Source organism: Lepidochelys kempii, chromosome 2, assembly GCF_965140285.1.
Source record: "Lepidochelys kempii isolate rLepKem1 chromosome 2, rLepKem1.hap1, whole genome shotgun sequence".
Taxonomy (NCBI): domain Eukaryota; kingdom Metazoa; phylum Chordata; order Testudines; family Cheloniidae; genus Lepidochelys; species Lepidochelys kempii.
In genome coordinates, this window is record NC_136381.1 from 63,426,793 (window position 1) to 63,498,881 (window position 72,089).

Below are 72,089 nucleotides of genomic sequence, written 5' to 3' on the forward strand. Positions count from 1 at the left end.
TAAAATGACAGTAGTCTGTAGTTTATAACTTGAGTTGACTGAAAATTGCTCAGGATCAACAGTGGATAACAGTGTTTAAGTATTTCCACATACTAGCCAAACACGTTGTAAGTGGGATCTGAGAGTCAGTGCCTGGCAGGAAGTTCTCACACGCTCACAGGTTGGGCTTTGTGGCCCCAACTCAGCAAAGAACGTAAGCACATAACTCTAAGTATGTGAGTAGTCGCTTTGACTTCTGCAAGACTACTTGCATACTTAAGTAGCTTGCCTGTGGTAGAGCCTTGGATGGTACCAAGAGAAAATGAGCAGGACCCAAATCCTGCTTGTCTTTCTCACATGTGAGGCCCTCATGAAATGAACAAGGATTCTGCCACAGATCAGCAATGCTGTTTCAGCAGTAACTGCTCAAACCTGCTCCCTTCTATGGAAGGCAGACTCTGGCAGTACATTTCACATCTGGCTGCTGTTTCTGAAATCATGAATAATGTCACTGTAATGTTTATTTAGAGTCAAAGGTTAAATAAAAGGTCTGTTCTCGCCTATAACTGATATTACAAAAGAGAATTGTTAGTCCTCATTGTATACTCGAGATAGAATGGTTTGCTATAAATACTCAACTGCTGAAATGCCTGTAGCCACAAAATTCCCAAGACTGCCTTGAATGGCAAGGGTGCACTGAAATAGTGGTGACAAGTGGTTTGTAAATAAATTGACCATTTTCATAACACTGTCTCGGAGCTTCAACAGAGCATATGTATTTGAATCATTAAACACCTTTCATATTTCTTCTAACTCTCTTATACCATATTTCCCCCCTCAGCATTCCTAAACATGGTGTTGGCTATAAATCTTCTTTTATGTTTATGAAACATTTCTCAGCTACTGTTGCTGTTTTTTTTATTTTTTGTTTTTTGGTCATAGAAACATTGCTGTTTTGGGAAATTACAGTATTTAGTCACATTTAGTCATGATTTACAAACATATATATATGATGCTCCATAAGATTGTGCATAATCTTGGCCAGTGAAGTAAAATTACATTCTTCCTTGTCAAGGACAGATGTTTGCTTATGTTTTATGCAGGCTACTTTAATTTTTTCTGTTAAAAAGATTTATGTTTCTCAAATATCTTTCAAAGACAAAAAAATGCAACAGCAAACTATTAATCAGAAATGTAAAATATAGTGAACTGTAAGTTACAAAAAGATATGGGCTATTGGTAGAGAGTTACCAAGCCAACATTAACCTTTTCATGGACTTCTGTAAGACATATTTGTGTGTGTGTGTGTCTATGAGAGAGAGCGCATGAGTGCAAGAGAAGAAGAGGGAAAGGGGGCTATACTTCAGTGAAAATAACAAGCCAAATCAATCCTGTTATTTTTCTAAAGCATGAAAATCACAGCCTTCTGATGTCACAAGTGCAGACATGAAATGCCATTTCGGCATTTGTAGCACTAGAAAGATGTACGTTTTACACTTTGTAATCTGAATTTTGATATGTCGGAACATCATTTCCTATGTGATTTATCAGAGCTCTCCACTAAAATTAAATTTTACATATTTTTATTGGAAACTTAGCTTGTTAAGTCTGGTGTTTTCATAATTTTAAGGAAGCAGCTCTCAGCTTCTGTACTATTTTAGTAGTTTACATTTTTATTTAAAAGATCAAATTAGGGCGACTTTTAATACCATAGCTAAGTAACAGCAATGAAAATGCTTTTTCAAGCCACGGTCTTACTGAGACCAAGTCTATGGATGTGCACTTAAAGATGGCTCTAAAAATAAAAATATATATTTTTAATAATTTACAAATTATTCTTTTTTCCAAGTAAAACTTGACTTTTGAAGTACTGTCTCTACTTTGGGCTTAAGGAGCCCTTGCCTTTTACTAGCTTCGTTTTCAGAAAACTCATTAATATTCATTAATAAAATGTAAATGAAAAAGACCAAATGCTGCCCCGTGGAAGAAAGAAGTGATTAAGCCAATAATTTCAGCAGATCTTTACAGACTGCAAGGGCAACAGAACTCCTCCTGAATTATGGCTTGTTGGATTTTCACAGATTTGGGTTGTTTGCAGATCCAGCTATTCGTGACTGCAAGTCATTTGCAAATCCTTACCTTCGAAACACATGCTCTGTTATGAGCTCATGGTGAATCCCATGTCTGGGTTGCAGCATTGTTCTTCTGCATTTAAGGTGCACCAATCTGGCTTTGAAAGACAGAATGGGCTCTCTGCTAATCTCTTTCTTGGAGATATACTAATTTTTATCCTAACTGGGGACACCATTATCTGAACCACATTGATGTTTGTGCCTATGTTCTAAAGATCCAATGGATAATTTAAGCAGTGATTCCACATTGGATTACCCTGGCCTATATTTACCAAAATGTCACACATAAAGGCATAATAAAGGCAAAAAGGACGTACCAGGCAATGTACCAGAAAAGTGCCCATGGCAATGAAATATGAAGAGGTGTACAATGTGTTGCACAATATCTGGAGTGTAAGAAGTTTGCATGTACTTTGCTCAGGTAGCAGTCTAGTGCCCCTTTCAGTATGATCATTGTTTAAGTTTCATCAATGTTAGCTTGCATCTAAACGCTACATTATGTATAACCATGCCTCATGTATGCCACGATTCTGCAGCCACAGAATATGCCGTAGAACTCACCACTTGTAAGGGCTGAATTAATGCAATCTGTGGCCCTGTGCACACTCCCATTATCGGCCTGTCCCTAACCTGTGATCCTGTTTTTCCTTGTGGTAGCAGCAGGTCTCAGCGTTAAGACAAATGGGGAAGTTCATACCTCTTGGATTAGAACTATTGTTTCACACTGTGTGCAGACTCAGACAGGCATCAATTACACTCAGGTTATGTTTTCAAGCTTTTTTTTTTGCATATAGGAGGGCTAGAAACACCATATATAGTGACAATTTGGGGAATATTTTTTATGTGAAATATGAATTCTGATTGATCTTAATGACTCTTTGTATAACTCTAACTCTCTGTATATGTTGATTCAGCCATTTACTAGCAAAGTCTGGTCACGTATTTCACAACCTTCACTGAAAACTGCTACAGGACAATCGAAATGTCATTAACATTGAATGGCTCTGCCTTGGTAGAACAATGAGTGTGCTAAAGAGAGTGGCCAAACTAAAGGAAACTGGTTCTCCCAGATGGTCTGCAGGAGGTGAAGCTGGAGAAAAGAAAAATCCAGAGCAGGAGTAAAGAAAGAGATGTTAGGACTGGCGCACATACTCTCTGAGCCCCAGAACCTTAGACCGCTGCAACAGAACAAGCTAAGAGGAGCTTGCTGAAGGGGAGAGAGAGACCCTGATCAGAATCAGAAGACTCAGTAGAAGGAGGAGGCAGGAAGGAGCTGGGATGCCTAAAAGAACTGACCAAACCCCAAAGGCCTCTCAGAGTGGTGAGGACCCTGAGGGGAGGGGTTTGTGTGGAGGTTGTGTTATTTTTCTGTAAATTGGTGCTTTCTTTTTGAGTAAAGTCTGTGTATGTTTGGAAATTCCTTTGCAGAGTCTGTGGGTTACTTGCTTACACTGTCATGTAGCCCTCCCCTTCCCCAGTGTGGAGGGGAACAGTAAACCAGAGTATGCCACAACTTTGGAGCAATCCTGAGTGGATGCAACAGCTGGCAAGGCTTGGGAGAGTCAGCACTTGTTTCAGCGCCTAGATGACTGGACTGTGGGGTCAACACTGCCAAGAGGAGTGAAAGACACTGGGTCTGTACCTGGAGGGTATGCCATAGGCCCAAAACCATAGAGAGGTGGCCTAAACTCTGCCCAGCCCCAGTAAGTCAAGAGCAAGTGGGACCCAAGTTTGGGTCCAGTACAATGGCCTGGAGAGCATCCCAGAGGGAGGAGTCATCAAGGGTTGTGACATATCTCTCTCTATATAAACTGAAAGCTAAGATTTTGATCTCATCATGTGACTCTAGCAGCTGGAGCCCTAGTCACTGGCCTAAAGTGCCTACTGGTCTTAGTTCAGTCCTGACCTTAGTTCAGTCCTGACCATAAACAAGATTATGCACCAGAATCTCAGCTTCATTTTAAAAAATATTTCTAGCCCTCTTGGTTGCAAATAAAAGCTGGAAAGCATGGCTTCAGTGTGACTGATGCAATATTGTTTTCATGAGTTTGCAGACAATCTGAAAGAATACCCTGTACATGAAAACTGCCTCATTCATCTCACTAAGGTGGATTGTTTGTTTTCTCTCTCTCTCTGTTCCGTGATGATCTCTGTAGGCTCTCTCTGGGTGTCATGTTTGCTAACTCATGTTTCCTGTTATTCAGATCACTTGCCCTTCTTGTGTAGTCACCTCATATGACCTGGGTTCCACCTCTCCTTTCACTCCTTCTGGTGTCACTCCTTCTGGTGTCTCTCTAATGGTTGGGTTCTCACAGAAGTGCCTGTTTCCAGGACTGGTGGCTTCTTGGCTGACCTGTCATTCTCTACTGCCTGCTTTCTCTGATTGTTGGCTATCTCCTCTCAGTAGGGTCTCCATCCTTTTGGCTGCAACAGGTCTCCCTTCACTGGTAGCAAGGTTTTGGTCCTTCATTCCATAAATGCCTGTGCTGAACTGTTTTAGCACCCCTGGGATGGGTTTTCCTTTATGCCAAAAATGCTAACAAGGGGTCTGAAACAGAAGAAACAGCCTTGCGTTACAGGTCTTAGCTGTTTTTAAGCTGCTTCTACCTTACCTTACCATTACTCTGTGGATATGCTGGGGAGGAGGTGAGATGATCAAACTCACATTTGCATGCCAATTCCTTTAAATTCTTCTGAGGCAAAGTGGGGTCCCTCATCATGAATACAGTGTCTGGAATGCCTTGTCTCAGAGCCTTCAGTTAGCCAATCACTCACTTGCTTCTTGCCTCAGGCCAGGCATCAAGCTCTGGAAAAAATTGGGTAGTAATACACTGTAATGAAGTACTGCTTTTCCAAGAAGGTAAATCAGTCGGCACCCACCTTTTCCCATAGTCAGATGGGCAGCTCATATAGTCACAGTCTCTTTCTGGTGGTGAAAAGAAAAGGAGTACTTGTGGCATCTTAGAGACTAACCAATTTATTTGAACATAAGCTTTCATGAGCTACAGCTCACTTCATCGGATGCATACTGTGGAAACTGCAGAAGACATTATATACACAGAGACCATGAAACAATACCTCTTCCCACCCCACTCTTCTGCTGGTAATAGCCCATCCAAAGTGACCACTTTCTTTACAATGTGTATGATAATCAAGGTGGGCCATTTCCAGCACAAATCCAGGTTTTCTCACCCCCCCCCCCAAAAAAAAAAACACACACACACACACAAACTCACTCTCCTGCTGGTAATAGCTTATCCAAAGTGACCACTCTCCCTACAATAAGAAAAGGAGTACTTGTGGCACCTTAGAGACTAACCAATTTATTAGAGCATAAGCTTTCGTGAGCTACAGCTCACTGAGGAAGTGAGCTGTAGCTCACGAAAGCTTATGCTCTAATAAATTGGTTAGTCTCTAAGGTGCCACAAGTACTCCTTTTCTTTTTGTGAATACAGACTAACACGGCTGTTACTCTGAAATCTCCCTACAATGTGCATGACAATCAAGGTGGGCCATTTCCAGCACAAATCCAGGTTTTCTCACCCCCCACCCCCACAAACTCACTCTCCTGCTGGCAATAGCTCATCCAAACTGACCACTCTCCTTACAGTGTGTATGATAATCAAGGTGGGCCATTTCCAGCATAAATCCAAGTTTAACCAGAACGTCTGGGGAGGGGGGGGGGTAGGAAAAAACAAGGGGAAATAGGCTACCTTGCATAATGACTTAGCCACTCCCAGTCTCTATTTAAGCCTAAATTAATAGTATCCAATTTGCAAATGAATTCCAATTCAGCAGTTTCTCACTGGAGTCTGGATTAAAAGTTTTTTGTTTTAAGATAGCGACCTTCATGTCTGTAATTGCGTGACCAGAGAGATTGAAGTGTTCGCCGACTGGTTTATGAATGTTATAATTCTTGACATCTGATTTGTGTCCATTTATTCTTTTACGTAGAGACTGTCCAGTTTGACCAATGTACATGGCAGAGGGGCATTGCTGGCACATGATGGCATATATCACATTGGTGGATGTGCAGGTGAACGAGCCTCTGATAGTGTGGCTGATGTTATTAGGCCCTGTGATGGTGTTCCCTGAATAGATATGTGGGCACAGTTGGCAACGGGCTTTGTTGCAAGGATAGGTTCCTGGGTTAGTGGTTCTGTTGTGTGGTATGTGGTTGTTGGTGAGTATTTGCTTCAGTTGGGGGGCTGTCTGTAGGCAAGGACTAGCCTGTTTCCCAAGATTTGTGAGAGTGTTGGGTCATCCTTCAGGATAGGTTGTAGATCCTTAATAATGCGTTGGAGGGGTTTTAGTTGGGGGCTGAAGGTGACGGCTAGTGGCGTTCTGTTATTTTCTTTGTTAGGCCTGTCCTGTAGTAGGTGACTTCTGGGAACTCTTCTGGCTCTATCAATCTGTTTCTTCACTTCCGCAGGTGGATATTGTAGTTGTAAGAATGCTTGATAGAGATCTTGTAGGTGTTTGTCTCTGTCTGAGGGGTTGGAGCAAATGCGATTGTATCGCAGAGTTTGGCTGTAGACAATGGATCGTGTGGTGTGGTCAGGGTGAAAGCTGGAGGCATGTAGGTAGGAATAGCGGTCAGTAGGTTTCCGGTATAGGGTGGTGTTTATGTGACCATTGTTTATTGGACTGGACCAGGCTGAGGTTGATGGTGGGATGGAAATTGTTGAAATCATGGTGGAATTCCTCAAGGGCTTCTTTTCCATGGGTCCAGATGGTGAAGATGTCATCAATATAGCGCAAGTAGAGTAGTGGCATTAGAGGTCGAGAGCTGAGGAAGCGTTGTTCTAAATCAGACATAAAAATGTTGGCATACTGTGGGGACTTTGTCCTTACCCATAACTATTTTACATTTGGGGACAATGTATACCTTCAGATCAGCGGCACTGCTATGGGTACCCGCATGGCCCCACAGTATGCCAACATTTTTATGACTGATTTAGAACAACGCTTCCTCAGCTCTCGTCCCCTAACACCCCTACTCTACTTGCGCTATACTGATGACATGTTCATCATCTGGACCCATGGAAAAGAAGCCCTTGAGGAATTCCATCATGATTTCAACAATTTCCATCCCACCATCAACCTCAGCCTGGTCCAGTCCACACAAGAGATCCAGTTCCTGGACACTACAGTGCTAATAAACAATGGTCACATAAACACCACCCTATACCGGAAACCTACTGACCGCTATTCCTACCTACATGCCTCCAGCTGTAGTCTCTTTGATTTTCCTCAGCTTTGCTGTTGAAACTGGGAGATAGTGCAGTGTGTTAATGGATTCAGTGTCCTGATCCTCTTCCCCCAGCTCTCCGATGCTGGGGATATATGCCTTGCTCAGGGTGTCAGCTCACACCAGTAGTCAACCTGGACAATATCTGATCGCTACCTGGTAGCCCTGGAGAGGCAACATGCATTACTGTTTCTTTGGAGCACTAAGAAGGGCTTTGCCATGATAGTCTCTAGGGGTTAGTGGTCTGATTGCACTATTGCTGGGTGGCCATGGGTGTACTAATGGAATCACTCCACTCCAAATACCACAGCCAGAAGCTCTTTTTGGATGTACCCCTGTTCAGTCTCTGACAGGCCTGTGCTTGCATAAGTAAATGGCTAATCCTGCAAAAGAGCTATACCCAATCCTTTCTCTAATGCATTGTGCTGGAGTAACAGTGGCTCTCCTGGCTGGTAGTATTTCAGAACGGGGCTTCAATTATCATTTGTTTCAGTGTGTCAAATACTTGTTTTAGGGAACCTGCCCAGTCCCACCCAACATCCTGTCTTGTGAGCTGATATAGGGGTTCTGCTACTGCAGCCAGGTGTGAACAGAACTTGGACACAAAATGTATCATGCCTTAGAAGTTCTGTACTACTTTCAAACCCACTGGAGCTTGCATGTCTCTGACTGCCTTGCTCTTGTTGGGATCTGTTTTCAGTCCCTCCATTGCAAACAGATGTCCAATGTATGCCACCTCCTGCTGTTTGGGTCATATTTTTTCTGGGTGGAATTTTATGTTCTTGTCCCTAAAACATTGGAGAAAACTTGTAGTTTTCTATTAGTGTCTTGTTCAACTTTGGTGTCATTGATCCCCTCACCTACAGTGCAATTATTTTCACCATAAGCAGTCCTTCCAGTGCTTGGGAGAGCATTCTCTGGAACAATTCTGGGGCTGGGCTTATGCCCATTGGCATGTGCAGCAATTTGTAGTGACCAAATGGTGTTGCAAAGGTTGTCGGCATGCTGGACTCTATATCCAGACTTATGTGCTAAAGCCTATTCCTCTCATCACAGACCCGAATGATTTTGGCTTTGGAAGGTTGTAGCAAGAGGTCATCAATTGTGCGTAGTCCATAGTGGCATCTTTTCAATGCCTGGTCCAGCGGCTTTAGGTCTATGCAGATGTGTAATTTGCTGATAGCTTATTTACCACCACCATGCTGGTTATCCAGGTTGTAATGGCCTCTACAGGTATTATGATACCCTTGGTCTGTGGACTTTTGAGCTCCTTTTGTGCTGGATTACATAATGCCACTGGACTTTTGCCACTGCCTTATTGCCCTATAAGGTAAAATAACTGTAATACTTTCCTGTTGTTGTTGTCCTTTTGCAAGGCAATGTCTGTATACAGCTCAAACTCCTCCTTCCACTGGGTCCATCGCTGGACTAGGTTTAGTCTGAAAAATCCAGGGTTCTGGGGACCTTCTGGCTGAATTCCATGGCTCACACTGCCAGCTACTACACTTCAGCAAACTCACAGCTCCCGCACTGCCACCATGTTTCATTTGCAAAGCGGGAAGATGAATGCATGATAAGTGGAACTTCATTACATCTGTGCACTGCTCTCTCCATGTGGCTGAGTTCCTTCCAGCCAATCTTCCCTGTTCCACTGATGTGCCATCAATAACAGTGTCCCTCCAGGGAACATGGGCCCTCCGACTCCAGTTTCACTGATAATGATGCAATGTTAACTCTTGAAGATGTCAACCTGTAGCAGATTGAAAATGGAACCCAACAGGCAGTATAAAATAACCAAGAGACTTCTGTGCTCATTGCAATGAGCAATATTCATTGCAATATTCATTTTCAGCAAAACCCATGTTCCTTAAAAATCTCCACTTTAATTATGTATCTGAAGTTGCTGCAAAATTTTCATCAGTGTGCTGCAGAATTCAGGGACTTTGATGCAGAATTTAGGCCTGACTTGCCACACAGTCCACTGGGCCCTGATTATAGTCCAGAAATGAAGTATTAATGAATTTTATATATTGCATGCTATGCACTAGTAACTGTCCTATTTTGTGGCCTAGAAGTCACTGAAGGCAGAGGAGTGATCCACACCTGTATTTGCCAAAGGTCAATCACCACATGGCACAGTCTAGATGTCATTTCCATTGAGATATGTGCAATCTTTATTTGTGCTCTCATATAGAACGTGCTGTTCTGAAACATGAACTATAAAAAGCATAGGGACACAGCTATACTTGTTACAGATGCCAATACTAACTTTATGTAGAACTGTAGTAATCTGTTCACTGGTTTACAGAGCCTAAATCCTGCAGGGAGTGTCAGAAAGCCACATGATGTTTTGAATGCTGTACTTTGCATTTCTATCCCTTAATTAACTGTGAGATGCTTAAAATACATATACACCGGCAGTTTGCTGTTAGTAACATAACTAATGATGGTCTAGAAAGTAACATAGTCCAAAAAAGGTTGTATACTAGGAGTATACTATTATGTTTGCAGTTTATGCTCCCAAATTAGCTGAATGGTCACTTGTTCAGGAAAAAGCATTAAGAATTTAAGTATGTGATTAAATCCAATAATTTTTTGGTTAAACTGTACCCCTTTACTCAGAGCTGGCCGTAGCATTTTGGGGCAAGTCTCCAGAATAACTTGACACTGCCCTCACCCAAAATATAAACAGACTCCTCCGGTCCACTGCAATTGCACCATTATGCTTGGGGGGAGCTCGGAGGGTTTTGGGACAGGTGAGCAAAGGTGATTTTACAACCCAGACTTTTCGGACTCATTAAAAGTGTAGGTGGGGCCAGGGAATCTTTAAGTTCCCCTTTCAGCTGCACAAGTGGATTCCACTTATTTACACTGGAGGTTGTGCGTAGATGCCAAAATATGCCTAAGTTCTACAAGGTGCATTTGGGCTATTGGGCCACTAATCAGCAGAGGTTTGAGTGTGTAGTCTGGTGGATTTTAGCACTCATACAGCGCTTCACAAACATTAGCTATTTTATCATCACAGACCATCATGATCATCCAGTCTGCCCTCCTCCACATGGCAGGCCACAGAACGTCACCCACCCACTTCTGTAGAAGGTCCATATCCTCTGGATGAATTACTGAAGTCCTCAAACCTTGATTTAAAGACTTCATGTTACAGAGAATCCACCATTTACATTAGCTGTCACAGATTGGCTACATGCCATTGTAGGCAGTCTCCTCATACCATCCCCTCCATAAACTTATCAATTTTGCAGCCAGTTAGGTTTTTTGCCCCCACTGCTCCCCTTGGGAGGCTGCTCCAGAACTTTACTACTCTGGTTAGAATCCTTCATCTAATTTCAAGCCTAAACTTGTTGATGGCCAGTTTATATCCATTTGTTCTTGTGTCCACATTGGTGCTTACCCTAAACTCCTCTCCCTCCCTGGTATTTATCCCTCTGATGTATTTATAGAGAGCAATCCTATCTCCCCTCAGCCTTCTTTTGGTTAGGTTAAACAAGCCAAGCTCTTTGAGTCTCCTCTTATGAGGAAAGTTTTCCATTCCTTGAATCATCTTAGTAGCCCTTTTCTGCACCTGTTCCAGTCTGAATTCATCTTTCTTAAACATGGGAGACCAGAATTGCACACAGTATTCCAGATGAGGTCTCACTAGTGCCTTGTATAATGGCACTAACACTTCCCTCTCTCTGCTGGAAATTCCTCTCCTGATGCATCCTAGGACTGCATTATCCTTTTCATGGTCGCATCACGTTGGTGGCTCATAGTCATCCTATGATCAATCAATACACCCAAGTCTTTCCCCCCCTTATGTCTCTTCCAACTGATAAGTCCCCAGCTTATAGCAAAAATTTTTGTTGTTAGTCACTAAGTGCATGATTTTGCACAATTAAATTTCATCCCATTTCTATTACTCCAGTTGTCAAAGCTGTCCAGATCTTCTTGTTTGATATTCCGGTCCTCCTCTTTAATGGCAATACCTCCCAACTTTGTGTCCCCTGCAAAGTTTATTAGCACACTCCCTCTTTTTGTGCTCAGGTCACTAATAAAAATGTTAAATCAAATTGGCCTCAAAACCAGTCCCTGAGGAACTCCATTCATAACCTCCCTCCAGCCTGACAGTTCACCTTTAAGTATGACCCATTGTAGACTCCCCTTTAACTAATCCTTTATCCTCCATTCAGTTCTCATATTAATCCCCATCTTCTCCAGTTTAACTAATAATTTCCCATGTGGAACTGTATCACATCCTGATCTACTGCATTTCCCTTGTCTAAAAAAATCAATTGTCTTCTCAAAGAAGATCAGATTGATATGGCATGATCTACCTTTTGTAAAACCATGTTGCATTTTATCCCAGTTACCATTTACCTCTATGTCCTTAACTACTTTCTCTTTCAAAATTTGTTCCAAGACCTTGTATGCAATTGAGGTCAGATTTACAGGCCTGTAGTTTCCCGGATCACATTTTTCCCTTTTCTTAAAAATGGGACCTATATTAGCAATTATCCATTCCACCACTTCTAATTTCTTTACAGTCTACCCCATCATTAATATACAATGCTAGGTTTTCCTTTATTTCTGTCTTTCCTGAACAGCACACGTACCCTTCAATTCCTGTACCCCTGTCATGACTACTATTCCACCATATTTTGGTTATCCCTATAATATTTAATTTAAAATTCCTGCACCAGTAGTTCTAGTTCCTCCCTTTTGTTACCCAGGCTCCTTGTGTAACCTTTGGGTGCATTAGAGTTTACTTCATTTCCCTTCTCCAGTGCCTAATCGTCCATCTCCCATAGAAAAGCAGCTGGAGATCCAGAATTCAGTCACTGAGGATTTTCAGCAAGGATTGTACAGGCTCAATCTCCCCACAATCAAGTCCAAAAAGAACAAAAGGAACCAACTTAATTCTTAGGTAGCAACTATATAAAATCTTATGATAAAGAAACATAATAAATCGTAATAATAACAATTTAATATTTAAACATAACATAGCTACTTTGAGTTGCATACATTATCTTCACAGGTTTCAGAGTAACAGCCGTGTTAGTCTGTATTCGCAAAAAGAAAAGGAGGACTTGTGGCACCTTAGAGACTAACCAATTTATTAGAGCATAAGCTTTCGTGAGCTACAGCTCACTTCCTCAGATGCATATCGTGGAAACTGCAGCAGGCTTTATATATACACAGAGAATATGAAACAATACCTATTCCCACCCCACTGTCCTGCTGGTAATAGCTTATCTAAAGTGATTTCCAGCACAAATCCAGGTTTTCTCACCCTCCACCCCCCACACAAATTCACTCTCCTGCTGGTGATAGCCCATCCAAAGTGACAACTCTTTACACAATGTGCATGACAATCAAGCTGGGCTATTTCCTGCACAAATCCAGGTTCTCACATCCCCCCCACCCCCATACACACACAAACTCACTCTCCTGCTGGTAATAGCTCATCCAAACTGACCACTCTTCAAGTTAAAATCCAAGTTAAACCAGAACATCTGGGGGGGGGGGGGGGGGTAGGAAAAAACAAGAGGAAACAGGCTACCTTGCATAATGACTTAGCCACTCCAAGTCTCTATTTAAGCCTAAATTAATAGTATCCAATTTGCAAATGAATTCCAATTCAGCAGTTTCTCGCTGGAGTCTGGATTTGAAGTTTTTTTGTTTTAAGATAGCGACCTTCATGTCTGTGATCGCGTGACCAGAGAGATTGAAGTGTTCTCCGACTGGTTTATGAATGTTATAATTCTTGACATCTGATTTGTGTCCATTTATTCTTTTACGTAGAGACTGTCCAGTTTGACCAATGTACATGGCAGAGGGGCATTGCTGGCACATGATGGCATATATCACATTGGTGGATGTGCAGGTGAACGAGCCTCTGATAGTGTGGCTGATGTTATTAGGCCCTGTGATGGTGTCCCCTGAATAGATATGTGGGCACAGTTGGCAACGGGCTTTGTTGCAAGGATAAGTTCCTGGGTTAGTGGTTCTGTTGTGTGGTATGTGGTCACCAACCACCACATACCACACAACAGAACCACTAACCCAGGAACTTATCCTTGCAACAAAGCCCGTTGCCAACTGTGCCCACATATCTATTCAGGGAACACCATCACAGGGCCTAATAACATCAGCCACACTATCAGAGGCTCGTTCACCTGCACATCCACCAATGTGATATATGCCATCATGTGCCAGCAATGCCCCTCTGCCATGTACATTGATCAAACTGGACAGTCTCTACGTAAAAGAATAAATGGACACAAATCAGATGTCAAGAATTATAACATTCATAAACCAGTCGGCGAACACTTCAATCTCTCTGGTCACGCAATTACAGACATGAAGGTCGCTATCTTAAAACAAAAAACTTTTAATCCAGACTCCAGCGAGAAACTGCTGAATTGGAATTCATTTGCAAATTGGATACTATTAATTTAGGCTTAAATAGAGACTGGGAGTGGCTAAGTCATTATGCAAGGTAGCCTATTTCCCCTTGTTTTTTCCTACCCCCCCCCCCCCCCCCCCAGATATTCTGGTTTAACTTGGATTTTAACTTGAAGAGTGGTCAGTTTGGATGAGCTATTACCAGCAGGAGAGTGAGTTTGTGTGTGTATGGGGGTGGGGGGGATGTGAGAACCTGGATTTGTGCAGGAAATAGCCCAGCTTGATTGTCATGCACATTGTGTAAAGAGTTGTCACTTTGGATGGGCTATCACCAGCAGGAGAGTGAATTTGTGTGGGGGGTGGAGGGTGAGAAAACCTGGATTTGTGCTGGAAATCACTTTAGATAAGCTATTACCAGCAGGACAGTGGGGTGGGAATAGGTATTGTTTCATATTCTCTGTGTATATATAAAGCCTGCTGCAGTTTCCACGATATGCATCTGAGGAAGTGAGCTGTAGCTCACGAAAGCTTATGCTCTAATAAATTGGTTAGTCTCTAAGGTGCCACAAGTCCTCATTATCTTCACAGTTATGCATAAACATAAATAAAACAAATTAAATCTAAATAGGTCAGTCCCCACAGAAACACAGTGAGAAGAAACTCAGAGTTCCCAGAAGCTTAGGTTGAGTTCACCTGAGTTTCAGTTAGAGTAGTTGATCACCAAATCTGCTGAGTCAAAAGCAACATCTTCCCTCTACTTGCTTGTAGAAATCTTCAGCTGGAATCCATGCAGATTCTTCCTCCTCCTCTGCTGGAACCAGTCAGTTAGTTTGTCAGGTAATCAATTAACCAACCACTCAGTTAAGCATATAGATTTAAAAAAAAATTACAAGAAAATACAAAACTGAGAATATGGAGGAAAACTGAGAATGGCAAAATATAAGTGACTCTTTCCCCATTATCAGATTTAAATAAGAGAAGCTGGTGACTCATACTAATGGAAACATTTTAACTAAAACAGTTTGGCTAAAAATCAAACAACATTCAAAGTATCCAATTAAAATAAAATAAATTATTTTCCCTCTGTTTTCCCTTTCTATAATTAACATGGCCAGGGCTTCCCTGTTGGAATTTTAACAATATCACTAATCTGCTGCAAAATGCTTCAGAGCTAGGGAAAACAGTCAGCTTTCTGCTCTGGGGGCTCAATTCTCCCAACCCACACAGGGCACATGGCCTTTTGCAAAGCAGCTGTCCTGACTGCTTGCCCTCATGGAATATGAGTCCGCAATAGGGCACCTACTGACAATACCCAAAACTACCACACCCAATTCCAGAAAATTCTGAGTGTGGAGAGCTAACTGTGCATCTGCCTACCAACAATGAGCCAGCCACAACTCATTCCTACCCCCCTTCCCTAATAGATTTTTTAAAGAGAGATCTCCCTATTAGGCATGTGGGTTACACTTGCATTGGTGTTCAAACATCTCAGTTGTTTCTGCTTAGCTTCACCCACATTCCTCACCCAATTGGGTACAGTCATTCCTCTGCCAGTGTCGCCTATCTGACTGTTTGCCGATACCAATGAAGCTCTGTCTTTCCTCTTAACATCCATTCTTCTACCAACAGCTGTTCCTTTCTCCATTCCTGTAGCCTTTCTTACTTGATTTTCCTCTGGCTCAATATTAGAATCGGGGTGGAGATTACAGGAGAATCTCCCCACTGCCTCCCCCAGTTCCCAGTTTAAAGCTCTTTTAATCAGTTGTGCCAACCTCCATCCAAGAAGTCTATTTCCCTCTCTACTCAGGTGGAGTCCATCCCATGAGAACAGTCCTATGTCCATTAATGCTTCTCAGTGGTCAAACCAAAGCCCTCCTTATAACACCACTGCCTAAGCCATCTGTTCATCATCATAATCTTGTCTCGCCTTCACTCTTCTTCTTTAGGGACAGGTAGAATCCCACTGAGGATCACCTGAGCCTCCATTTCCTTAAGCATCTTCCCCAGCCTGTCATAGTCTCCCTTGACATGTTCCAGCAACCATCTAGCCGTATCATTTGTTCCCATGTGAAAGACAGTCAGTAGATTCTTTCCTGCTCCCATTAAGATCCTCTTTAGCCTCAGGTCCACATCCCATATTTTAGGTCCCAGCAAGCAGAATTCCCTTCTGTCCTCTGGATCAGCTCTGGTGACAGGTCTGTCTGTCCTTAGTAGGGAGTCACCAGTCATGTAGACCTGCTTTTTCCTGGTGATGGTGTGACTCTCCAGCCTTCCCACTTCTGTTCTTTCTGGCTGCAAGTCATCTTGGTTTTATTTTCTCTTGCAGTCTTCTGCAAGTCATCCTGTATCCTCCTGAGGCTCTGAACTCTGGCTATCTCCATGGACTTTCCCCCCTTTTCTTATAGGACTAGCTGCTCTTCTCTTCTTCCTGGCCCTCCCACCGTCAGTTGCTACCTGCTGTGCCCCTTCTTCATTTTCCAACTCAGAAAACCTGTTCCTGAGCTCTATTTCTCCTTCACTAGCCCGTCTTTTCCTCTGCCTGGTTCTTGTAGTCACATGCTTCCAATGGCCACTTTCCTCACCCAGCAGACTCTCCTCAGACTTCTTCAGACCAGCTTCCATCTGTGAGTCTTGACTTTTCCCTTCAGCCTCCTCTTGCTTTCCCTCCATCATCTGGTTGAATCCCCTTTAAAACTCAACCATAGTGTCCACCTGCATCTCCAAACTTGGATCTTTTCTTCCATCTGCTCTATCAGATGACACTTCATACAAATAAAGCTAGTTTCAGGTACTCACTTCAGGATTATGTACATCCCACAGCTTCTACATCCAGGCATCTTCATTGTCTCTTCTATTCCGTAGGTCACGTCCTTCCTGCCTAAAGTCTTCCCAAGGAAAAAGAAAAACCAAAACTAAATCAGACCACCACATTCCCTTCTCCCCCAAAACTCCTCCAACAGAACTCCCATTCAAACTCCCCTGTTTACAGCTCTGCTTACCACTGGCTGGCTGTTTGGCTGCCTTTATAGGAATCCTAATCATGGAAGCCCTGCCCCGGTGCAGGGTTCTGTGTCTCACAGCACACTGCCCCCTACCAGCCTTGGCAAACTGAACAGGAAAAAAAAAGGCAGAGCAACAAAACAAAACCACACAACACACATAAAAACTCACTTACTGCCCATAAGGAACAGGGACTTGTCTCCTTTGTTCTCCTCCAGAGAAGTGCTAGTTTCCCATCTGTAAAAGGATAATACAAAGGCAGAAGGTTTGTGACTTGACCAAGGCCACAGAGTGAGCCAATGTCAGAGCTGTAGTTAATAATCCAGAGTCTCTCATGCCAGGGCTACACAGCCTCTCTTTACTACTGAGCTCCCCCTCTTTCTAGCTAAGGGTAACATTGGCAGTTCAGAGTGAAGCTGGCCTAGCTGGAGGCATCCCTGGAGGCAGCCAATAGGGAGGAAGCTTTCATCATCCATAATGTGTGACCCAGGAACCTCTTGGCACCAATTAAAAGAGGGCACAGGGGTGCATAGGGGTTTAAAGGGATCCTCTGTGTCTACATAATAGTGTGCCAAAGGGTAGCATGAGAGGTCTCTTCCAATAGCCAGTAACACGCGGGTGATTTTAGTCACTGTGTAATGTATATATGAGTATTATTCAAGTTATGTATCTACACTGGAAAGGTATGTTCTGAGAACACTTATAGTTAAAAGTAGGTCACTAAGAGGTGACTGGCCTTACACAGATTCTGTTCAGGCAGGGGATAGGAGACACTTATCTCTTTTTTGTCTGGTCAAATGTGTAGGCTGCATTGTGAGATACACAATACACATAATCTGCATGCAGAGCCTGATGCTAATTAAAAGATTGCCAGATCAACAAGTGAGCGAGGCCACAGGAAAGACTATTCAGCAGGGGAGTGTTCTGTTTATGAATCAAGATCAAATGACTGTTTTGACCTACCTGGGATTGCAAAGAAACACAGAGAATCTTGCCACTGAGGAGGCAAGAGGACAGCATGACTTGTCTTATGAGTGGAAGATCACAGTCAAGCCTGGCTGTAATATGTTGGAAGGATTTGGGGTGAAGCTTTTGCTCTGTATGACATAACAATATCTTGTTAAGTTTAGGCTCTAGAAAGTGAGTTAAGGTTTTATTTTCTATAAAACCATTTGTTTCCATTATTTCTACTTGCTTCTTCTTGAATCTCTGTTCTGTGTTAAATAAACTTCTTGTTTTTACTATAAATAATCTAAATGCTGTGTGTGTTGCTCAGAGTGGTGATCCTGAGGTGTAACTGGGAAGCTGGTGTGTACTATTCTTTTGGGAACAGCTCTGGGGATTCTTTGAGTGTATAGAGGGTCGGGGCTGGACACTCCAGGGAGATGCCTGGAGTGCCTGGGAGCTACAGTGTGTCTTTTGTGAACATGTAAAGAGAGAGTGGGGCCTAAGAAGGCCTGGCACTCAGTGCTTGCATCACCTATGGCTGGTGGAACTGGGGAGCTGACCCACAGCAGGCAGGCAAAGTTTCCTCATGCTAAGGGCAGGTGGTAGCGAGATGCCTGACAACCCTGGGTACCCCTGGGAAGCATCACTTAATTCCAGCATGGAAGCTTGGACAGCCATGCTTCCCATAGCTGCAAACTGTGTTGAAGTACTCCCACAAAATCCAGGTACTTGTGGGCATGTTTTTCACAGATCCCAAAGGCTAACGCTGGGTGGCTGTAATGATGTGAATAATCTGTGATCTTCATGAGTAACCAACGCTAAACTTTCAACCCTAGTGATCAGTTTATATAGTTTTACATCTGCAAAGTTTAGAAACGCATGAACATTAAGATACTCCTTTATGTCTCTAGGTACCCAAATCAGGAGCAGCCATTGGATTCACAGGCCACAAAGGCTAGCTTTCAAGTCTCCTAAGAGGTCCACTATCCCTAACATGAAAGATGTGCAAGGCCATAGTTTACAGTCTATATGGAAATCCCATGATAGAGAGTACACACACAGCTCAAGATCTGTATATGTCCTGTGGTTCTGAATGTCAATGCTTAAAGGGGTATCCCAGTGGAATAAAAAGAACAGGGGAGATGCTTAGCTTATTCTATATTTTTTGTGATACCGTGTATGGTGCAGATCTGAGAGCAGGCCTAGACCTTAATGGATCTATTCACCCTTCAGTATTCATGTGCAATTCCCACTAACACCAGTGGGCTCTATGCCTGTAGAGAGGAGAATGTAGCTGTCACGGTTCCTCCCCCACTCTGAACTCTAGGGTACAGATGTGGGGACCTGCATGAAAAACCTCCTAAGCTTATCTTTACCAGCTTAGGTCAAAACTTCCCCAAGGTACGAAATATTACCCCCGTTATCCTTGGACTGGCCGCTACCACCACCAAACTAATACTGGTTACTGGGGAAGAGCTGTTTGGACGCGTCCTTCCCCCCAAAATACTTCCCAAAACCTTGCACCCCACTTCCTGGACAAGGTTTGATAAAAAGCCTCACCAATTTGCATAGGTGACCACAGACCCAAACCCTTGGATCTGAAAACAATGAAAAAGCATTCAGTGTTTTACAAGAAGACTTTTAATAAAAAATAGAAGTAAATAGAAATAAAGAAATCCCCCCTGTAAAATCAGGATGGTAGATATCTTACAGGGTAATTAGATTCAAAAACATAGAGAACCCCTCTAGGCAAAACCTTAAGTTACAAAAAAGATACACAGACAGAAATAGTTATTCTATTCAGCACAATTCTTTTCTCAGCCATTTAAAGAAATCATAATCTAACACATACCTAGCTAGATTACTTACTAAAAGTTCTAAGACTCCATTCCTGTTCTGTCCCCGGCCAAGACGACTACAGACAGACACAGACCCTTTGTTTCTCTCCCTCCTCCCAGCTTTTGAAAGTATCTTGTCTCCTCATTGGTCATTTTGGTCAGGTGCCAGCGAGGTTACCTTTAGCTTCTTAACCCTTTACAGGTGAGAGGAGCTTTCCCCTGGCCAGGAGGGATTTCAAAGGGGTTTACCCTTCCCTTTATATTTATGACAGTAGCCTTAAGTAATGAAAAGGCTTTGTTTACTAGAAGAATACAGTGATGGACTGTGGTATAACAATTTCTCCCCCATATGTGAGAGAGCTACTTCTACACATGTATAATGTGTTGTTTGAAGATGGTGGGAGTTTGGTCCTACGTATGTAAACATTGCATGTGCCAAGACCTAAATAAAGCCCATAGGATTATGTCATTATACTGACAGAAGGGAGGTTCCCATCATATATTCATTCCATTCACTTCCTTCTGACAGTGGCTATTACTCTGCTAACAAGTGGATGTTCAGATAGAAGCAAATGTTGGACATATGTTATATTCGTCCTTCATTTGCAATCAGTGAGGTGCATAAGCTAAAGTGTAAAAATGTTTCCTGGTCGTTGATTTTTCTAACATGTCTTAATTCCTTTCACCAATATTGTAAGAGTTTTAGCTGAAATCTTACATATCAGTGAAAAACCTATCATGTGATAGCACAATATTTGTAAGTCTTAAGTGGTGCTTGACATCATTGTAAGAACAGTTTATTTTTGATTTCTGCTGTGAGATGTGGACTTCGTTATTTGAGCAATTATATAGCCAGGCTAACATCGTTTTGTTAGGCTGCAGAAATGTTTTTATTTTTTTCAGAATGCATTCTGCTTTTAAATAATCTAGTTGTAATGAGACTGTTAGCAATAAACCTTGGCAGTGTATTAAATGTTCTTAACATCTACATTTACAGCTTAAATGAAGCATCCAAGTCTCACAAAAGTTCAGTAAAACAGTTTTTCTCTAGCTTTTATGGAATACTCGAAAGAGCTATTAATAAAATGTCTTTGATATAGAGTGCATTTGTTTAGGCAGAGTGTCAACAGAGAATCAGCTTTTTAAACTTATTTTCTAGTTTAAATAAGTGACTTTTTTCTTGAAAAGGCAGCATGGAAATGGTTACAGAAAAATTATAAAGGATTATCTGCCCAGGTCAACATATGGAAAAGCACAAGGACTTGGTTATGCATGAGGCCTATTGGCCATTTCAGAGGAGCCCCTCCGTGTCACAGAACCCAGCTGATGACAGATGGTCAGACTGTCCTTGCAAATTTTTCACCTTACCATGCTTTATGGAAATGTCCTATAACCACTAGGGATAGTCCAAATGTCCCTTGATAATTCACACAAACCGCCATAGTTTTAAATTTAGAGCACTTAGGAATCATTTAATGATTTCTTTATATCTAAAATTTGTATGATATACATATCTGTATTTCTGGCACATAAACAATACAAATGGCAGACTACATATTATAATAAATCTTTAACTATTTAGAGAGATGGGACAGTTTAGTATATGTGTCCACTCGGATAGTAATATGCTCAGAAAAAAAATCAGCAAGGATTCAATAAATTAAAAAAGGAAATTAATATATTTCATAATCTATATTCAGGAAATATATTCAGAACCCACCATTCACCTCACCAAATTTTGATCAAGCACTCTTATTGCATTAGCTCTGTGCAAGAGACAGAATTCTTTGATTTTGCATTCCATTTCTTTTCAACAGGAAAACATTTTCTGTGAATTCAGAACCAAATGCCACTTGATTTAGCTTATACCCATCAACGTCAATAGGAATACTTGAAGAGCAAGATCCATCCTTTTAGAAAGCTTAATACTGCTCAGGGTTACAGCTGACATAAATTACTGTGTAAAACAGTTAAATCTCCCACCAGGGGTGTAAGTGGCCTACTCAAAAGCAGACATCAACTACACATCCAGATCTAGTCTTGGCACGTTACCAGACACCCTCCCCTTATGCCCTCATGCCACATTCTTACTAAATTTGCAGTTTTGAAAAGGGAGGGCATGCTGAAGGTGAAGATAGGACAGGACCAGAAATGGGCATTAAGTCCAAAACTTTGCACTAAATCACGATGAGCAGCAGCCCTGTAAAGAGAAAATCTTGTCTGAGTGGTGAAGTGGATCAAACCAGGGCCTACGCTGTAGTGAGTGCTGTCCCAGGGGTGAGTCGCAAGCTAGAGTTTCCTCCTGGTTTCCCTGTTGTGCACTTTACCTGCGTGGGCACTGATTTCAATAGGTTCTTGTTCAAAAGGCTGCCCCATGTTGGTTGGCAGGGTAAATGTTGAGATACTGTGGTGATAGGTGGGATAGAAAATCCCAAGGTACAGAGGTAGACTACCTTGTCCGTGCGTTTGTCTGGAGGGGATGGTGCTTCCCCTCAGTGCAAGCTGCTGGTACAATGTGTTCCACTCAAGCAATGCCTCCTGCATCTTAATGTGCGCATTTGTGCGTGGGGACTGGATAATGCTGTGATTGTGCTAGCTTTGTTCACGTGATGTGCTTTCCTGCCCTGTCCTGTTCAGCAGTAGCTGGCCTGCCCCAGGGCTTTTACTTTTGCTATCATGCCTGGATTTACCTCCAATTTATTGAAGAGAGAGCTGCATGTGGAGTAAGTGGCTGATTTAATCACGTGATTGCGTGGCTTCCCCCGACACATATCTTCAGTACTGTGTACTCCTCCCTGAACAGGATTAGACTCTGATTGTAAGAGATCATAGGGGATGGTTAGGGAGAGTTAGCTCTTTCTTCAAGGGCTGGACTAAGGCAATCCAGGGCCCTTCCCACACCACACATGTCGGAATCCTTCCATACCACTGGGCATTGCACAGCTTCCTCTCCTTGGGATGGCATTGGCGGGGCCACTCACACAGGAGCTGTCTGCTGAGATAGTGGGGGACCTACCATCCCCCTTGTCTGGGTAGGCTGGGTCTCCCCCAACCCAAATCATCTTTCCCTGGCTTCAGTCAGACAATGTCTGGAGAAAGGCTTTCATTCCCATCCTACGGTGTATATAGGACTCTGCATAGGAGGCCCTCGCTGACACCACCGTTGCAGAGCTGTTATAGGGTGGCAGCATCGAGGGGCCTGCCATGTAGAGTCCTTAGCTGAGGTGATATTGGTGGGGGCCCCCAAGTCAGCAACGTCTAGAGATAAGATGCATGGGACAGTTCACACCTCCTTGAGCTGTTGTTTCAAGCTCTCTGCAGACTCAAGTAGATATTGATTATGCTTGACTCATATTTTCAAGCTTTTCTTCACAAACGTAAGGACACTCTCACCTTTTATTTTTAAGGAAAGGTGAGAGTCTGATCTCATCATGCAGCTTCAAGAGCTGGGGCCTGAGACACAGCCTATAGTGCCTGAATCTTAATCTGGCCCAGCCCTAGGGTCGAACTAAATTTTTGTTTGGAGAAAATTTAAAGACCGTGCCGAAAGAACTAACTCTCTTTCTTACCCTCTTCCTTTGCGTGTAGATAGGATGGTGGTCCTCCGTGAGAGAGTGAATTGCAGAGTGAGAGCATGCATCTGTGAAGTGGGAGTTTTGCCTGATTAAGAATGGCAGAACTGACCTCACTTGAACATGAAATCCATATTTAGGTACCTAAGTAATTTTGCCAGCTTTTCAGAGGTGCTGAATACTCAGAACTCCCTTTAAAGTCAATGAAAGTTTTATTCAACAACTTTGAAAATCAGACCACTTCAATTTAGATGCCTAAGCATGAATTTAGATGCCTAGCTAATTTATGTTCCACCCAGATTTGACAATTTTGGCCTTTCAAAATGTATTTACACAGGCTTTGTCTAATTCCCTGTAACCACATCCAACGTAGATGTAACCCTTCTGCCCGTCAGAGTTGGTAGCAACAAGGGCCGGGTTCAATATCTAGGGGTTCCATTCCAATAACACAATGCAAACCGGCTCGAGCCCCCACCCAGTGACCTGGGACAAATATATACCACCCCCGCTGGGTGCCTCCAAGAGGCAATACTTCCCCTCTCGCAAGCACATAGTCTGAGTGTAGCAAAAGCCTTTTAATAACAGAGAGAAACAATGTGGCATTATGTTGGGGAAACACCACCAACAGGATTCATAACACAACCCATGAGCAAAAAAAAAACCCACCCCAGGCAAATTGGGGCATGCCCTTTTCCCTTTGGTTCTTGAGTCCAGCAACCCCAAATCACCCAAAGTCCCAAAAGTCCAATGCCCCAAAAGTCTCTGTCCCTGGTCAGGGCAGCCCCAGAGTTCGAAAGTTTATCTGCGGAGCTTTACCTCCCAACCTGGGTGGAAATGGGACAGGGGTAAGAGGCACCTTACATGATCTGAAGCTGACTGCCCCATAGCTCCATAGGCCTTCGCTCCACTCCGCCAGCCGCCCACGAACTCCTTCGCTCAGCTGCGCTCCACTCTGCCAGCCGCCCCACGAACTCCTTCGCTCAGCTCCACGGCCCACAAGCAGCTCCTGCCATCCACACACTGCTCCACGTCGAACTGCTTCACCAGCCGTCCCGCAAACTGCTCCACAATATATCTTCAGGCTCCCCCACTACTTAACACAACACTCAGTGATTTCAGCTCTTAGGTGAATTCAGCTTGTAGTAGGGGAGCCCCAGTGCTGGTGCACTGTCAGCCCAAAGTGAGCTCAGCAGCCTATAACTAGACTTCTAATGAAATCAAAATTAGCTCTGATATTCCACAGTGGAGAGAGGAGGAAGTGCAATTAGCATGTAAGGCCCTCACCAAGGGGCCCATGCCACCAAGTATTAATACTTGTCCCCAGCCTCTCTCCATTCACACAGTTTTGGAACCCATGACCCTTGCCTAGCGAGTGCTACTCAGTTGATGGTGAATCCCTCCATCATAACAAAAGGCCACGTACAGTTCCAAGCACAGTTCCCATAATCAGGGTAATAACAATTTATTCTTCCTGCCCCAATAACAGAGACACTGGGGATCCCACAGCAGCCAAGTGACCATTTGGGCAGCTATGGTCTCATTCTAGGCGTGGTGGGTGTGCCTATGCAAATGAGATCGGCCCCTGAAGTTCTTTTCCACAACTTGCCACACCTCACCACCAGATGTCAGGGTGGAGCTCATCCTGACACTGCTTACATCGATATAAAAACTATAAGGATAGATTTCTGACTTGCAAATAAAGATGGTTTAGGTTCACTAGAAATTCAGCTGCTCAATATATATTGTGGGTTTGGCCAGAAATGAAACATACTAAAAAGCTTTGATATTTTTTTGTTTTCTAAAGGAAAAAGTTAGCTTTTACATTTTTCCAGCATGGATTTTAATGAGGAAAAACTCTGCTGTCATTTCTTCACTGTCAGCATCAGCTACTGTAATTTGCTCATGTAATACATTGTGGCCCAAAGGTATATTGCCGACCAATAGAATGATTTTATAACAAAGAATCAATAGCTCATTAGTTTTGGATTTAGAATAGTTTTCATGTTACTTGAGAGATTTCATTACATTTAGGAGATTATTTGCAAATTAAAACAATCTTTGGATCAATCCGTTAAATTGTCTGCTAATCTTCTTAAATTAGACTTTGTTTCAAGCTCCATGTAAAAGGAATATTAATTTTCTTTTTGCAAAACATGTAGCAGAAGATTAAACTGGTTATCTAAGAGTCCGGATGATGATGTTAATGTCTGAGTAGTTGTTCCTCCTGTTCCATATAAAAATATCAACAGTATATTAGTTGTAAATATAAAAAGTCATTTTCTAAACTATTTGGTCAGACAATTCCAACATGCTGTACTGTAGTAACTAGGTCCCCCCAAGCAGTGTTGTATTGCTATTTCTGTTATCCAATAGTTGCGTTTGAAACAACGTTCTGGTTTAGTCTCCTACTTGAAAAAAGTTGTGCAATGCAGAAATACAAGCGAATAACTGGCAAACTACGTACATGTTTTTCAAATGTTTTTCAATATTTTGGAAAATGTCAGTATTTGGACGTTATTGGTCTACTAAACAAACATATATAAATAAGGGCCTGATTCTGCAGCCTTTCCACAAATAAGTAATCCGTATGCATGCAGCTAGTCCCATTGATTTCAATGGGCAACTTATGTTGGAGGTTTGGGACCCATATTTTTCAGTGGGCTTCTGATTTACTGGTAATTAAGGTCCCAGTCCTGCAGTGTGTGCACAAGTAGACTGAGCCTGCACAAAGCCCTGAAAACTAATGTGGGACTTTAAACTGCTTTTTCATGGTAAGGTCTCATCCTCTTCCCAGCCTGCAGCCTGAATAGATGAGAATCTGCTCTGAGGAGGTCTGCCTGGGGAAGAGATTCCTCTCCCTAGAGGCTATATGGAATAACAGCTTCATGGCTGAATTTTGCTCTCACGCCTTCCCCCTTAACCTGGCAGCAAGAGGAATGGTTCTGCATATACAGGCCCCAATCCTTCCCAAACAATGCCCCTGCCCCTATAACTTTTTGCTTCAGAAGGAGCCACCGCTGTTCTGCCGTATGCATTGAATTGCTGAATCATGCCTCCCCAGCTCACACAATTGAGCCACACTGGTTCCTCTCTAGTCATAGCCTTCTGTGCCTGCAAGGGAGGGAGAGGGGAGTTTTTCTCTAATGCAGTTACTTTGTTTGCCTGCAGTAATTTTGAGTGCAAAAAATCAGAAGCCCACTGAGTATTTGAGCAGTGATGTTCCTAAAGCATCTTTTTTGGCATCAGGCCTTGCATCATGTGGAGCATATGCGCTAATAATTAGCATGTGTCCTACCTTCAAACTGAAAATGGCAGCTGTCAGATGTGGAGGAAAAGCCTGCCAAGTGTGCAGATTGAGCCCTAGAGGCCAAAACCAGGGCAATATCAGTGTGCCTCTTGGCTGTATCACAGGCATGCAACAATTGAAAGGTCTGCCCACTACAAGTCAGAACTGTGCTCTCAGTGTTCAGATTCCACCATGTCGCCTGAATGCCACATATATCAACATTCAACCTTTCCAGTTCTTCAGCCAGGAGAGTCATTTTTCCCAACACATTTTAATGATCAAACCATCCATGATTCCACCTTCAGATACTAATGTAGCTACAGAAGTGGATATAGAGTCTTTCTGTCTGGTGCTTCCCCCCATCTGTGGGTTATGGAGGAACCGTCATCATGTGGTCTGCCTCCTCTGCATGTAGTAGAAGATTTAAATGAATACTGAAGCTTGGTTCCATTGTGAGTAACAGATGAACCTGCCAGAGTGTTATGTCCTTTTCTTGTGCATGTCAAAGCTAGAGATGCCTTGTAGGGATGGGTTGCCAGGCTATTGCCCAACTCTCCCACTTTAGCTGGGCATGAGATTGGCACAAAGAACAAGAAACCCAATGGTATAGATCTTATGCATTGCTAGATGACATTATATCCAATATGTCACCCTAATGATATAGTCATCTTAAGAGAGATGAATGCGAGAATTGGCCATGCTACATCTGGATTGGAACTGGAACTGGGACCATGCAACGTACCAGAAGAGAAATCAGATGATGAGCATCTATTAGAATTTGCTTCCACACATGGCCTATTTTTAATGGCTACCTGGTTTCAGCACAAGAGTTGCCATAAGTATACATTTCAATATCCATTGGGTGAGAGTGCAACTTTGGATCACATTCTAGTTTGGAAACACTTGACTAAACTCATTTTAATAAAGTTCCAGGGATGGGTAACTATTGAAGCAAAATGCTTCATTGACGATAAGCATTATCTTGAAGTGATTGCTAGTAGTTATGCAATAGCAATTTTCAACAAATATTCTCTATTGTGTGCCCAGGGTTCTCAACCTTTTTCCTTCTGAGGCCCCTCTAAGATGCTATAAAAATTCCACCGCCCAGCTGTGTCACAACAACTGTTTTTCTGCATATAAAAGCCAGGGCCAGCATGAGGGGTAGCAAGCAGGGCAACTGTCCGGGACCCCACACCACGGGAGGCATCACAAAGCTAAGTTGCTCAGGCTTTGGCTTCAGCCCCAGAGACCCAGGCTGCAGTCATCCACGCAGGAGCTTTGGCTTTCTGCGCTGGGCCCTAGCAAGTCTAACACCAGCCATGCTTGGTGGACCCCCTGAAACCTGCCTGTGGCCTCCCCGGGGCCCCCAGACCTCTGGTTGAGTACCACTGTTGTATGCCATCTGCCTACCATGGAGGAAGAGTGGATTTTATTTCGGGATTCTATCTCAGAGATTGCTAGAGAACAACTGGACTCAGGAGAATGAAAAAGCAATGTTGGATTACAGATGATACCATCAAATTATGGAAGAGACAAAAAAAAAGAGGTGCAGTGAAGAATGGATGCATTGGAAGGTCAGAGTCACTGAAGAATGGGGGAAATGGGCAGGTACAGAAAAAGAACAGTCTTTGAACAGTCAGGCGGCCCTGTTGAAATGATCATAATCAATTGTGGGAATAGTATGATGCAGTGCATTGAAGAAGCTTCTGAAAGGAATGGCCAGAAATGTGCATTTGAGACTTTGTGAGGGTCCTAACTGGACATCCACTCTCACAGATTCTGCCAGTTAAGGACAAATTGGGGAATACAGACAAATGGGGAATACAGCCAAGACATTAATGCAGAATGTAAGTGTTGGCATGAGAATTTTTGTGAATTAATGAACAGATCCGTCCCAAGATGTAAACTACAACTTAATCCAAAAATGAATCCAGGAGAAAACAGGCCAGTGACACGTTTTCAGTGATGGCAGTGATGCTTGTGGTCAAACAGTTACAAAATGATAAAGCACCTGTGTCAAAGTGTCCTGCACTGACTCAGGAGTGCAAGTACCAACTTCAGGGCAGAAAGTTAAAAACCAGGGCACAAACCCCAAGTTGGTTGTGAGTTCTATACTTAGATTTAACCAACCAATTATCAAGTGTAAACTCCTCAGGCACTATAAGAGTCTAATCATGGAGCCACAAACAGTCCCTTTGGGTATTCTGATCTGTTTTACCACCCAAATAAGCCTACCTTTGTCATAGATAGTCCTTTATACCAAGAGTCACTGCAATATTCAGGTTATTCCCAGTCCCAAAGGACCAGTCACTTATTCCAGGTCAGTTACACCTTAGAGCTCACATCAAAAGCAATGCTTGTGGCCAATCCTATCATAACTATCTAATGATTTATTAAATAGGAAAAGGAAATGAGAGTTATGTACAAGGTTAAAGCAGGTAAACATACATGCACAAATGAGTTACAATCTAAATTTCAAGAGGTAATAGAAGCTTCTATAATAAGCAAGCTCTATATGTCCCGTACGGCTTTTCAAGGCTAAGCATCTGGGGATCCCTTGCTTATGCTTAGAAAACTCGCCTCCAGAATCCAAGAAGCATAGAGGTCCAGTTCCTTTTTGTTAGGTGTTTTTTCCCCTTGTCCCAGTGTGCTCTGAGCTGCGAAGTCAGCTAATGGGAGGAATTCATTTGCGTGACTCATCTTCATGGGGAGGGGGAAGAGTAGAACAACAAAGTCTTTTGTTTTCTTTAATGTTCCAACACTTTACACTAGTTAATGTCTCTCTCCTGACTAGTGATTTATACAGTCGCAGAAGCTTACATCACAAATATTAAAATATTACCTTACAATGTGGGATACAGCTTTTATAAATAAGATTAATGCATGCAGTAACTCGCAAGCATTCAATAAAGTCTAAACACTAAACACATTCTTATATAATCCTAATATCTGTTTTAACAATATGAACACACTGGTGAGTCAGATTGATTCCAGCTATGAGTTTGTCAGTGTTCATTTGAGACCTGGAGACCTTGGCATGAGATGACACCGGACTGCCAGCATCACAACCTGGTCTTGTCAGTATTTAATCAGAACTACTAAAAAGTGGAAGCCCAGAGTTGGTTCACTGGCTTTGTAGAATTACCTTTAAAGTTTGGGAAACTGGACAAGCTCGAGAAGGTTGGAAAAGGGGCTGTATCTTCCCTTCATTCAAAAAGGAGAGAAATCAGCTTGCTCAAATGATAGAGAAATAGCGGTGTTGTCAGTCCCAGGGAAGTTACGCTCATGCTACCGAACCAACTGATACATTATCTCAACCCCAAAAATGAGACAATCAATGTGGTTTTTGTACAGGTTGATCAACAATCCATGCTATATATGCTCTGTGGAACGTTACTTACAAATGACTAGGATGACAAACAGAAGTTAACATCACATTTATAGACTTTGGGGCCATTTTTGACTCAGTGCATCGATCAGCCCTATGGATACTACTATGTCAATGCGGGTGCCGGAGGAGTTGGTGACTAGTGGAGGAACTATATCACGGTACATTTAGCTGTGTCAATGGTTGTATTGCAGACTGGTTTTCAGTAGAAGCAGGAATACACCAGGGATGTATTCACTCCCCAATGTTATTTAATGTTCTAATAGGCTATCTGATGACAAAGCCCATTGAGGCCAAAGTAGAGGATAAGATATTTAAAGATTCATCTTCTGAAGAGTTCAGGTATGTGGATGATCGTGGCTTACTTGGAGAGACAACTGACTGACTGCTAGAAATGCTGGAAGAGCTGCAAAAAACTGCAGAATCTATGGGACTTAAGACCAGTGGTGATACAACCAAACCTATGCATGCCTCCTATAAAAAGGAAATGAGTGGCCTGCCAACACGGCATGTAGATGGCTATGACATTGAATGGGGAAGTAGTTTTATCTATCTGGGTAGTCAGTTGACAGCAGGAGACTCTATATCTGAAGAAGTCACATGTCAGCTGAGTTTATGCTGTATTTAGTGTACGCACTGGTCAAAATCATGGCCCTATTCAGGTCAGCGGGAGTTTTGTCATATACTTCAATGGAGCCAGGACTTCACTCCAAATGTCTTACAATTAGATAAACTTTTTTATTAAAAAACAAAAACAAACAAAACCAAAACCGTCATATATATGTATGATCACTCAGAATGTTTATAATGCATTTTAGCTTTGGCACGCATTGTATTTTCTAGTAAATAGAGTACATTTTAGTGTACTGATCGAATGTTAAAACTGCAGGACAATAGAGTGATGGACTCTATATTTCTGACTATCTATATGTTAGAAATGCAAATTAGATTTTAGTTCACAAGAATACTTTGTCCAACAAAGACATTATAAATACATTATTATGCCTCTTCAGATGTTCATGATACAAATAGTTAATTCTAGAATCAAATCATAAAAGCAAAAATTTGAGGGAATCTAACATTTTGTCTTCCAAAATCTGAGTGCCCTGAAATAACATAAGCTGTTTCTTCTTTTTGTAAATGTACCATATTATATCAAAGTACTGGGGGCCGATAGCAGAGATGTTTATTCCATTAGATGTCCTGGAATTTATTATTGTCTGTACTGTATTGTCAGAGTCTTTTAAGGAGATTTGCTGGCGAAAATAATTTGCCATGTCTTAGAGTTGATATTGTCTTTCAGTAGCAGTTTTATGTCCTGCAGTTTTATGCAGAGAAGATTCCCTAATTGCACAAATTCTACTGCTATTATTATTTCTATTGTGGTAGCTTCTATGAATTCCAGTCATGGACCAGGACCCTGTTGTGCAAGGAGTTGTACAAACACAGAACTAAGAGAAGGTCTGTTCCCCAAAGAGCTGACAATCTAAATAATAATCTTGCCCCTTCTTTTATCTCTGTTTCCCACACTGCTTTGTATTCTCCATCTTATCCAGATATATCCCATATCCAGAAATGTTAATTTTCCAAAGGCCATGTGTCCACGATCACTCATGTCGGCAAAATTTGTCACTCAGGGGTATGAAAAAAAGTCCCTCTGAGTGACATAAGTTTCATTGGTCTTAAGCAGTAGTGTGCACAGCGCTATGTCGGCGGGAGAGCTTCGTTGGGAGTGGTTTAATTATGTCAACGGGAGAGCTCTCTCCAGTCGACGTAGAGCAGCTACAGGAGAGATCTTACAGCGGCACACCTGCATTGGTACACCTGTGCCACTGTAAGCTCTCTAGTATAGACATAGCCTAAATGTTGAGCTTGCAGTTTGTTGTTGGGTGATAACTGCACCTCAGCACCTGGACTCCATTTCAACTGCAACTAATCATTTTTTTTAAATGAGCACTCAAAGTTTGCACCATAAAGCATTAGAATTGTCTGTCATGAAGACTTAGGGCTCGATCCTGCACACTTCCCTGCATGTGTGGCCTCCATTGTAAAGACCCTGATGGCTGTTATCTTAGCTGACTCTCAGAGAAATGAACCGTAGACCTCCAGAACTAAAAGCATGAGCTACTACAGCTTAAGCTAAAACTACCTAGCTAGGGCTGTAACAGACTCACATCCTCTGTGGATTGGGCACAGAGGGAGATTGTAACACATATGAACCAGTTTTCAGAGTAGCAGCCGTGTTAGTCAGTATCCGCAAAAAGAACAGGAGGACTTGTGGCACTTTAGAGACTAACACATTTATTTGAGCATAAGCTTTTGTGAGCTACAGTTTTGAACCAGTTTTTTACACCTGCGCCTGCACAGATCCATTTCGTCTTGTTGTTTCTCACCCCCTCTGACTGTGAGGCACAACTGGGGCAGGGGGAGGAGCAGTAACAAGGGAAGGGGTGGGAGCCTTTTATGCCTGATCATCATGCCTGAGAATAGCACCTAGTAGCTGGGAGGAGGAGCGGCATACAGAACACCCTCCCTACGCTAGAAAAGCTTGAGATTTTCTTCCTGGGTGTCACGATTCCCACCCCCACTTTTATGTATTTATTTAGATCAGGTAAATATAGGCTTCTGCTAGATCAGTCTGGATGATGGTGAGGCTCAAGAACTGGCTTCATTGCAGCCCACTGGGCTTCTCTGTTCTGTCCCTTTCCTATTTAACATCCCTCTCTCACACACAGTTGCAGCGTCTGAGGGACACCTCAGCTGAGATGAGTGGCAGAGTGACCGTGGCAGTAAATCCGTGCCTGCCACTCAAATAATTCCATGAGATGAGTGACTCCTGGCAGTTATGACTCTTCTCCACCAAGGGGCCTGGAAGAAGGGGTTGATCTGTCTGGAATCCCTCTTTGAGGCCCCTCTCTCCCCACACCATTAGTTTGCTTAAAGTGTGCAAAATACCTGTTTTACCAATGAGGGGGAGGTTTTCCTGTATCTCAGAGCTGAGGATCATTTTTTAATAATAGCCACAGTGACAATAATATTATTGCTACTAGGACTTGCTACTAGGACTTGCTGCTCTGTCTGTTCTGAGGCAGCAGCCTTTCTTTCTTCTTTGCTGCACTCATTATTCCCTTCGCTAGGCCCCTTCCCCCACACAGAGAAAGCAAAATAAAACAGGGAAGAAATTCCTAGGCCCAACCCCCACGAGAAACAGGAGCAGTAGTGGGGTGGCAAAATTCTCATGCCTTCACCTTCAGGAAGTGAAAAAGTAAAGAACTCTGTGCCCTCCCCAGAAGGAAGGAAAGATGGGATCATCTCTATGACCCCTTCCAAGCTAACCAGCCCCGCTGCTCCTATCTCACCGTGAGTGGCTAGAGAAAGTGGGATAAGACTTGTAATAAAGTTGCGACATCCAGGAGTGCTGGTAAGAGACTCATGTTCATTTCCAAGCACCAGTCACATGACATGCATTGGCATTTGTGATGTTTTGGGGTCCGCCCAAGCCAGTAAATGGTTCTGTTACCACTGCCCTGTAACTTAGGGGGACTTCGTGCTGTGCAGCTATGGTTCAGTTCCCTGATACAGTAGCTTCCCACAAGCACAAGGATACACACTGGCTCTCACCAGCCTTGCACGGTAACATGAACAGCCCTTCCAGGCCAGAGTCCCCCACAAATACATCCTCCCTGAGTTCTTAATTACCACATGTTCAAACTGTTCTCCTCTGGTTTGTCACCCACAAAGGCATGAAACCAGCCCCTGCAGTTATCAGCTCTCGTTGACACACACACACACCACACAGTTTACATACCAGAGATCTGCTTGAGGTGAAAATAAAAAAAAGTTGATTTAATAGAAAAACGCAAGTTTCAAAGATGAATTAATAAGGGGAAAGCAAACATAGACAAGTTACAGAGAAAATAAACATAAAGATGCAACGTCGGGCTTTATGCTTTCATGTTAGATAAAACCTCTTTTCTAAAAAGAGTTACATATTGCCTTAAAACATTTTCCCAGAATAATCCCAAGATAAAGGACGGATCCATCTTTCCTTGCCTTGAGTCTTTCCCCCATGTTCTGTATGCTCTTCAGGTTAAACCCCTTTCCATTTTAAAAGGGTTTGCATGTTTGTTCCTTCCCTCACTATAGATATTCAAAGTGGGGAAAACTGCCTCCTTTCTTAGCTTTTGAAGCCTGGGGTGTTCTTTTCAATTTCAAGCTGTTCCCATTTGCTTTGATGGTTCCTCATTGTTTTTCCTGGTCTGGACCATGGCCAGGTGCTTGAAGCCAGGTCTCATCTGGTTGGGGAGGTAGTCCCTCTCTGCCTGATTGCTCCACCATCCTGTTGTGTGGTGATGTTGAAGTCGCACCACAGTTACAATTATATTTTTCTGCATATATATAATACATACATTGTTCACCACACCCTCTAGACATATCTCAGAATGACTAGTAAGTTCAGTGCAATACAAGCTTTCACAAAAAACATTACTCAATACAGTAAAATAATGTAGTATTTTTAGGCGGTTGGTTTAGCTGCTTATTTTGGACTGGGGTAAACATTCTGTTCTCCCATTGGGGTGTCTGGACCCTGATTTTCACTGGGTTACCCAAGGCTAATACCCCATCACATGCACTAGAGGCTAGTTTTACAAGACCATGCTCCGGTATAGGATGAGAAAAAGAGAGAAACTAATCTGTCATCTATGTCCTGAATATGCCGGAGGAGGGCAAGAGATCACCAAGGGGTTAAAAAAAAGGGGTAAACAGTGAGGTGGAAAAATTGCAGATGATACAAAACTATTCAAGATAGTTAAGTCCAAAACAGACACGACAAAAGGATCTCACAAAACTGGGTGACTGGGCAACAAAATGGCAGATGAAATTCAATGTTGATAAATGCAAACGAATGCACATTGGAAACCATAATGTGTAATGTTAGTTCTCCTGCTCTTATGTATGGCCTTAGGTCTACATTCACGGTAGCAAGGTTGATAAATTGTTGCCTTTGTTAGTCTCAAAACGCCTCACTGAATAAAAAGTTTCTTCTAGCAAATCATTTGTTAGTGGACAACTACTGTAATCAATGTGTTTGAAATGTGCGTCATAGCCATTGTTGAAAAGTTTCTACTCAATGACGTGAGCCCAGCTGATTGGTACTTATTATGGCAAGCAGTGCCATGAGTCCCATCAGTGAAATCACGGCCTCACTGAAGTCAATGGTAAAATTCCATAGATACAATGTGTACAGTTCTATTGGGCAAACCCATCAGGAAGGGTTGCAAGCTCCCATTTGAGACCTGGGTAATTATGATTTTCATGTTAGACATAAGGTTATCTGATGGCAACTATGATGACTCTCTCCATTTGAACATCCTACCTCCCATATTGCACATAGTGCAAGGAAGCAGCCGGGGAAGGAAGCCAATGCAAACCTTTTATACTGGCATTAGAAAAGGTTCAGAAAAGGGCAACTAAAATGATTAGGGATTTGGAACGGGTCCCGTATGAGGAGGTATTAAAGAGGCTAGGACTTTTCAGCTTGGAAAAGAGGAGACTAAGGGGGGGATATGGTAGAGGTATATAAAATCATGAGTGGTGTGGAGAAAGTGAACAAGGAAAAGTTCTTTACTTGTTCCCATAATATAAGAACTAGGGGCCACCAAAGGAAATTAATCAGTCTCAGGTTTATAACAAATAAAAGGAAGTTCTTCTTCACTCAGCGCACAGTCAACCTGTGGAACTCCTTGCCTGAGGAGGTTGTGAAGGCTAGAACTATAACAGGGTTTAAAGAGAACTGGATCAATTCATGGAGGTTAAGTCCATTAATGGCTATTAGCCTGGATGGGTAAGGAATGGTGTCCCTAGGCTCTGTTTGTCAGAGGGTGGAGATGGATGGCAGGAGAGAGATCACTTGATCATTACCTGTTAAGTTTACTCCCTCTGGGGCACCTGGCATTGGCCACTGTCGGCAGACAGGATACCAGGCTGGATGGACCTTTGGTCTGACCGTATGGCCACTCTTAAGTTCTTATGTAAACTCAGACAGGGTAGCAGAGTCATCTACTTGGCAGCTATTAAAGAGAAGAGTATCCCCAGAAGTAGGCTGGCACCTTTCTTTCCCAAGGCAGCTATCTTGGAGAGAAGGGAGAATGTACTGCTACCTCGGTCTATCTATTCCTTCCTCACCTTCTTCTCTACCTGGGAAAAACGGGAGAGTGAGAGTCCCCTTCAGCCCAAGGTCCTGATTAGCACCAACCACTCATGTTGCTCTATCTGCAAATACTACTTTTTCTACACCCCCAAATATATATAATAGATATACATTTCTAGTGAAATATTAACATAGGAAAGAAAATCTATATCTTAAAAAAAAAAAAGAAGAAGAAGAAGGCAGAGGTCAACTGGTTCCTGCATAAACTCCCCTTTCTCTCTTCACCTTCTAGATGTTTATGATAAATTGAGAGCATCTTATCTGTGATTTGCTTACATAATGAGGTCAGTCTTTATTATCACATCACTGTTGTCTCTGGAAAGAAAAAGGGCGTGCGTTGGTTTTAGATCTTTTGTAATTACAGAGAAATATGCAGCTAAGTCATGTCGTTCTCGCAGGATTCTCAAAGCTTTTCCATTTGATCTATTTTACTATTTTAAGAAGAAAGTGTTTGGAAATCTCTGTGGTTCTTTTTTCATTGCTCAGATGCTTTAATAATGCATGTTGTGATTGCATCATTAATGCCATACTACCTGTCTAAGAAGATAACGTTAAAATATTTCAGAGGGTGTTTTCTCCAAGTGATGCCTGCATGGAACTCCCCTTAATGTTAATGTGAGCTATGCAGTTATACAGAGTGACTGAAGAAAAGGCAGAAGGTGTGATAGTTATGTTAGGGCTCATATTTTTCTTGGTATGCTGACTGTAAACAGCAGACAAGTTTCTTGGAATCTAACTAATAGCCAAGTTAAAAAAATGCCACTTGTGTGTGATATGCAGACGTATCACCATTACATTTTATGCCTAAATCTTATTATTGTTGCTGATTTTATTACATAAATAGGCTTCTATTAAAATGTTGCTTTCCAAACTAGTTTCCATCATTCCAGTACCATAACTGGAACTGAACAAATGATTTTAATAAATTGTCATAAACTGAAAATTGGCAAAGACGGCATTTAAAACCTCCCCCAAAACTACTATTTCTAGAGGCAGCAATGAGCATGAATTAAACACTAAAGCAATATGGAAAAGGCCCTGATCCTGCATTCCTTCCCTATTTTGTACTGCCAGTGCAAATTCAATGGGAGTTTGTGTACATGAGGAATGTAAGCTGATATCCAATGTTTGCACATACAACATCTGGCACAACTTCCCCTAAATGAACAGATAGGTTTTGCCACTCAAAAAGCTACTTTCTGGAAATGTCACTACCGATGACTGTTTGCACCTACCATGGAAACAGAAAAATGGATTTTTAAACAATTTAGTGGAATTTCTAGACTCGATGCAATATTATAAGTTTTCACTTTTCCTGTAACACCGGTGAAGTGTGAATTTTTGCATTTTCACACCAATGAATTAAAGACTTTATTGCTGCTAGATGTTTCTTTTCCTCTCTTGTCTTTTTTAACAAGCTCTGCTGAAGCCAAAATTTTCAAAATTGGGTGTGTATGTCTATAAATTAGGAACCTAAATGAAGATAGCCTGATTTTCAGGGGTGCTGATCAACTACCCTTAAAGTCACAGAAGCCAAAAGAGTTCATTAAAATGTACTTCTTGAATTGTTCCGGTAAAAGTGATAACATTGGAGTCTTGAATGTGTTTTTTATAGATGGGAAAACTCCCTGTGAGCATGACGGGTGAGAATCAGCAGCTGTACCAAGAGAGTTCTTATAACATGTGTTCTTGTAAGTGGTGCTGCTTGGGCTTCTATTTATTCATATTAATAGTGAAGTCAATTGTATTCACGGGGACATGTAGAAGCTCCTATTGGAAACAGATGTGCTGATACAGACCCCTGTATCTGAGAGGAGTTCTACGGAGGTCTTTGTGGAGGCACCCGTATTTGAGATTGGGATTGGGACCTAGTAAGTAACAGAGAAGACAAAAATATACTGATCATTTTGAGGTGTTTGTATATGCATGACATTGACATAAATTGCCACTTTGTCAAGAACTTTTGTAAATTTACACTAATTCAGTTTTAATGATATGTTATACTGTTGTGCTCTCCTGTCCATGAGTGCCATTCAAGGGCATCTTCCATTGCCTCCTGAGCACCTTGAGTCAGGAGGGGACAATATTTGACCCTGGGGTCTCTGTCCTTTCTTCCTCCCTTTCATATCATGCTTTGGTTACTAGCACCTTTAAAATACCTTTCTTGGTGGGCTATCAGTAAACCAGCAAGGAATCTGCCCCTGGTGAGGACCCCGACGGTTACATTGCTACTTTTCCCATTTACCTCAGTCCATGATATATCCCTGGGAAGGGCACAGGCTTGGACATGAATGGAATGGTTATTGTTGGCACTGCTGAAGGGGAAGTACCCTTCTTCTTCGAGGGGGGGAGGGATAGCTCAGTGGTTGGAGCATTGGCCTGCTAAACCCAGGGTTGTGAGTTCAATCCTTGAGGGGGCCATTTAGGGATCTGGGGCAAAAATTGGGGATTGGTCCTGCTCTGAGCAGGGGTTGGACTAGATGACCTCCTGAGGTCCCTTCCAACCTTGATATTCTATGATTCTATGAGGTGCAGCTTCTGTGACTGTGGAATCCAGGAGGCTAGTGGAACCTGCTCTGGATCTACAGGGTCAAATTTTGTCTGGAGAGAGCCTTCTGTCTGGGAGGTGTCTTCTTATAGTGCATAGATACCACAGTGATAGAAGCTCTATAAACACCTAAGACAGATTCTTTAAGCCAGTCTCAGTATTGTAGTAGCTTTCAGAAAAGATCTTCAACAGAAACTGGGAAGTTAGACACACACTTTTGGATGTTTGCTCCAATTCAGCAGGCTTCCAGTCCTTAGTCAAATCAGGATGAAAAGGATTTCTATTGTTTCTGCTGTAGAAAAGCAACCGTGATTTTAAAAAAAGATGGAATGATGTTGTCCTATTAATTTATCATCAACTTTAACAGTTGGCTTTGGAAAAGCTAAGAGTTACCCTAGCTGAACTCTCCTATTTTAAGCTGTTACTAGCTCGGGATTGTCTTCCCTGGGAATCTCAAGTCAATACAGAGAATGTAGGATACAACAGAAATTGTGCATTAATCTATTAGTTGAATCTCAATCTGTAAAAGTCATTCTTTAAAACAAAACCCAGAATCATCCACTTTTTTGATTTGTTTTTTTTATTCTACAACCTACTTTGAAACCCAGAAGTCATAAAGTTTTGCCTTGTCATAACCTATAAGTTATGGTGGCACAGTAATATTTTTTACTGTCCAGATAAAAAAGGAAATTACTAACTCAGTCCTTGCCTGGTGAAGCAGTTAGCTGCCTGAGGTCTCAGTGGTTTCACTTCGTTTAACATAAGAAAGTATAAAACTGACATATAAAAATTCCCTTGAGGGATCACTCATAATAGTTTTTTTTTAAAACTTTTTCTAAGTTTTTTGACCTTGATTTCTATGCAGTGAGCATATCCCCTCTAAACACACTCTAGAGTTCCTTACAATCTTTATCCATAGCTGTTCATTTTAGTTTTCCTTTATTTTTGAGTGTTGAACACTGGATTTTTCCTCTACACCCATCCTTTGTTGTCCATGACATGATCAAGTATTTCCATTGAGATTACAATTGTCGTGCTTTTCTCCAAGCATTCCTGTGTGTTGTCGATATTGGTAATGAGGCTTTTCTAGTTTCCTTTCAATAAAACCATCCAAACATTTCAGCTTCTCACCAGGAAATTTATGTTTGATGCTATTTGGAGAAGCTAGCGTCCAAAATTCATTGACAGAGAATAATGCGGTACTGTTAACAAGGAGTTCTTTCAGTCATGTGCAACTGTACAACACAGATTTGCAACCTTTAATTACAGCAACTATAAGCTTCTGCACTTAAAATGTTTAATTTCTTCAAGTATACTATCATTACAAGAATAGAAGATGTTCATGCTGTGGTGATTGGTATAGCCAGATACGAAGTATTTGGAGCAGTTACAAATATGTAATAACAAATGTGCTAGCAGTAATGATTTGTGTCAGGCACTGAGGTCACTATCAAAGTTTTTCCAACTGTGTTGAGCGTGTCAGACCTGAGTGACAACAATTCCATGAACGAGGAGAAAGATAGCAGAAACATGTCTGGTGGAGGAAAGTTTATTGTATTAGCTCATGAAAATGACACTGTCAAAGGTTTGCAGACCCAAATTTGAGCTGCCTAATTTTTCTTTCTGTCTAGTTATTAAGTACTTATAATTCCTTAAAGTATGTATTTTTTTTAAACAGTGAGTTGCTGCTGCTTTTATTCTGAAGTAAAATAGTAATGTCAATAATCTTGTACTACTGAGTAACAAACAACTTCACTCATAGATGCACTGAGGTATTAAGGCTGATAAGGAAAGATTGGCTTTTCAAGCTTTCAAGTGGCAGATATAAAGTGAGTTTGAAAACAATGAACAGTAACTGCAAAAAGAACAGGAGTACTTGTGGCACCTTGGAGACTAACAAATTTATTAGAGCATAAGCTTTCGTGGGCTACAGCCCACTTCATCGGATGCATAGAATGGAACATATAGTAAGAAGATCTATATATATACATACAGATAAGTTGTAAGTTGCCATACAAACTGTGAGAGGCTAATTAGTTAAGAAGAGCTATTATCAGCAGGAGGAAAAAAAAAACTTTTGTAGTGATAATCAAGATGGTCTATTTAGACAGTTAACAAGAAAGTGTGAGGATACTGAACTTAGGGAAATAGATTCAATATGTTTAATGACCCAGTTTGTTTAAATGACAGTATGGCCAACTCTCACAATTTTATTGTGAGTCTTCCAATATTTTTTTTAAGTCTGTGCTCCAGGAATCATGTGACTATGTCGGAATCTCAGCTTTCACTTAAGAACAGTTTCTAGCCCTCATACTTGTGGAGAAAAGCTGGAAAATGTGACGCTTCCCACCCCAAAAGGCACAAAAGAATAAAAATAGAGACCCAATATTTTTGGCTTTTTTTTTTTTTTTTTTTAAAGTCCCTCATGTTTTTAAGACAATCTTATGATTGTTGGGGGTGGGGGGCGCTGATAGGGGACTGACTCATTCTTTTGGAACACATGGGATTGGTAATACTACACTATGATCATTTAGTCTTTTCTCCTGTATAACACAGACCATAGAATTTCATCCAGTAATTTCTGCAATAAAACAAAGCCTTTCTAATGATTTTAGTGGCCCAAAATGATCTTAAATCCGATTAGGGCACGCTGGCAAAAAAATTAGTAAAATTTACTCCTAATATATTTTTAATCACTATATAGGTGATGATAGTATTCTGCAATGTCAAAAGTGCAAGATGAGAGAGTAGAAGGGCTTGTCTATAAGGACAGTAAGTGCACAGCAAGCTGGGGTACAGTAGCCTGCTGAGTACTAAGTTGCCATGTGGACCCTTCTGCCGTGGACGAGAAGTTCTGTAGTGTAGTTTGATGTACTGCTGTTCAAAACAGCACTAGCTCTTCATATAGACAAGTTCTAAGTCCCAGGCAAAAAATAGTTTGCAATTTTATAATTAAAGATTATATCATAATGCATATGCACTTGGGGATCTAATTAAGACACTTCCTAACTTTTGCTTGACTTCAACATTGATAAATGCAAAGTAATGCACATTGGAAAAAACAATCCCAATTACATATATGTAATGATGGCTTCTAAATTAGCTGTTACCATTCCATAAAGAGATCTTGACTCACTGTGAATAGTTCTCTGAAAACTTCAGTTCAGTCCTCGGCAGTGGTCAAAAAGGTTAACAGAATGTTAACTACTGGGAAAGTGATAGACAATAAGACAGAAAATATCATACCACTATATTAATCCCGACTGCGCCCACACCATGAATAGTGCGTCTGGTTCTAGTTGCCACATCTCAAAACGGACTGGAAAAGGTTCAGAGAAGGGCAACAAAGATAGCCAAAGGTATGAAACAGTTTCTATATGAGGAGATATTAAAAAGATTAGGGCTGTTCTTAGTACAGAAGAGACAACTATGGGAGGGATATTGTAGAGGTCTATAAAGTCATGAATTGTATTGAAAAAGTGAATAGAGGTGTGTTACTTTACTCTTTTTCACAATTAATAAACAAACAGGAGTCACCTGATGAAATTAATAGGCAGCAGGCTTAATACAAACAAGAGGAAGTATTTTTTCACACAACACACAACTAACCTGTGGAACTTATTACCATGTCATGTTGCGAAGGCCAAAATTATAACTGGGTTCATAAAAGAACAAGATAAATTAAATGAAGATAGGTCCATCAATGGCTATTAGTCAAGATGGTCAGAGATGCAGCTCTATGCTCTGGTGCTCCCTAAGCTTCTAACTGCCAGATGCTGGGAATGACCAACAGGGGATGGATCACTTGATGATTACCTGTTCTGTTCATTCTCTGAAGCATCTGGTGTTGGCCACTGTAGGAAGACAGGATAATGGGCTAGATGGACCATTGGTCTGACCCAGTATGGCTGTTCTTATATTCTTATGACTTTGCAACCTTGATAATGTCCTTTTAATGTAGTGGTCTGTGTCATTTATGGTCTAATTATTACTTAGTCCTTCCTTGAGTTCAGGGGCTGGACTAGATGACCTACTGAGGTCCCTTCTAGTCCTACGCTTTTATGATTCTATGATTTCCTTGGTTTTTTAAAAAAGCAAACTGATAAAACAGAAATTCCATTCATACTGACACACACAGAGATCATCAGCAGGACTAGAAACTTTAGATTCCCAAACCTCTGCCATTTGAACTAATGGAGTAAATGATGGCTATAGTAGGCTGTCATCCTCTACAGGGACCAGCATTAGTGGTGGATGGGACACTTTGCCAGTGGGTTTAATAAATATTTCCTGACACCAGAGGAATGGTGAGCTCAGTAATCTTGGCTCCATTGCAGGCTGTGGAAAAGAATGTTCTCTAGTGGGTACAGACTTTTCTGCCCATTCCACTCCCCTGTCCTGTCTTTTCATCACACATGGCTCCTAGTCCAATTCTCCTCACCTAGCCAGTCCCAGTCTCCACTCTTCAGGCTTCCCATTCCCAATCTCCTTGCCCAGCACAGCCTCATCTCACCCCTCTGGACTCACCATGCCCATCTCCCTCCTCCATTCACAGTCCCAGTCTCCTTGGCCAGCCATGCCCACTCCTGCCACCCTCTGGGCCCTGTTCCCAGTCTCCTTGCCCAGCCACCAGCCATAGTCCATCACCTCTAAGTTTCCTGTTCAATCAGTGTCTCTCCCCCGTGGCCTCTTGTCACTATCCCCACCTGCTTTCTACATCCAACTGTATCCCAGTTCCAATATCACACCCCAGGCTCCTTGTACAGTCTGTGTCCCTTCCCCTGGTTCCTCATCTCAATCTCTTCCCAGCCAGTCCCAGCTCTCCCTGCATACCTCAGCTCCTTGCTAGGTCAGTCTCTCCTCTCCCCTCACCTCCTTCCCCTCACTATGTTGGTTCTCAGTCCGAGTCTCCTTCCCACCTATTGCCTCCCAGTCCCTGCACCGTTTCCCTCTTCAGCTCCTAGTCTCCTTGTCCAGCCTATCCCAATCTCCCCTCTATCGCTAGTTCTCATTTCACTCTGCACCCCTGATAACCTTCAGTCCCAGCTCATTTCCCCAATCTACTCCCCCTACATAGTCAGCAGGTCCAGCTGTTGTCTCCTTGGCATTCAAATCAGGCAACATCCTCCTCCACAGTTCCTGGGCCTAGCTGTCAGAGCACTGAGAGCACAGGAGAGAATGGCTCCCAGTCCCTGTTCTCAGGTCAGGTGTCTGGATCCGACTTCAATTGAAGGGAAAGTCCCATTAGGCCCCAGGCTGGAGCATGTTCAGTGCAGACAGAATCTTCAGGGTATTTAGCTGCAAAAATCTAGCAAGACTGTAAAGAGCCTGTGTGAACTGTGATTGTTCAAAGGCTTATAACTTGGTCAAGTTTAGGTTGATTTTGACTGGGCTAGAAAAAGATATATCCCTGCCACAAAGACTACCCTCTACCACATTTCAAGTCTCTGATCTTTGAAAAGCTCTAGGTTGCCAGAACTTGTAAACTTATATATATGAACCTGAGGCAGACACCCAAGAATTTCAGTCCAAAGTGTTAAAGTTTGGCAAAGTAATAAGCAACTGAAAACAAGGTCTTATAATGTGAAGTGTCAGGTAACCTTACAAACAGGCCGTGCTACTAGCCCTACCTATAAATAATATATATCAAAAATACACGCACAATCTATTAACACTAATTATATATTTTATTACAGAATTGTAACATGCTCCCAAATAGACAATATAGTCATCATGAATCTCATACTTATGACAAATATTTTATTAACTATAGAGATACTTATGCTGTAAAATATTGTTGCACATATAATATATATTCTCCATAGATTAATACAAATATAATATATATTTATAATGTGTGTGTTTTTAAAACATACAGCAGTGAATATTTGAAACAGATTTTCAATATATACTGCTTAGACACCATAGTTATCTACTGTAGAAAGGTACCTACTTAATATCCATTTAATTATATTTAAAACATTTTCAGTGTTGAATAGCTCCTTGGGTGGACAGCAGACATTCCCACAACATTAGGTGCTTGTTGGGGGTGCTCAGTATGCTGACAACTGTATTGCGGTTTCCCTAAAGAGATGCAGACGTGTAAACTAGGAAATCTCTGTAAATCACTTCAGTGGAGTGTCTTTGGATTTACACCAATGTAACAGAACACAATTTGGTTTCTGGAGCTTGTAAACAGGAAATGGGGTACTGGAGACAGTGTGAGTTTACTGAAAATTAGAGCAGTGATGAAAAGCTTTGGAGATTGTGACTAGTAAGGAAGATAGACTGGGAAGGTGGGTTACTCATACCAACCTGCCAGAGGATATTAGCAATAGCATAAGTATGCTGCCAAATGCAAATAAGCAACACATTCTGTGTCTTGCACGATGACTCTCAAATGGCACTGACTGCCAGGTGTTTGCTGAGTGGTACTACAGCACTACTTATAAGGGTGCATGTATTATGTGCTCCAAAACCTGCAGGTTTTATTGTACAGGTATCTTCTTTTATGTGCTGCTCTCTGAACATAGAGCTCATTTGTGCACAAAGCTTTCACATTTTGAATGGGCCCTTTATGTTGGGTGTGTGTCAGATGCACTTTGGGATAGCACATTTTTATTTGTGTGTGTGTTGCTCTAGGAAACTGTGTTAGGAAGAAGTTTCATCCCAGTATCAAGACTTGCACTGCTGTGGTGTTTGTTTGCTCATGCCTCCTCCTGCTGCTATTGTACCTTAGTAATGGCATAACCTCACTATGTTCTTAATACAGGAGTTCTTCCCTGTACACTAGTTTGTAGGGTCATATATATTTTGTTCACCACTAACTAAGGTTGCCTGGAGAATGGTCTATTTTTTTTGCAGTGGATTTCACTCAACATTTACACAAGTGTAACCAAGATCAGATATTGGACTTCAGTCTTAAATGTTATACTTTTGTGTGCCTAATCTGTAATACTTAGGCGAATGCCCTGTCTAACTTCTTATACATCCACTGATACCTGAACAGGATGTGGCCTGGGATTTTGAAACTGTTATCCAAAATTAAAATGTCTTAACTAAGTAAATTACATTTTAAAATGAATATATTAATATTAAATATTGAAATGCAAAATATTAGCAATATTATACCTGCCACAGAGAAAAAACATCTGTACACATCTAGATCACAGTAATCCAGTCATCGGTGTATTGATTTTAAGCCCTGCAGGGGGGTCTCACAAATTCAGGTGATGTCCCCCGGTGTTAGAAGTTTGCATTTCAATCTCTGTGCTGTGTCGCCTCCCTATTGGTTACACATCTGACTACGTTCAGGAGAATAAGTTATTCTTTTCAGAGTCAATAGTGATTTGCTGTGACTAAATGGGCTGCAGAATCATCTATTTTATAGAGTAGCATAGTTAGGAATATTTTTTTTCTATTATTGGGGCTTGGGGGGAAGGGGAAGAGAATCCACCATTTTGCAGTCTTCCCTGACCCTGTTGTGACCCTCCTGTGGCTGGCTGGCAATTCCGGTTTCAGGGGCAGTTTGTGCTTAGAGTGCAATCAAAAAGTGGCACCAGCACAGCCAAGGAATGAGGTTGAAGTGTGGATTAGTGAGGTGCTGCTTTATGGTGAGGTTGCCTGTTTTAGGTGTTTCTGCTGTAGTGAGACCTTTTCTGAAGCTTATGTCCCAGAATCAAATGTACTGGGCGTGCACAATGAATACTTTGACACGCTGAAGAAGCCCCTTTTCTTTGACAGGTCCTGCACCAGATTTAGTCTTAATCCACAACTACTGACCCTTATCACGGTCCTTTAGGAACCATGCTACCATTGTCTGAGCCCCCTGTGGTTGCGCAGTGTTAGCTATAGATAGGACCCAGCAGAGGTTAATGCTTCAAGCTGTATTAACTCCTGATCAGATTTCCTTTTGGAGATCTGCAGGGTCAGCAGAGGACAATTCTGTGGAGCTGGCTGTTCCCTTCATCCACTTCTTCTCACCCCCAAAACACACTAGAGCCCTAACCCCACAGAGTTTGTGCAGAGCAGTTTCTGCATAGCTTCGCACAGTGAAAAAATGATGCCACAGAGGATTCATTCCCCACCTTCCACATGACCAAGATTGGATCTGCCACGCAAAGTTCCCTCCACTCACACAGGTGGTGAATGGGGTCTTAGAACAATAGTACCAGACAGCCCCGTTAGCCTTGTTGAACCACAGCACATGACTGCCAGCTTCCTCTTGGCCCTCATTCCTTAGGTCAGTCACTAGACCACATGACACTACCTGAGGAGGTTTAGATGTTCCTGTTACATTATCTGCTTGGTCTGGGTCCTGCACGCTTAGACAACTACTTGTATTAATTATCAGCAATTGGCTATGCACTGTTGCTAAGAAAGCATTTGGGGTTCTCTCCAGCACAGACTTCACTTCTCAAGGATACAGTGATATGACCTTATTTCCATTGACAAACTACTGATACATAGCAGAGCCCCTCTTATAGCTATGATACAATGAAATGATAGGTGTAGTCTTTAGAATATACTGCTGAAATTCATTTACTTAAGAAGCCATTCATGTACTCAAGGGTCTTAAATTTTGTGTGGCAACTGGCGAGGGTGGCAACTGCTGAGAATTTGTGTGGTTTATAGGGACAGAGCTGAGATTTATGTTAGAATCTTAACTTTAAATCTTGTGACTTACTAGGTTTAGTTTTTGTTTTCTTTTTTAAATTATAAACATTCTATTAATGTTCTTACATTCTTTAATAGGGCAATATATTTTCAACCTTACATTTGTGTGTGTGTGTGTGTGTGTTTGTGTGCGTGTGTGTATGAATTTTATTCTCAATATCTTTAAAAAGCTTAGTGTGACAAAGGAATGTACTGTATATCAGGACAGATGTGAATTTATGGCCGTTAAGCTGAATTTTATTAAACCTATACACACATTGTAATAGTGTTTGTCTTTGTTAACAAGGTCTGTATATGCTGCAGTTTTACTGTACAGTTTATGCAGGACCTAAGTATGAAACCAACTGAAGTGCTCATATATACTATTAAACCAGAGATGGGTTCCATCCAGCAACGGCCCTCTGGCAATTCAAGAGAGCAGAGCTTCAACCAAAAAACAATGTCAAAACCACCTATGGTTTTGTACCTGACATTGAAAATTGTCTAGATTTAACAAGGCATCTGTGCAAGATTATCTTTCAGGGCCTTAGTAATAATCATCTATATGATTTCCAAAGTAAAAATATGTCCATTGGAAGGCTTTTAAGAAGTATGGTTCCTTTCATCTTTATTTTAAAACTCATTATTTTCCACGGTATGATTTTTTCTGACATGTAGCTGGAATGTTGTGAGGATATGACAACAGCAGCCCAACATTCTGGCAAAGTAGAAAAAGTAAAAATGCAAAAATGTCTAGAATTAAGCCCAATTGCAAAGTTAATTTCTAATATTTTTGTGGTAAAATGTAGTAACAGTATTCTGAAAAGGAGGAAGAATGGTCTTGTGGTTAAGACAGAGGCCTGGGAGTTGAAATACCTGGGTTCTACCACAGTTAAAAATTATGACCACAGGCAAGTCACTCCACCTCTATTAGCCTATTTCTTGATCTGTAAAAAAGGGACAATAATCACACATTTGTGTGGAAGCTATGTTAATCAATAATTGTAAATTGCACTGAAATCCTCAGATAGACATCTGCAGAGTCTAAAGGTCTGGGATCTTCACTCAGATCCATCTGTATTACTAAGGGCAAAGCCGTATAGGTTTGGTGTAATGTTATATTTTAAATCCCTTAGTGTTCAATTTACACAAAAATAATTATTTAACAAGATTTTTAATTATGTCTCTAATTTGTTGTGAAATTCAAGCAAGTATTTCTTCCAGAATCCTGAAGATATTTCTCTCAAGGGGCTTGGAAGTCTGTGGATATTTCTACTGAATATTGTGGTCCAGGCTTCCACTGAAGTGAACCTGAATTTGGTCATGAGAAAATAAATGCACATTTATACGCTGTTGTCACATGCACAAGGACATGCTACTTTTACAAATATACAGTTGATGTGTGGACTAACCTCTACTTCGCTCCTATAAATGCAGGGGGAAGGGGAGGAGATCTTCAGCAGGTGTAAATTATGAGAACATAACACAAAAGTTGCCATACTCGGTCCATCTTGCCCAATGTGACAGAATGTACCCTGTGTCCATACCCTACACACTATTGTAATAATAATTTTACATTATGAGTCATCATTTGAAAACTCATAATTTGCTGGTCATTATTGTCCTGATAAAATATATGTGTCAACATTGTATAAGAAGTTATTAGATTCCAGTGTGTTGTTATTAACACATGTTCCAAACTGAGGTTGGCAAACAGGTCTGTCCTAAACAAAGGAATGTGTGCTCCAATTAATTTCCATTTAAGCAGTAAACAGAGTCATCATACAGGTGAGAAAAAGCAGCAGGGAACATCTTTCCCCATAGACTTTTTCTCTCCTGGCACCCAACTGTAAATGTTTTTCAAGAGGGGGATTGAATCTATAAAAAGGAGGGACAAAAACCCCAAAGCACCCCTCTCACTCTCCCTAACCATTGCATTTATGGCACCTGAAGCAACACAGGAAGCCTTGGATTTTAGATGAAGGGGTCCTGACCTAGAGGGTTTGGTCAGTAATGCTCCTAAAAGCACATGGTGAGAAACTTTGCTTGAATCTCATATAGTTTAAGTTAGGCACCAGTAGCATTTTAACTTTATTTTCTTGTAACCATTTCTGACTTTTATGCCTTTTTACTTGCCCTTACTAAAATCTATCCCTTTGTAGTTAACAAATGTCCTTTATTGATTTATCTAATCCAGAGTGTTTAAACTGAAGTGTCTGAGGGTGGTAAATTGTGTGTGTATTATTTCTATTAAAGAAATAACAGACTTTATATAAACTTGTACTGTCCGGGAGCGGGCTGGGCAGTACAAGACATATATTTCTGGAAGAAAATCTAAGACTTGGAATGTGTGGTGCTCACCCTGCAGGCTGGTAAGAGCCAACGTGTGGCGGGCTGGTTGCAGCCCACATGCAGACATAGCTGGGAGTGACTTGCATGCTGGAGACTGTTCGTGAGCAGTCCAGGCTGGACTGCCTCAAAGCAGTTTAAAGGGCACCCCAGGTTAGAGGGCAGGAGTGACACAGCTACTTATTAGTCTGCATTAAACTGTGGTATGTCGCACCCACTGTCCTGTCTTCAGCAGTAGCCCATACCAGATCTTCAGGGGAATTATACAGAACAGGGCAATTATGGAGTGATCCATTCTCTTTTGTCCACTCTCAGCATCTGGCAGTCAGAGGCTTAGGGACACCTAGAACAGGGGGTTGCATCCCTGATCATCTTGGCTAATAGCCATTCATGGACCTATCCTCCATTAACGTAACCAGTTCTTTTTTTTAACTGTTATGTTTTTTGACCATCACAACATCCCATGGCAATGAGTTCCATGGGTTAGTTGTGTGTTGTGTGAAAAAGTACTTTCTCTTGTTTGTATTAAACATGCTGCCTATTAATTTCATTAGGTGGCCCCAATGTCACAGCTTCATTACCCCAGCTGAAGAGCTGCCCCATCCAGGATGGTGCAGGTACTCCGCAGCTGTAATGTTGGCTACACATAGCTGCATACACACAACAGAATATATTGGTGGATTAGCAGTGTAGTGGTACAGGTGGTGAAAGCAGATATATGGCCCTTAGTTTGTCATTATATCCTTTGTGGTAGGACTGATATGTATGATGAATGAGAATGGAGGGTGATAAGCTCAGTGATGAAGACTGGGATGTAAATTAGGATGACTGCCCATCTTTTTGATTCATGTTTGATTATAGAGTAGACTCTTTGGATAAGACCAGGTAGTTTGAACGTCTGACCATTGCATGTATGCCAAACCAAGCTTCGGGGCCAAATTCTCTGCTTGTTAACTACACTGAAGAAAATGAGTTAGCCAGCAGAGAACGTGTCATAAGGAATTTCATATTTCAGTAACATATATATAGCAAAACTTCCTAACTTCACATATAATGGTAACACATAATTCAACAGGATAGTAATGATCAACAAATCATGACTTCTCAAATGATACTCACAAGGCATATTTTGTACAAATCATAATCATATAACAGTGGTGTATATTTGGGTACAGTGTGTCATTTTGAGGTACAGTGTGACATACTACGATACTGGAATCTTCAAGTGTTCTTATTCTTGAAGACTTCATTGTCTAGTACAAGTGGAAATCAAATTAATTGGTTATTAAGCTCTGCCAATTAATGAGCTTAGTAGAACTGTTTCAGCATGTTATAGAAGATGTTCAAGAGAGGGATTACATGTTGGACCCAATCTCTTTTTGCATAGCTATCTCCAGGATATTTCTTGACCCCAGAGTGATAAATGCAGTGGGGCCAAGAAAAAGTACTTGGGTCCCACTTCTAATGCTTATAAGAACCGAACCAGATCTTGAAATTCTTTTAGGTTTGCCCATCACTAGTGTAAATGTTTCCATATACATTTCAGTTTATGCTATCCATGCTTACCTCAGCACTTCTAACCATGTACATATCTTGCTTGAAGACTTCTTTGTTCCTAGATCAATGGTGCAGTGCACTGTCATGGCATCTCTAAGATGAGATAGTTGTGCACAAACTCCATAAATGAACAATCTTTTAAAAAATCTTGCTAAAAATAAAAGTAACTTGAACATGAGTGATTCTGTAGTTTCTTCGAAAAAAGGAAACTATTCTTTTCTTGTTTTTACTATCCAAAGGCAATAGTTCACATCATTAATGAATGGACTGCAAAATGTCATTTAAAAATAAAAGGTTTGAGTGAGAGGAATAATAAAACCATCTCTAAAAAATATCCTGTATTTCCTTCTCCTTCAATTTAAAAGTCACTTTTCGCCCTTTCCATTTTAAAAAAAAAAGATTCTTGATCTTAGGCTAAAACAGAGCATACTAAATTACAGTCCATACCAAGCTTTTGGAATCAATTTATGTAATCCTGACAATAGTGGTTTAAGGGAAGAGACACTAACGCATGTTTAATTCTAGCACTGTTAATTGCATTGCTCTAAGGGGAGATCTGATCTAGAATGGACAATAAGTTGGTGGTTTCTGTCCATTTCATAGTGAACACATTACAAACAACACCACTCTAATTTGCTCTAATTGGCACCCATTTTGGCAGTCTGAGTTGGACAGGAAGAATGAACTATCAACTCACCCTTCCAAGTGATGCTTCTTAATCAAAATTGGTGCTCATTGGAAAGGTAGTGTAGGAAAGCTGTCACTTCTGATGCCCTGTGCTGTTCCTGTTCTGGGTATAAGCCTAGTACTTGAATGTTCAGGCTGCGACTGCCAGTCTGGTTCCTTTTGCAACACCGCCACCACCATACAGTGCTTTTCACCAGTAGATTGCAAAGCACTTTACGGGGGAGCACAGCATCATTATCCCCATTTTTCACACAGGCAGACTAAGGCACAGGGAGTGAAGTGAGTTGTCCAACATCATCCAGCAAGCCCATGACATAGCCAGGAACAGAAGTCATGTCTCCCAAGTTCTATTTCTTTCTCCATTAGGCCACAGGGCTCTGAATTAAAACCATATGTACTGAAATTAACTTTACATTTTTAAAAAGAAAGCATAACAGATCATTGAAAATAAAAATGTACAAACAAAATAGCATCTATGAATGTATGTGGGTCTGTGTGAATGGTAAATTTGGAAGGGAATTAACCTAACCGTAACAAGAATTTAATATCCTCTGAAGCCTGTTTGTAGGAGTCCATGATTTTAAAGACACGGTATAGCAAATGTTTTCATAAAGAATTTCTTAAAAAAAACCCTAGAAATCACTGCAGTAAGAGATCTGGGGTCAGGGTGGCAATGGCAGCAGTTTACCTTGATTAGAGGAGGCTTTGTTGGAACTGCAGCACTGAAAAAGCTGACAAGGCATTTAATCTGGCTTTGTAATAATTGGAAATGACATGGCCTATTGGCCTGGGATGTGCATTTGGTTTTTATGGAGCTGCACCAAATCAGATCTTAAGGTGGAATCTCTGAATGGCTATTGTACAACACAAGGCTATTTCATGCTGCTTTCGTTTCATGAGGTAGAGTAATTATCAGTATAAACTCGGTGCTAGAACCTGGTAAATTTCTGTCAGTGCCAGAATATCCAAGACCATATGTAAACAAAGGAGGTCTGCATAATTAAAAAAATATATACAGGCAATTTTAAATGTCGTAATGTTGGTACTCGTGTTAAGTAAAATGTCTCTACAGCAGAGTGCATGGCTGCCAAGATTGTTTCATTTGACAGGCTGTGCCAATATTTAAATTCAAATACTCCAAAACCCAGGGGAGAAAAAAAAAGACATTTTGAATGAAAAGAGAGTGCAGCCTGTCCTCCATAACACAGTGAAATGTGCTCTGGTAACTAAATGTGATCAGCTAGCAGTTCTGCATGCACTAACCATATTCATCTCTGATGCTTATTAATATTATATTTCCTCTGCAATAAATCCAGGTTATTGTTAAAAGGATATTGTTTGCATGCCCTGGGGTTCATTGAGCTAGAATTAGATGTAAGACTAAACCCTTTCCTTAAGACTGAGTGTAGTGAACACACACAGGCTGATGTACATTTTCACAAAGGTGCATTAGTAGAAATTGGAATTTAAATGTAGCCACTATACCTGCTGATCGTAGATAGCAGCACTCTTTTAAAACACAATTAAATCCCTTTGTTATCAATTGCCTGCACCTGGAAGAACGAGTGGCAACGCACAGCACTTTCAGAGCTGAACAGCTAGTGCTTATATGCTCAAGAGAGTAAATTCTGATTCCACCAATAGGTCAGGAATGGTCACAGTGGGAGCGTCAATTTGCTTTTAGGTCTTACTGTGTCGGATGAGGGTTGTGTTTGAGACACCATTAGAAATGTCACTGGTGAGGACATGAGAAATCCAAGAAAGGTTTGGATCAGCTGGGGCCTTCCCTAAGGGACCAAGGAGAAGAACATTAAAATGACGACTCTTAGTCCTCCTCCTCTATTGTTTGAAAAGGCCAGAGGACTAGCCAGAAGGGCTGGCCAACTGGGCATTTGCCCATGAAACAAGAGAATGAGGCCAGAGCAAGAAAGGTGGCCAAAGGGGAATATAAAGAGGGTTTAGGTACTATCTTTAGTGCTCATACACTGTAAAATGCATGGTTGATAGGTCTGCCTACTGGCAAGGACAATAGTACTGTAATGATTTCTCATAAAGGTTATGATTCATAATAGGGTAACAGGGTGGGTTTACTTTACATTTTGTTAATATTTAAAAATGCTGCTTTCTCTCCTATCTTGTTGGTTGGTGCTGTTTTCATTTAAACAAAAGGTAGAGGAACATACAAATATTAGTGCAATATTGTGCAATTGTATCATCATTCTGATTAAAAATCCAGGCACCATGTTAACGTTCCCTCCCCATTCTGAACTCTAGGGTGCAGATGCGGGGACCTGCATGAAAGACCCCCTAAGCTTATTCTTACCAGCTTAGGTTAAAACTTCCCCAAGGTACAAACTTTTACCTTTTGTCCTTGGACCTTATGCTGCCACCACCAAGCGTGTTAAACAAAGAGCAGGGAAAGAGCCCACTTGGGGACGTCTTCTCCCAAAATATCCCCCCAAGCCCTACACGCCCTTTCCTGGGGAAGGCTTGATAAAAATCCTCACCAATTTGCATAGGTGAACACAGACCCAAACCCTTGGATCTTAAGAACAATGAAAAAGCAATCAGGTTCTTAAAAGAGAATTTTAATTAAAGAAAAAGTAAAAGAAAAACCTATGTAAAATCAGGAAGGGAAATACCTTACACAGTAGTCAGATTCAAAACATAGAGAATCCCTCTAGGGAAAACCTTAAGTTACAAAAGGACACAAAAACAGGAATATACATCCCATTCAGCACAACTTATTTTATCAGCCATTTAAACAAAACAGACTCTAACACATATCTAACTAGATTGCTTACTGACTCTTTACAGGAGTTCTGACCTGCATTTCTGCTGTGGTCCCGGCAAAAGCATCACACACACACACACAGAGACCCTTTGTTTCCCCCCCCACACACACAGATTTTAAAGTATCTTGTCTCCTCATTGGTCATTTTGGTCAGGTGCCAGCGAGGTTATCCTTGCTTCTTAACCCTTTACAGGTGAAAGGGTTTTGCCTCTGGCCAGGAGGGATTTTATAGTTCTGTATACAGAAAGGTGCTACCCTTCCCTTTATATTTATGACACGCCCCCCAATCACAGAGAGGTCGAAACACTGGCTGTGATTTCTTCCTGGACTCTAGGAGAAAACAGAGTTAATAAGACACATGCACCTCTAAATATACTAGCAAGTGTATAAAGACTAACAATATTTTCCACATCTCAAAGACGATTTTAACCAGTTGATTCTGGGAAACTTTCACGGGAGAGTGCATCAGCCACTTTGTTCTAAGCTTTTGAGATGTGTTGGATGTCAAAATCAAAATCTTGGAGAGCTAACCTCCACCGAATAAGATTTTGTTATTTCCTATGGCGGTATGAAGCCGCTGTAGCGCAGCATGGTCAGTTTGCAGGTGGAAACGCCGTCCCCAAACGTATGGGGGTAGCTTTTCCAGAGCGTAGACAATGACGTAACATTCTTTTTCACTGACTGACCAGTTGCTTTCCCTCTCAGACAGCTTCTTGCTGAGAAAAACTACAGGGTGGAATTCTTGATCCGGTCCTTCCTGCTTTAAAACTGCTCCCACACCACGCTTGGACACATCTGTGGTTACTAGGAACAGTTTGTCAAAGTCTGGGGCCCTTAGCACAGGGTCAGACATGAGTGTCGCTTTAAGCTGGTTAAAGGCCTTCTGACACTCTTCGGTCCACTGAACAGTATTTGGCTGTTTCTTTTTGGTTAGGTCTGTCAGTGGGGCGGCGATTTGGCTGTATGCGGTACAAATCACCTGTAATATCCAGCCAAGCCTAAGAAGGATTGGACCTGTTTCTTTGACTTTGGGACAGGCCACTTTTGGACAGCATCCACTTTGGCCTGTAGGGGGTTAATAGTTCCTTGGCCCACCTGGTGTCCAAGGTAAGTTACTCTGTTTAGGCCTATTTGACACTTCTTAGCCTTAACAGTTAGTCCTGCCTCCCTTATGCGCTCAAAGACTTTTTGTAGATTTTCCAGGTGTTCTGCCCAGGAATCTGAAAATATGGCCACATCATCAAGGTAGGCGACTGCATATTCTCCTAATCCTGCTAGGAGACCATCTACAAGTCTTTGGAAGGTGGCAGGTGCATTCCGCAGCCAGAAGGGGACCCCATTAAATTCATACAGCCCGACATGTGTGGTGAAGGCTGACCTTTCCTTGGTGGATTCATCTAGCAATACCTGCCAGTACCACTTGGTTAAGTCCAAGGTAGAGATGAACTGGGCCTGTCCCAGTTTCTCTAATAGTTCGTCTGTGCATGGCATTGGATAGTTGTCTGGGTGAGTCACAGCATTTAGCTTACAGTAGTCCATGCAAAAACGTATCTCCCCATCTGGTTTGGGAACTAGAACCACTGGAGATGCCCATGCACTGCCAGAGGGGTGGATTACACCCATCTGTAGCATATCCTCGATCTCCCATTCTATAGCAGTTTTAGCTTGAGGAGACATCCAGTAAGGTTGGACTTTAATTGGGTGAGCATTACCTGTGTCAATGGAGTGGTATGCCTGTTCAGTCAGTCCTGGGGTGGCTGAGAACATTGGCGCGTAGCTAGTGCACAGCTCCTTGATCTGCTGTCGCTGTATACGCCCACGGGTCATGGAGAGGTTCACCTCTTCCACGCCACCATCACTTTTCCCGTCATAGTAGATGCCTTCAGGCCACTCAGCGTCATCTCCTCCCTGGGCTGTAAACTGACAAACCTTTAATTCTCTGGAATAAAAGGGCTTTAGAGAATTAATATGGTACACCTTAGGCTTTCGGTTGGAGGTGGGGAATGCTATGAGATAATTAACAGCTCCCAGGTGCTCTTGGACCATGAATGGCCCTTCCCACGATGCTTCCATTTTATGGGCCTGGAGCTCCTTTAAGACCATGACCTGGTCTCCTACTTTGAAGGAATGCTCTCTGGCATGTTTATCATACCAGGCTTTTTGCTCTTTTTGAGCATCCTGTAGGTTTTCTTTAGCAAGGGCTAAAGAGGTTCGGAGGGTGTTTTGTAGGTTGGTTACAAAGTCCAGAATGTTAGTTCCTGGAGACGATGTAAACCCCTCCCATTGCTGCTTCACCAACTATAATGGTCCCTTAACCTCGTGGCCATATACAAGTTCAAATGGTGAAAACCCTAAACTGGGATGGGTACAGCTCTGTAGGCAAAGAGCAACTGCTGCAACACTAGGTCCCAATCATTGGAGTGCTCATTTACGAATTTACGTATCATGGCCCCCAAAGTTCCATTAAATTTCTCCACCCAGCCATTTGTTTGATGATGATAAGGGGTGGCAACCAAGTGATTCATCCCATGAGCTTCCCAAAGGCTTTCCATAGTTCCTGCCAGGAAATTAGTTCCTGCATCTGTGAGGATGTCGAAGGACCAACCTACCCTGGCAAAAATGTCTGCTAGTGCCTGGCACACACTTTTAGCCCTGGTGTTGCTTAGAGCTACTGCTTCCGGCCATCGGGTGGCAAAATCCATGAAAGTCAATATGTACTGCTTTCCTCTGGGTGTCTTTTTCAGAAAAGGACCCAGAATATCCACAGTTACTCACTGAAATGGAACCTCAATGATGGGGAGTGGCTGGAGAGGGGCTTTGACCTGATCTTGGGGTTTTCTCACTCTTTGGCATACCTAACAAGACTGGATATAGGTAGAAACATCCTTGCCCATTCCCTCCCAGTGGAATGACCTCCCCAAATGGTCTTTGGTCCTGTTCACCCCAGCATGGCCACTAGGATGATCATGGGCTAAGCTCAAGAGCTTTACCCGGTACTTAGTTGGAACTACCAACTGTCTCTGAGGATGCCAGTCTTCCTGGTGTCCACCAGAAAAAGTTTCCTTGTATAAAAGTCCCCTTTCTACAACAAACCTGGATCGATTAGAAGAGATGAGAGGCGGTGGGTTGCTCCGTGCCGCAGTCCAAGATCTCTGGAGGCTTTCATCTACTTCCTGTTCGGTCTGGAACTGTTCCCTTGATGCTGGAGACATCAGTTCCTCATTGGATTGTGGACCTAGGCTTGGTCCCTCTGGAAGCGATGTGGGGGATGGGGCTGTTTCCATTGACTGTGAACTGCTCTCCGCTGGTGCACTATGTTGGGGTTCAGGCTTTGGCTGAGCGTCTTGTGTAGGGTTATCAGCTGCTGCCAGTTCAGGTTCGGTGGGGCCCTCTGGTGTTGGGGTTGCAAGTACTGGATTCAGTGCTGGCAATGGGTCTGGTGCTGGTTGTTCCGCCGGTTCCAGTTCTGGGACTGGCTCTGTCTGGGTCTCTGGGACTGAATCCACTACTGCTGTTGCAAACGTTGGCATGGGGTCCGGTTCCATCACCTCTGACCGGGTCCTGGTAGAAGTTTCCGGAACAGAGCTAGGCGTGATGGCTTGCTTAGCCTGGCTGCGGGTGACCATTCCCATCCTCTTGGCTAGCTTCCATAATTGGCCAAGTCTTCTCCCAACAGCAAGGGGATGGGATAATTATCATAGACTGCAAAAGTCCACGTTCCTGACCAGCCCTTGTACTGGACAGGCAACTTGGCTGTAGGCAAATTGAAAGAGTTGGACTTTTGAAGGGTTGAATTGTTACTTGGATCTCTAGGTCGATTAAATTGGGGTCCACTAAGAAGCATGGATATTCAACACTTGTGCTCCGGTGTCCCTCCACGCGGTGACCTTCTTCCCGCCAACACTCATAGTTTCCCTCCGCTCCAAGGGTATCTGGGAGGTATCTGGGCCTGAGGACCTCTAATGTGATTCCAGTGTAATGAACTGTAATCTGTTGGGGTTCTTGAGGCAGTTGGCCTTTACATGCCCCGGCTCATTACATTTAAAACATCGTCCAGCTGACGGGTCACTGGGGTGAGGCGGGTTGCTGGAGAACGGTGTGGCAGGATGATAAGGTGTCTGGAGTATTCCTTGGTGTGTAGTTGGGGCCTTGGGCTGCCCCCGGTAGTAGGGTGTGGTCTGAGGGTGTCCCTTCTGGTATCCGCCCCAATTACAACCAGGGTTGTTCCTTTCTCCTCCCTCCACCTGTTTTGTTCTGGCTTGCCCCGCCTCTCTGGTGGTCTGGGACTGCTCGTATTGATCAGCATAAGAAGCAAGACTTTCTGCTGAGTCCATTTCCTTATCCCATAAACACCGTTTTATTTCCTCCTTGGACATATTCAGGAATTGCTTCTGAGCTATCAAATCACACATTCCTTCAAAGCTAGTGACACCCGTTCCTTTGACCCATTTATCTAACAGATCCTTCATTTGATTTAGATAAGCCACATTACTTAATCCAGGTTACTTAAGGGTTCAAAATTTTACTCTGTACGTTTCAGATGTAATTTTGAAATTGCTTTAATACCAAATCCTCAAACTTATTATAGTCAGAAGCCTCATCAATAGGCATCTTATTGAATATGTCCAGAGCTCTTCAGTCAATTTTGCAACCAATGTGGTCATCTTGTGACCTTCAGGAATTTTATAGAGAGTGCACAGTCTCTCAAAGGTGAGAAAATATTCAGCAATATCACTGGATTCATCATACTGTGGACATAGTCGCTCCCATTTGTGGATTGTTGGGGAAGGATGGTTAGGGTTATCCAGTAGATTCCATTCAGCCCTTGCCTTCTCCATCTCCAGTGCATGCTTCCTCTCTTTTTCCTTCTCCTCCATTTCTTTTTCCCTTGCCTCCATAGCTCTCCAGGTGGGTAGCCTCTTGGGATTTTTTCTGCCTCTTTCGCTGCCTCCAGTTCTCTCCTGTGGGCAGCCTCTTTGGTTTTTTCTGCCTTGGCTCTGTCATGTTTGCCTCTCTGTTTTTAACTAACTTTACACCTGAGAGTTAGAAATAAAACAAACAAACAAAACTTGGCTTGTCAAAAAAATAGGTTGTGTTGTAACCTGATACCTATGTTCTCTGATAGTTATTCTCAGCCTGTAATGAACACCTCTGTCTCCAGGCCAAAAATCCTATAGCTGCTCTTATCTAAAAAAACACCTCTTCAGGTCTGTGAAGAACTTGTGAATTTCCCTGCAGGAGGTTAACTACCCTGCCTTTAGGTAGAGAAACTCCAGCTCACAAAAGCAAGCTCTCTTTTATTATGCTTGTTGCTTTGTCCCCTTTTACAAAACCCTTTAAAATCTTTTAAAATCCTTCTGTGCTTCTGGTTAAAAAAAAAATCTCAAAATGATTTCAAATTAATCCCACCGCTCTGCCTCCATGTCAGGGTTCCTTCCCCACTCTGAACTCTAGGGTACAGATGTGGGGACCTGCATGAAAGACCCCCTAAGCTTATTATTACCAGCTTAGGTTAAAACTTTCCCAAGGTACAAACTTTTACCTTTTGTCCTTGGACCTTATGCTGCCACCACCAAGCATGTTAAATAAAGAACAGGGAAAGAGCCCACTTGGGGATGTCTTCTCCCCAAAATATCCCCCCAAGCCCTACACGCCCTTTTCTGGGGAAGGCTTGATAAAAATCCTCACCAATTTGCATAGGTGAACACAGACCGAAACCCTTGGATCTTAAGAATAATGAAAAAGCAATCAGGTTCTTAAAAGAGAATTTTAATTAAAGAAAAAGTAAATGAAAAACCTCTATAAAATCAGGAAGGGAAATACCTTACACAGTAGTCAGATTCAAAACATAGAGAATCCCTCTAGGGAAAACCTTAAGTTACAAAAAGACACAAAAACAGGAATATACATCCCATTCAGCACAACTTATTTTATCAGCCATTTAAACAAAAGAGACTCTAACGCATATCTAACTAGATTGCTTACTAACTCTTTACAGGAGTTCTGACCTGCATTCCTGCTCTGGTCCTGGCAAAAGCATCACACACACACACACAGACCCTTTGTTCCCCTGCCCGCTCCAGCTTTGAAAGTTACTTGTCTCCTCATTGGTCATTTTGGTCAGGTGCCAGCGAGGTTATCCTTGCTTCTTAAGCCATTACAGGTGAAAGGGTTTTGCCTCTGGCCAGGAGGGATTTTATAGTTCTGTATACAGAAAGGTTGTTACCCTTCCCTTTATATTTATGACACACCATATAGTAGCCCATACATCAACAGGATGGGGAATAGAAATATAAAGGGTGGAAAGGGAACATTACAGATAAGAACATAAGAACGACCATATTGGGTCAGACCAAAGGTCCGTCTAGCCCAGTATCCTGTCTTCTGACAGTGGCCAATGCCAGGTGCCCCAGAGAGCATGAACAGAACAGGTAATCATCAAGTGATCCATTCCCTGTTGCTCATTCCCAGCTTCTGGCAAACAGAGGCTAGGGACACCATCCCTACCCATCCTGGCTAATAGCCATTGATGGACCTATCATCCATGAATTCATCTAGTTCTTTTTTGAACACTGTTATAGTCTTGGATTTCACAACATCCTCTGGCAAAGAGTTCCACAGGCTGACTGTGGGTTGTGTGAAGAAACACTTCCTTTTGTTTGTTTTAAACCTGCTGCCTATTAATTTCATTTGGTGACCCCTAGTTCCTGTGTTATGAGAAGGAATAAACAACACTTCCTTATTTATTTTCTCAACACCAGTCATGATTTTATATACCTCAATCATATCCCCCCTTAGTCATCTCTTTTTCCAAGCTGAAAAGTCCCAGTCTTATTAATCTCTCCTCATACTGCAGCCATTCCATACCCCTAATCATTTTTGTTGCCCTTTTCTGAACCTTTCCCAATTCCAATATATCTTTTTTGCGATGGGGCAACTACATCTGCACGCAGTATTCAAGATGTGGGTGTACCATGGATTTATATAGAGACAATATGATATTTTCTGTCTTATTATCTATCCTGTTCTTAATGATTCCCAACATTGTGTTTGATTTTTTGACTAGCACTGCACACTGAGTTGATGTTTTCAGAGGACTATCCACAATGACTCCAAGATTTTTCTTCAGTAGTAACAGCTAATATAGACCCCATTGTTTTATATGTATAGTTGGGATTATGTTTTCCAAGTGCATTATGGGACCTGATTCTCTTCTCACATACCCCATAACAAATCAGGAATAACACCATTGAAGTCAATGTAGTCTCCAGTGCACGCAAGAGGAAAATCAGGTCCGTTATGCGTCAAAATTATTTGCCCATCTCTGGGTTTTGAAGTGAATAGCCAACTAAAATGCTTTCAAAATGACATTCGCTGAAAATGCCCAACTGAACTAGTGCTTCAACTGATATTTTCTTGTGTTCTTTGAAGCACTTAGTCAACTAAATCATTCGAAATATATTACTATAGAGGCACTCAGCATCATCACTATAGCTAAGGGTCTATTAACAGATCCATTATGAACCTTGTGTTTGAGCGTTTTCCACAGTAACTCAGACATTTTAATTTGCTTTGGACTGATGTATGACATGGAAGTTCTCAGTCCATACATGTTTTTCCCCAAAAATGCATTTAAAACAATTTAGCTGTTTTTTAGTTGACAAATTAGCATCTTAAACCCATCAGAATTGTTTGATTCTTCTAGCTAAAAAGAAGGCTGGCTATCTATCTATCTGTAGACTGAACTTTTTGTGTTATTATACATAGATTATAGCAACAATAATAATAATTATGAATAATTAACACTTACTGGCCTGCAACTTCAAAAAAGACCTCTAATATTGCAGACATAGTTTTTCACCCATACTTAAATGAAGGTTCACTTATTTTCACACATAGCTGTACCCATTTCAAAGTTTAACAACATGGCCGTACCCACAAGTCAGGTGGTTAGGCATCCAAATGGGTGTAACTGTGGGCCCCAAAACTGTATCCACAATATTGAAGTTTAAGTTAACCAATAAAAACATAATTCCATAAAGCACTTCCCATCTTCAAAGCACTGTATACACATTAATTAATCTTTACCATGCTATGATTATGTCATTAAGTATAATAATTCCAGTTTTACAGATGGAGTGAGAGAGATAGTGACTTTCCCAAGGTCTGGCAATATAAGCCTGACCTTGCTCTATTGAAGTGAATGGCAAAAATCCCATCGTCAGATTCTCAAAGGTATTTAGGTGCCTAATTCCAATTGATTTCAAGAGGAGTTAGGTGCCTAAATACTTTTGAGGATCTGGGCCCCACGGAGTACCATGAGAGTAGGGTTCGGACCACAGTCAATGGGAAGACTGGAATTAGAACTCGAGTGCCTGGCTTCTAGTCTTATCAGTTCACTGGCCCATGTTGCCTCTCTGGATTCTTTAATTCATCAATTTATCCTTGCATGTTCCTTTCTTAAGAAAGTAATTATAGTGTCCTTAATATGCAGAGTTTCAGCATATTATTGCATTAACTGCATAAAGTCTTGACAAAAGGCTGACCTTGCAATTGCTCCAGGAAAAGTGAAAGAATGCTCTAGTCACACTGTAAATGGTCCTAAGATCTGTGTACATGATACAATAGCCAAGGTGACCTGTGACACTGGCATTTCCTCCCTGTTGATGTTTTTTTTCTTTTTCTTCCCTGTTTATTTTGTGCTCCCATTTAAAAACAAAAAGAATAAAACACATCATCTATTAAAATAAGTGATAAGAACAGGTCAACATTCTTCTCTCCACATGGTAGTTTTCTACTTTGATATTCTTCCTATCTGCATGGAGCTCCCATTGATGTCAAATGTGCTATTAAAAACTTTGCACCTTTGCATACATGAAAAATGAAGTGATGGTGACAATGTAGTAACTTCTTTGCTTTTGCTAGTTTAAGGTCAACATTCTCTTCTCAGATCCACATAGTAGCAAGTTTGGTAATCTGATTCTATTCTTATGGGAGCTCCTGGTATGAAATGTCACACTGTTTTAGAAACACCTGTATAACATAGCGATACACTGAGCTCAGTTGAGGCTGAAAGGGCTGCTTTATCTAAGAACTTTAATTCTTTTAGTCAATTTAAGTCAGACAATTAACTCTATCTCAGCATAATTCTTTGTATTTCTTTTACTAAATTGATTTGAAGCTTGTTAAAATCAAATGGCAAGATTCTAAATTTGGTGGCCAAAACCCACATTATATACCAAAATGGATATAACCTACTGGATGTCAGACAGTATGTCCTTCTGTACATATCTTGGCCTGTATAAACCAAATATTTATTACAAGCACAGCTGGTCGCACCATCTGTCATTAAAGTTGTGTGAACTTCCTTTTATAAAACCCCCAGTTTCAATTGCTTGTAACTATGTCAAACTTTAACCATTTGGGCTGAAATTTTCTAGGCCAGATGTCAGTTCTGTTTTTTTAATTTCAGCAATAAAGTTTCAGCCACAACAAAGAACCAGGCACAGGAAAAATATATTGTTTTGCCCATGTTAAAAAATTCTGGTGACCTTTCATTTGAGAAGTTCTAGTGCCACTAGACTTTGGTGCATGGACTTAAAATTCAGCAGAGTGGCCATTTTGTCACCCATGAAAACCAGCCTAAATTTGGCCTAGTAACAAGCCTTTGAAAAATCACAGTTCATACATGCTTAGTACAGACTTCTTAGATTTAAGAAGCTAAGTTCCTTGAATATTCTGTCCACACAGGGGTCCAGCTCAGGGCTGAACAGGACTTTCCATGTCTAGGTTGTTGCTAAGGTTGCCACCTCTGAGGCACAAAAAAAAAAAAACCCCAAAAAAACAGGACATCCAGGATGATTCTGAGCCCATATAGCTGGATATATGGTAGTGGGTAGTGAGCACCCTGAGAAGATTTCCCAGGACAGCTACCTCAAAGAAGAGATGATTCTGGTAAAACCTGGACCTCCTTGATGGGCTCATGGAGGAGGAAGCTGCTTGATTCAAATGAGAGGGGACAAGAGTTGGAACTGACGGGGGAGTAGTTTGGGACGAGAAGCCAGGAAGTGGGATTGGAGGCTGGCAGAAGTGGAGAGGGAAACTGGAACTGGGATTAGAGAGTGACTCTGCGACTGTCTAGGCAAGGAGACTGGGATTGGGATCCAGAGAGGGGAACAGGGAAGGACGTTGAGCCAGTAGATGGAGAGAGACTGAGATCTGATGGGCAGCCAAGAGAGATTGTTATTGGCTAGGCAAGGAGACTGAGAACCAGTGGAGCAGGGTGGAATGAAGTAATGGGGGAGAGGAGACAGACCTGAAAAGCAGCTGGGGTGCTGGGACACAACTGGGACTGGCCGTGAAAAGGAGCAGTGGGGGGAGAGGACACTGAAACTGGAGACTAGGGAGGGAGATTGGGCCTGGAAGCCAGTGGGAATGGGGAATGTAGGTGTGTGTGGAGGTGACCGGAGGCCATGCTAGGGGAGAGGGACTGATTTAGATGAGGAGCAGTGGTGGGAGGAACTGGCTATGTAAGGAGACTGAAGACAAGTAGCTGGGAATTTGGGGGGCAGAATTGAAACGATTGGGCAACAAGACTGGGACCGTGAGCGAGAGGAGATTGGGATTAGAAATTTTGGAGATTGGGATGACAAAACTGGCTAATGAAATGCCAATTGCCAGAACTCTGATCCTGGCATAACTCACGTGTCCAATGACTTCCCACTGAGTGCATCTCTAGCAAGAATGACACAGGGGAGGTATTTTCATCCCCCCCGAACCATGAGAGTTTAACTAGAGGTAAAGCATATTACCATATATATAAAAAGAAAAGGAGTACTTGTGGCACCTTAGAGACTAACCAATTTATAAGGTGCCACAAGTACTCCTTTTCTTTTTGCGAATAAAGACTAACACGGCTGTTACTCTGAAACCTACCATATATATGTGACCAAACACTTGTGAAATAGCCTTATCGAGGTCAGTGAAATCCTGTGCATGATATATTCGTGCTCCAGAATAGTTCATTTGGCTAAAATCCTTAAAATTTGTGCTTTTTTCACAGCAGTGCTAAGGCTCTCTTCCCTTGGCCTTGCCCCTTTCTGAAGCACCCTTCAGCATGCCTTTTACAAAACAAGAGGGAACAAAAGTTGGTATATTTTGTGCCATGTCAGGATTTGGGTACATTCATCACTGATGCAGTTCCCAACACCTCAGTCTGAATGTAAGTATGTGCACAACATGACCTGGATTTTTGCTCAGTGTTTATAATGAGATATTGAGTGCCTAGAAGAGACTGCTAGAATATCACTTAACCAGAAACACTATTTTCCAGAAGCAAATTGTTGTTGTGGTATTAGGTTTAGGCGTCAGGGGGTCAGGATAACACTATTAAATATTTTTTAAATAAGTGAAGATTAACTTCAAATTATGGGGCCAAATTTTGCTCCGAATAAGTGTTTTTCCAGATTTATCCCAGTCTTACTGAGAACTGAATTTGTTCTCCCTGAAGTTATTCTGGATTTACACCAGTGTAATTGAGCAGAAGTTGGCCTATGTTGGCTGAAAACCTTAAACAATGAATTAGAAGTGATCACTCCTATTCTTTTACTCATACCATAAGGCATGGAGAAACAGTAAACTAGCTCTGGAGGACCAGAAGCATCTCTTTGAATGTTTTGTTTGCTTATACTTCTTTGCAGAGTTCTCAGAAATTCTCCTCTGATATAGCTATTAAATAAATAAAAGTTAAGGCAACACAGAATATAGTGAGACAGACTCATAACAGTTACACCAGTGTAAATCCAATATATGCTTCTACCGTCTCCAAAGCAGTTACTTGGGATGTACACTGATGTAGGTGAGATCAGACTATAACACTGCGTGCATGTGTGTGTGTGTGTGTGTATTACCTTTATGCAAAATTGTCCATTGTTGTTTATCAGCTCTTAGTATATGCCCAAAGTATTTATTTGATTGTGACCTTTAATATCATTTTTTTCAATTTGCTGTTTAGCAGCTGCCTTCAACATATTTCAAATAGTGCTATTTAATAGAGCCCATTATAATTCTCCAACCTCATCATAATCTATTTTTCTAACAGGGTCACCTTTAGCACATGATGAGATGAATGTATTTTATTAACATAAATTCTTTTTCTAAGGATGTCTAATTTGAGTAGAAAGCTGAAAGAAAAATTCTTTTTTTTTAATCTGTAAGAAATACTTTACAATCATACATAAGACTGAACAAAATTCAAAATGGGTTATTCTTGGATAAAAACAAACCATATTCTTCAAAATGTCTCCTTTCTTGAATAATATTTTGTAATCTTCCCATGACAACTGACTCTAAACAACATCTTATCTGTTGTGAGATATGCCATAAAACTGACAATGGTATAATATCTGTTTCTGCTGAAAAGGACATTTAAAATAGTATCCTACATAATTTAAATGTGCTCTATAGAAGATTCATTTTTTGAAAACAAGGCAACTCAGAGTTCCACTGCCGGAGCTTTCTGCTAATCTTCTTCTATTGTTTTGTTTACATAGATTTATGAAATCCCAACATAATTATATTTGTGTGTATGTAGCGCTGTAAACTACTTTGATATGAGGAGAAAGTAGTGTTTTTGCCTCTCATACACAAATGCATCAAACAGTTTATTCAATTTCAGCTCCATTTGTTTAATCTGTTAGCCAACAATAAGAATTAAAAAAAAAAAAAGCTGATCAACAGGACTTTTGTTTAGGCCAAACTCTAAAAATATAGATTTTTTTTTTAATCTGGTAGAAGGTTTATTCCGGTCTGCTCTGACAGAAGGGTGATAGGTTTCTATCTCTTAGTCTAATTAATACCTTTAATCTTTTTTAATGGTTAAACAGTCTCCCTTTGGATGCAAGGCAGACTAGAGATAAAGACACATAAGGCTGGAGGTTAATCCCTGTATTTTATTTCTTAATTTCTGCCATTGGGATTCCCTTTCCATCGTTTGTGTTTACTTTTAAACACTCTTCAGATGCGGGGAGAAAGAGACAACAGAAAGTTTGATTAGGACTATCATTCAAGATTAGCCAGACATGAAACTTTCTGGACCTTAAAAAGAAATAATTGTTAGCTGAACAAATGGACTAATCTGATTCTACGTCCTTTTTTGATTATTATGTCTGACAAACAAACAAAAACAATACTTTTATGAGCATGGCTTTGCACAGGATAGTGCTGTGCCTAGAATTATTCTAAAATAAATAAATACATAAAAAGCATATGACACATAGCAACCCCCCTCTTCCAGCCCCCCCACACCCCACACACATATTTGAGTAGATCAAGAAATAGTACTGGATTAGGAAAGTACTATAAGTATTTTAGCTGGGTTATAGCCATGTGAGAGATTGGTCCTCCTCGGATACAGAATGTAATGCCAATTTTATGTTAGTTTAAATATGAAATTAAAAATGTCAGAAAACTTTAATGGCATTTTATATGGTGTGATAGTAGTTTTACAAATATTGGTGTTAGAAGAAGAGGTTTGATTTAAGGAAACTCTTGTCTGTTCCAAAATGCCCTATACAGAAATAAACAAATGTATGGGTTGAATAGAAACCCACTGAAGAGAATGGGAGTTTTGCCACTGACTGCAGTGGGGCCAAGATTTCACCCATTGTCTCTTCTGAAAGAATATAACCAAGCTATTATGTCTCAGTAGACATTAACAAATGTGCTGAAGGCTGACAAAGTCCCTTTAAAAGTTGTGAAAATGATCACACAAAGAATTTGGTGACAAAAATCACTTTTTCCAGACTTTTCCATTTTGAATGTTAAAGTGTTTAAGTGAACTGTAGACATATGAGTATTCTGTAAATAAGATTAGAAGCTCTGATGTAACCCCGTCAAACAGATTATAAGATTTAGGATTTGGGCTCAGACACATACATGTCCTCAATAGAAGACTTGAAAAAAAGTTTTGACAATGTTTTTATTTTTCTGTGCAATGTATGTATAGTTCACATTTCAAATACTGTCTTCCTCCATACAGAGGTGAATTGATGTTAAATTAACTTGGAAAAAAAATCTTCCCATTGTCAATGGAATTATTCTGGCAATAAGAGTTAAATTTTTTTCTTTTTTTTTTTTTTTTTTGGTGTTTGGTAAAGTTTACTTTAAAAAGTTCTATTAAATGGACCATTCAATTCTTTTTGTGATCAGCTCATTTTATTTTCCTCCTATGGGACAATTCTCTCAGAGACACATGTAAAATATACAATGGAAAAATAGGGCAAACAGACTAGAAAACAAAATTCCCTTGTCTCCCAAAGATACAGCTGAGATATATTTATAGGGAAGAAACACCATGAAAGATTACAAATCCTGGTGCTTAAGGTTGCATTTTGCTGTAGAAATAACCATTTACTAACCAAAAAACAGGGACCGCACAGCACAGCCATACCCTGCAATTTTCAAAGAGACATGCAGTTCCACCAGGACAACTCCACAGCTGAGTGGAGACTTTGGCCCATAATATTCTTTTCTTAGTAAAGCTCACTTTTCCAATAGTATGGAATGATTAGATAATTAGAAAATATCTTCATAAGGGAAAAAGAGGAGGAGTAAGAGTATTCTTAGAGAAAAATGTAGGGATTAGTTCCATCTCTTCCTCTCCCTCAGAGTTTTAGGAGCCATAGTAAATATAGTCTTTGCCTACAGTAACCGTACAATACAGAAGTACTCAAATAGTTAGAGCAGGATACTGGGAATCAGGAAATACTGAACTTCACTACTGACTTGTACATCCTTCTGTTTCTCTGTATGTAAAATTGGGATAAGTAATACATTCGTCTGAGGGGTGATCTGAGGTCTACTTAATTAAATAAAGACTTTGAAGTGCTTTGAGAGGTGTTGTGTAAGGGCTTAATCCCACAAAGTGTGGAGCAACTCTGGCCCCAGTCCAGCAAAGCACTTATGCATGTGCTCAACTTTAAACTCTTGAGTAGTCCTGCTGCAATCAGCTGACATTGCCTGGGAGCCATGGACTCCCCCACAGCCCACCAGGCTGGCTACCGAGGAGTCGGGTGAGTGAGCTGGCAGAAAACCAGATGGTCAATGGAACCCTGCGTGGGTTCCAGAGGCACTTTATTGAAATTTAACTGTCTCCATAAAACATTTAGCTTTCAACAAATTGGCAAATTCCAATGAAAAAGTGTTTGGAATTTCTCCAACCAGCTCTTCCTTAAAAATTCTACCCATGGAATTTAGTAAAACACTCAATAATGTCCTGGGAAATCTGACTATCATAGGGCCTGATTCAGTAATCTCAGTAAGGCTTAATGTGCAGTATTAGTTCATTGTTTGTTTGTGATCTGACTGTCTGTATCCACCTGTTGGTTTTTGTCCTGTACTTAGATTGAAACTCTACTGGGCTGAGACCATCTCTTTTTTCTGTGTTTGTACAGTGCCTAACACAATGGGGCCTTGATCCATGACTGGGGCCTCTAGGTGCTACAGAAATAAAAATAATTATTAATAATAAGTGGGCCTAAATGAGGGATTTAAAGGAGGAGAGCATATTGGCTTTATAGGCTACTTCATTAGCCGTGGAATTTGCATTACAAAAAGCCCAGTATAGTTTAGGGTTGCATAAACATGAATATCTATACGGCTCTGCCCCTGGAATTTTGCAGTTAGTTCTGAATTATTATCATTATCAGAAGGATATTAATAGGCTATTGTTTGAGAGATTGTTAGAAGAAAAGCAAGAAGAATAATTTGATGTTTTCTGACCGAATTGTCTCCTTAGTGTCTCTTTTATGGATTTTCCTGAGGAGGGATATCTTGATACATTGAGATCTATCTCCACACTTAAACGCAGTTTCTGTACACAGAATCATGCTCATGAACTATTATTTGACTTCTGCAACTGATTCTTTGCAAGAATGATTTGTAATTGTTTCTGTCTTAATAGAACATACATTTAAAAATGATTAGTGGGCTGGAGGGATAGGTTTACTTATGGCAAAAGAGCTAAAAATGTATAATTTTGCAACATGATGATATTAATCTACAATATTCAAAGGGTCAGCCCTCACCAGAAGTTATTTAATGGGTTAAAATTAAGAGTAATGGGCTGAAATTAGAAAGAGAAAATTTAGGCTGAATAGGAGGTAAAAATTCCTGACTTGTGGGTTGATTAGGCTTTGGAATAGTCTCCCAAGAGAAACGGCAGAAGACAAGAACTTGGTAAATTGAACATTGGACTGGAAAATTCCCAGTAGGAAAGAGTCCTGCCTTAGCAGGGGGAATAAACTAGGTGACCTGATAAGGCTTTTGAATCTCTCTCGTAGCGTTTGTATTAAAGGAAACATTGCTTCACTGGGCAGCTTTGGAACAATTGTCAATTCCCGTTTCCTGTTCTCCTAGGAACTAATGCAGCTTCTTAGGTCTGACTTCTCACCACAAAACCACAATTAGTATTTCTGATTTTAGATGCTTGTAAGTTAAGTGTCAGAAGTACACAAAAATGGCTTAATAGGTATCACTATACTAGATAGTGCAGTGCATTCATGCTGGACTCTGAACTAAATTAGCAAATTAAAAATCAAACATGTTAATGTACTTAATGAGGCATGAAGAACAGAAAGGACTACGAAAATGAGAGGTTGCTTGTAAATGCTTATGTGGATTGATTGGTGTAAACCACAAATATCTTGGCAAAACAAAATGAGATAGAGCATAACATTGTCATTCTTCAGAACATATCCACTGTTTATGCTGCTTTGTTCATCCATGAGGTATAGTTTTAATAAATTGATTTTGATACTGAAACAACTACGCTATAACACAGTATTTTTCTGAGATAATGATCACAGGGTGATCCAGTCTTAGATGAGATGTCCCAATTTTATAGGAATAGTCCTGATATTTTGGGGCTTTGTTTTATATAGGTGCCTATTACCCCCACCTCTTGTCCTGATTTTTCACACTTGTGATCTGGTCACCCTATCCGGTCTTAAACAGATAGCGGTCAATATACACCCATAAACTTCCCAGGTTTTCATCTCTTCTAACACAATGACTGTGTATTGAAAGCAGCTAATCTAGATAAGGCTGGAGAGAGAGAGGAAAACAAAACTGGTGTGCATCTCTCTTATGAGGAATATTGTCTTATTGCTATTTTTGCTCTATTTTGTCCTAATCCTAATGTATAAGTCACCCTATGCTGCAGTTGCATTTCACATAAAAACGAATGTTAAACATATGAATTTTGGCCAGGAGGCCCTTTTGTGCTCTGATAAGCACCATTTATGATTTTATTCAGCTGAACTATGCTGTGGTTTCCCCCACAGCCTGGAAATACCTCAGAAGCCAAAAACACCATTTGTAACTCCATTTCCTTTTTAAAGGATTTAATTTGATAAATAGAACAATATAAAACAGCTTTGAGTGACAGCCTTCTCCTCCTCTCTCCAATCTAATTGTCAACTTCTTTATTGTGT